This window comes from Xyrauchen texanus, chromosome 16 (genome assembly GCF_025860055.1).
Source record: "Xyrauchen texanus isolate HMW12.3.18 chromosome 16, RBS_HiC_50CHRs, whole genome shotgun sequence".
NCBI lineage: Eukaryota > Metazoa > Chordata > Actinopteri > Cypriniformes > Catostomidae > Xyrauchen > Xyrauchen texanus.
Window position 1 is genome coordinate 31503273 of NC_068291.1, and position 50627 is coordinate 31553899.

The 50627-nt window shown below is 37.7% G+C and overlaps 1 protein-coding gene across 2 annotated transcripts; it reads right to left on the minus strand.

Annotated features, from left to right (window-relative positions):
- Positions 1-8437: 8437 nt before the first annotated feature.
- On the minus strand, positions 8438-39673 carry chst15 (carbohydrate (N-acetylgalactosamine 4-sulfate 6-O) sulfotransferase 15). 2 transcript variants are annotated; one of them, XM_052145680.1, is made up of 8 exons: positions 39538-39673; positions 15314-16158; positions 14677-15016; positions 12591-12734; positions 12022-12178; positions 11097-11253; positions 9584-9731; positions 8438-9124 (listed from the first exon to the last, which is right to left on the minus strand). In XM_052145680.1, the coding sequence occupies exons 2-8, from the start codon at positions 15740-15742 to the stop codon at positions 8940-8942; spliced, it is 1560 nt and encodes a 519-aa protein (XP_052001640.1). In that variant the 5' UTR covers positions 15743-16158; positions 39538-39673; the 3' UTR covers positions 8438-8939. The 2 variants fall into 2 exon arrangements, with proteins under 2 accessions (XP_052001640.1, XP_052001639.1); XM_052145679.1 differs by having other exon boundaries at positions 39533-39673.
- Between the last annotated feature and the right edge of the window lie 10954 nt (positions 39674-50627).

Sequence of the window (50627 nt, forward strand, 5' to 3'; positions counted from 1 at the left end):
AAGGATTGGAGCTGGATAAAGTTAGTAACGAACACCCTATTAATTGTCCATCGTACTAAAAAAAAAGTAATATCGTAATATATTATTACAATTTAAAATAACTGTTTTCTATTTTAATGTATTTTAAAATGTAATTTACTCCTGTCCCAGATAGCAAAAAATATCCGCTTCTTTTTGCCGCCGTCCCTAAGCTGTCGGCTATAGGTGCGTCCCACTGCCGGGGATGAAACGTTTGCCACCGAATTCGTCACTCCCATTTCTTGCGATATGCTGCCCGCGAAAAGCTGGCGGGCCGCCCGCTTTATTTTCTCTGGCGGTTGCCTCGGGCTGATCGACCGTGGGCGGCTGGCGGCAAGCCGCTTTGAAATACAAGGATTTCTACTCTCAAAATCGACCAGCCATTTGGCTATTATTATTTTTTGCTCCAAAGCCATTAGGGTTTATAACAGAGGCTTGACTCTTGATTCCATGATAAGGTAAGGTTTAGGAAATGACATTTAAATTACTTTGAAACTCTGAAGCGATTATACAGTAATATATGTAAAATATATTGAATTATTTTATGCACTTGAAAATTGTTTACATTTCTTTGATTGCTGCACATTTGAGACATGCACCAATAAACCAAAAAGAATTCCTTTTGTAAAACTTACTTGGCAATAAATATCTTTATGATTCTGATTAGGTTTTAAAATAGATATTTAATTCATGGTATGAACAATTTAGCAGAATAAATTGATGAAGATAGACTTTTCACGAATGCCTGACTATCAGTGAACAGTGAAAGACATCTGCAACATGGCCAAAATCTCGGGTATACTTTAATTCTTTTTATTAATTTGCAACCATGGTGATATCTATCATAAACATGAAAATCCCTGTTTTGACGTGAAGGATAAACTCAATGAAAAAGCGAAATTATCCTCTGGTTTCACAGTTGCGCAGAAATTTCGTTTATGTCTACATTTTTTCCAACCTCGATTTTTTTTGTTATTTTACCTTTTACAGGTTTTGCAGTTATGACCTGTACAAATGTTTAAGAAAGTGTTAAAGTCCCTGTAAAGGCAATAAAAAAAATCTAAACGCATTATAAATGTTAAAAATGTATTGCTAAAACACATTACAAAGACTGAACTGTGAAGTTCCGCTGTCGCCATATCTGTTTCCGGTTTACTTGCGCGTCGCCCAAAATGTCTGTTTTTACTCGATGTCTCCAGAATCTTCCGAAAATACGCGTCAGCGATGTTCATCGCATTGTTGATGCCTGGTCCCCTGCTCCGACAAGCAAGAGGGACAAGGGCTTTAAACTCTACATATCGAGTTATCTGCACAACTACAAGGGTAAGTATTTTAATCTAATGTGTGCCGGCAGATAGCGGCTAAGCTAGTTCGCCACGTGTTCATTTTTTATGTAAGGTTAGTATAGAAGCTTGTGTTTTTCTTAGTTTTAAAGCAGACTTTTTGTTAATTTTTGTGATAATTGTAATATTAATTATATTAACTTGCTCTCCTCTCAGTTTCTAATAAAGATCAGGGCACAGGTGAAGTCACTGTCTGGGCATTGTGCTACAGGTCCACGAGGAAAGCAGATAAACCTCACAGTTTGAGTGTATGGTGAAGCTAGAATTGATAAGACCGCAGTTATAGGCTTGTTACTTTAATAGCCCGATGTTCCTGGGGACTCGGCTAAGGTTATTCATGTTTAATGTAACTCAAATCAAATGAAAACAGTTATTGTAGGCAGGTAAGTTACCCTAGCTGGTCCCCTCTGTGTAAAATGCGTTCTTATTCAAGTTTTCAACTCAGTCATTCGTATTAGATGCAATCTTGTGTTATAAGTATTAGGCTATCATGATTATACAGTGAGCAAGCTATATAAATAAGTATTTAATATAATAAAAGTGTAGAGCAACAACCGAGGGTGTAAGGTAAAGGCTGAATATTGTAGATTTATTACAAAATGTTGCATGTTTGAATTAAAATACCTGTGGATATGCAAATTCCCACTCATGAAAGTGTTATTCAAAGGAGCACACACTCTACAAAGGCCTGACTGGAGATTTGCCTGATCTATCCGTCCTTCAGGTGAGTAGGGATATAACAATAGCAAATTTCACTGTACAGTATGATATATCAACCAAAATCTGTATACCAATATGTCATTGTTTTCTTTTTCCTCCCCTTTTACAAACAAATATTCTGCTTCAAAGAAAAAAAATGAAATTGATGTTATCATAAGGGTTCTTCATTATGAACTTGTATGCCATGCATAACATAATGTGGATAGAAATTACAGGGAAAGTTACTGGTATGATAATTGTGGTTATATTATATTACTATTATATTTAGTGTATTGTTAATCAATATATTGTTACTTCCCAGGTGACAGCGGCTCACTTCAAGAGCAGGTGAAGCAAGTTGGGACAATGTTGAAGACATTTGCTCGCACTGGGCAATCAGGTACAACTTGCAAACAACACCTGTGGTTGTTGGTTTAATTCCCACTGGGGCCACCTGTACATGTAGTAGACCTAGATATAAATGTCATAGTTTAGTAGTTGAAGGACCAGGACTGACTACTTTATTCTTTTATTCTGGGAACCCCTGTAGGTGCAGATCAAACCCTACTGCTACGACGTCTTTGAGTTTGCCGATGTTGTGCGTAGCATGGACAACAAAATGCTATGCTGCAACATTTCAGTGCCAATGTGTCTGTTGGAGAGTTATCCTTGCCAGGGTATCTGTTACTCCCCCCTAGACACCCAGGAAGATTTGGCGTTGCTTGACAACAGTTTGAGGCAGGATAAAGAGCTCCAGCAACGATTTGTAAGTGTGCCGATTTCGTTTATAACGCCATAGGGTAATCTAAAAAGTAAAATTAAGATCGCACACTGCATATTCTACAGTCTGAATCCACAGCCTGTCACATTTTAAATTTATGAGAAGCTTCAGAGAAATGTAATTTGTAACATGTTTTTTTTTGTATTTTCAGCTTCGGTTTTTGGCAATCAAATGTGGGAGGGACCTAAAGACAACCGTGTGGCGAATGCTTCAGAGTATCACCTTTCCATCAGTACAACCTGGACTGGTGTAGGGGATAAAGCATGTTTTAGAGACATGTTCCTGAAGACCATTGTTCAAAGTAAGTTGGATATTTTTTTTATATTTAAGTAGATGTGTAGGACCTTATGCCATTCAAATGGAATGACAGATCTTTATTTTCTACAGGAGCCATCCGGAAGAACCCGGCAACCCAGGATGCCACTGATGAGGCGATCCAGGTTAACGTTACGCGTTACCTGAAAGGAGCATCTGAACATGAAGGTGGAAAAAGGCACCGCACAGCTGAGAGGGACCCACAGCCGACCCCTTAAACCTAGGCTGACTACTGACACCCCAGCATCACTGACAACTGGAACCCTTTCTTTATCCTGCAGTCAGAAACATCAAGACCCCTAAAAAAGCCTGCTAAAAGTGTCAGACTACACTCACCCAATCCACACTGTTCACTGTGGAAATTGCTCTTTTTTTTTTTCTTTCCTCTCGTGACCCTGCTTTGAGGGCAGCTCCTTGGATGAATATGGGATGGTTTGTCCTTTTATACAGGCGCACGAGGAATCACTGAAGATATGCCAATTTGCACTGCCTCATTCTGGAGGTCGGGGAAAACCGGTGATTCTTAGCCCACTATGCCACGCAGTCCCCAACCTCTCCAGACATTCTGATTGGCTGTGTTCTCTACAGCCAGATTTTCTGCTGTTAATTATATTTATTCCCACTTGTTGTCATGTGTAAGTTCAATGTCAAAATGTATATTATACCTGTTATCCTGCACATTCCTTGATACCAAAGATCTCAAATATTTCATATACAATTTGCTGCTTATTTAATTGTTACAGTGCTTAACTATTCTATTTTTAAATATAGCTTGTAAGTCCTAGATTATACATCTAATACTTGATATTTGCACATTATCTGGTATCAAATATTCTACTTACCGTGAATTTAGTATTGGCTAATTTCATTCCGTCAGTGCTTAACGATTCTATTATAGTTTGTAAATCCTATTTCATACCTCTGATACTTGATATTGCACATTAACTAGTACCAAAAATTCTACTTTCATTCCGTCACAGTGTTTAACTGTTATTCTATTGTTAAATATAGCTTGTAAATCCTTGTGCCACAGGTCAGCATTGCAGTTATAATGGTATATTCTACTCCAGAGCTTTACTCTAAATTATTACCACTTAACCTATTGTTAGAAATGACTTGTAAATATGATGTCATACCTCAATTTATTTGGTATCCTGCACTTTCTTTGGTACCTAAATATCCTCATTGCTTATGTTTACTGGTAATTCTTTTCATCCCAGAGCTGACCTCTTTATATTATTAACAATTATTGTAAGTGTTACAATAGTGTTTTTAAAAAATTTAAAAATTTTAGTGATCTGACATCTTGTTTCAATGACAGTTACTGTACTTTGAAATGTGGAATTAAAATGCCAAATGGAAATTTGTCTGGTTTGATCAATCATTATTCTTGATAAACTGCATGCTTTAAATATATATATTAAAAAAAAAAAAAAATATATATATATATATATATATATATATATATATATATATATATATATATACACACTCACCTAAAGGATTATTAGGAACACCTGTTCAATTTCTCATTAATGCAATTATCTAATCAACCAATCACATGGCAGTTGCTTCAATGCATTTAGGGGTGTGGTCCTGGTCAAGACAATCTCCTGAACTCCAAACTGAATGTCAGAATGGGAAAGAAAGGTGATTTAAGCAATTTTGAGCATGGCATGGTTGTTGGTGCCAGACGGGCCGGTCTGAGTATTTCACAATCTGCTCAGTTACTGGGATTTTCACGCACAACCATTTCTAAGGTTTACAAAGAATGTTGTGAAAAGGGAAAAACATCCAGTATGCGGCAGTCCTGTGGGCGAAAATGCCTTGTTGATGCTAGAGGTCAGAGGAGAATGGGCCGACTGATTCAAGCTGATAGAAGAGCAACTTTGGCTGAAATAACCACTCGTTACAACCGAGGTATGCAGCAAAGCATTTGTGAAGCCACAACATGCACAACCTTGAGGCGGATGGGCTACAACAGCAGAAGACCCCACCGGGTACCACTCATCTCCACTACAAATAGGAAAAAGAGGCTACAATTTGCAAGAGCTCACCAAAGTTGGACAGTTGAAGACTGGAAAAATGTTGCCTGGTCTGATGAGTCTCGATTTCTGTTGAGACATTCAGATGGTAGAGTCAGAATTTGGCGTAAACAGAATGAGAACATGGATCCATCATGCCTTGTTACCACTGTGCAGGTGGTGTAATGGTGTGGGGGATGTTTTCTTGGCACACTTTAGGCCCCTTAGTGCCAATTGGGCATCGTTTAAATGCCACGGCCTACCTGAGCATTGTTTCTGACCATGTCCATCCCTTTATGGCCACCATGTACCCATCCTCTGATGGCTACTTCCAGCAGGATAATGCACCATGTCACAAAGCTTGAATCTTTTCAAATTGGTTTCTTGAACATGACAATGAGTTCACTGTACTAAAATGGCCCCCACAGTCACCAAATCTCAACCCAATAGAGCATCTTTGGGATGTGGTGGAACAGGAGCTTCGTGCCCTGGATGTGCATCCCACAAATCTCCATCAACTGCAAGATGCTATCCTATCAATATGGGCCAACATTTCTAAGGAATGCTTTCAGCACCTTGTTGAATCAATGCCACGTAGAATTAAGGCCGTTCTGATGGCGAAAGGGGGTCAAACATAGTATTAGTATGGTGTTCCTAATAATCCTTTAGGTGAGTGTATATATACAATAAGCGGCGGCAGATCGCTCGAAAAAAGCGTTTGCCTCCGATGCCCCGCGGAAGGTCCGCCTTCGATATAACGGCGGCGGAACGGCGGATGGCCGTTATATCGATGGCCTTTAAATTAATATATTTAAAGCTGAATATATTGTGTATATGAATAAGTATTGTAAGAATTATACATTAGATATATAATATTTATAATACATATATAATTATATTACTATATATAGAATTGTAAGAATTGTAAACAATAAGCTTCATTTCGCTAAATTTTACATTTACGTAACTGCTGCTAATAGTTAATAGTTCATTGACGCATTGTGCGGTGCGAGCTGGAAATCACCTGTCACCAGCCTGTATCTGAAAAGTCATAAATATGACGTTAGTTACCATGAGATTAGTAAAAACAATGAACATGAGGTAACAAAAAGGCAACAGAAACCCTAGCCTGAAATAAGTTGAGGCAAATAACGGTAAGCGAACACTAATCCTCAAATATTAGCTGATTTGATCTTTAAAAAAACAACATCGCTGTAACAACATACACATGCTACATACATATGTTGGTGTGTTACATAAATATATCAAATAAATGCATTTATTGATTACTAATTACCAGAAATCGCAGTTCTGTCACTCTACTCTAACAGTTTGAAATGCCCGCCAAAGCACTTCCTGGAACTATCTGAAGTCTACGTGAATCACGTGACGATCAAGCATTTAGAACTTCCGTTGTCGCAACTCTCTCTCTATATGGCTCTGCGTTGGACGTTCACATTGGCCGCATCTCTTCTGCGAGAACCAGCAGCGCTGCACAGAAAATAAAATTATCCATGCTACCTTGCTAAACCAAAGTTATGATTTAAAACCTCGCTACTGAGAATTATAGCTTAAATAGTAGCTAGCAGTGGTATCAAAGATAGCCTACTACCCAACAGTTTCATCAGATCTTTACCTCGGAATTTCTGCATCAGGGTAACATGTGAAACGATGGTTACATTTTCTTAAGAAAATGCCTGGGAAGAATAAAAGGTAATGCCAAGTTTTGGCTCCTGCAAGCAGTATTTTTATTTGATAGTCCTTTATAAATAACCAAAAACGTAGCCATAAAAATAAATTCGTCTTTCTCTGACCTAGATATATTTTGTGCATTTTTTTGTTTTTGTGAAGGACTATCATAATCAATAATGTCTTTATTAATGGTCAGACTGGAGTTGCCACTAAAAATAAATAAACCAATTGGAGTGGACAGCCTGGTGAACCACTAAAGCATGACCCCATTGCCCTGGCTTCCTTCACATCTCTCGTTAATACTGATACTCACAACAGTGAAAGCTTATTAAAACTGATCCCATGCTGTGATCAAAGACCGGTTTCTTTTCAGCTTTTTAGTACTAATACGTACATCTACATAGTTAATGGAAAGCACAATTTTCTGGTCAGAATACAATTATTTTAAGTTCGCATTTAGTATAATTGCCAAATATATTGATATATCATAAAATAAGGTGTGTGTAAAGATTGTAACAGTTTTGTCATTCCAGATTATTTTTATTATTATTATTTTAATCTACCTTGTAGTGCCTGTTTGGTTGTAAGCGTGTGACTTCTGTGTTCCTTGGAGTTATTAGCTGGTTTGATTTTAGTTTCTTAATGCCACAAGAATTTGTGGTTTATTTATAATGGGGCTTTGCTGCCCTCTAGTGGTAATAATGTATAATTTCATCAAAGGATCATATCTGTATTCCTTGATTCACCCAAAAAATGAAAATTCTGTCATCATTTACTCCCCTTAATGTTGTTTCAATCCTGTATGACTTTCTTTGTTCTGCCGAACACAAAAGGATATGTTAGGTAGGATGACAGCCTCAGTCACCATTCACCTTCATTGCATCTTTTTTTCCGTTCTGGCTGCCATTCTGTCTGACGTCTCCTTTTGAGTTGCAATTAAGTCTGAATATATTCAAGTTAATGTGAATATGTTCTTTCCTTGATTTCTACACAGTCAGAATTATATTACATCATAAAGTTAAAAAAAACTACACTCAATGAGCACTTTATTAGGAAATATAATAATAAACTCATATAATCACTCAGCATCTCAGAATGCACAACACACTGAACCTCGGGCACTTTATTAAGACCATAGTGTTCCTAATAAAGTGCTCAGTGAGTGTATGTTAAAAGTAATCTTTTTTTTTCATGTTTTCTGGACTTATATTGACATCTAGGGGTGTGGATGAAGTATTGTTGAAGTATAATGCCAAACAACAGGCCATTTACTGTGATAGTAATCAGCTGGTCATGTAATCCTAACATGGCCACATCCATGAGGGGGACCCACTCGATGTAGAATAAAAAGGCTTTGATAAGGTTACTGATATGACAGGAATCTTAATCTCATGAGAGTGCCTATGATTTTATACATATGCTTCAAAAATATTTATTTAGAAGTAGAACTTGTTTCTGAGATTGAAAAACCGAGTGCACCTTTAATGATGCCGTTTGTGCTCCTTTCATCAATCCTTTATGACACCCTTGAAAAAGTTATCAAAGTCAGTCAAGAATAAGCTTTAGAGTTTTTATTAAAAATGGGTCTCAAACATTTTATGATGGATTTTAGTTGTTTTACCATTATTATAGCCTAGATTTTGCTGTGAAAATAGCCATAGAAACTGGCATGGTGTTAAAAAGCAATCTTTTATATTGTCATATTAGAACAGTAGTTCATTTCACATGTCTCTGAGCTAAACTCTGAGAGAGTAACGCTGCAACAGCCAAAACATTGAAAACATTGTCTCATATTGTTAAGCATGTTTTGAATTTTGACCTGCTAATGCTACTTTCTTGATTGGTCATTGTGACCAGAATACTCTCACAGTATCGAAGTGCATTGATGAAAGTGCCCAGCACCAGCTAACCAAAGAAAAAAAGTGGTGTCAATATATGATTGACTTTAAAAAAAATGTCCCTTAATTTTAAAATGTATTCAAAAGGTGATACCAGCCACCCAACCTAGGCCTAACAAGCCAAAGTCTGTCACAATATGTCTGTTCAATCAATCCTAGTTCCTCAGGGCTACATCCACAGAAAGGCAGGGTCTCTGAGCACCTGGGCCAGATGCTGGTTAAAAGGCCTGTAGAAGCTGTGCAGGATCTCCTTGGTTATTGGCAACATTGGGCCGAGATTGCGATTAGCTGGTCTTCTGGTGTTGGAGGCGGGGCTCTTAGTGATGTCAGCTTCCTTCTGCAGAGTAAGAGGTCCTGTAGAGTCAATGAAGCACAAACACACAATAATACATTTGCAGGTACAGTAGGGTTGCCATCTATCTTCCACTCAAATGGGACAAGAAGTGGAATAATTTGCTGTGTGTTATTTGTTCATATGTTTTTAAGTGGATGGAAAATATACAGTACAAATTTTAGAATATGCCCAAAATGATACACATACACATTAGATACTAGGCAGATCTATATAACATTGAAATATATATATATATTTGCATTTAAATGTATTAATTTAGCAGACAGTTTTGTCCAAAGTGACTTGCAAATGTAAGTAAAAAAACTGGACAAAAAAGGGGCATCCCAGCTAATACAGGACAGTTGGTAACACTAATATTCCCATAGGGAGATTTGCATGTAATAATGACAGACTTATAAGGACTGTACAGGTTATGCAAACAGATACACGTTTAATTGAAAACATGAAAACTGACTCACCCAACTGTAGAAAGTCAAAGACTCTCCTCATGGTGTTTTTCCGGTTTGCAGCATGATCCTCCAATCGTAGGATGAGAATCTGCTCCCTATTGAAAACACTCAGCCAGTCCAGCAAGTACATGGCATACAGTCCAACCTGAAGCCTCACCTACAGAAAACAGGTGGAAACAAATTCAAAATCCACACATTCAAAGGTGCCACACTCGATCTGGGACCTTTGTCTTTGAGAACTAATCTGAGACATTTGTCATTTGACTAAAAGTTTTAAACAGATAATTATGCTGGCCTTATGACTTTTGGACTATTCCTTACACAAAGCTACAGTATAAATTTAGAACTTTGGCCTTTTTATTATTATATGACAACTTTTATTCTGAACATTATATTAAACATCTTTTGTGTTTCACAGAACTATTATTGGTGAACTATTCCTTTAAAGGTATAGTGAATTGAATTTCATGTGTTCACCAATAGAGGGACCCAACAGTTCAATAGAACAGTCAGCAGTTAGAAGCTAACAGAGGCAATCCTTCAATTATTTTCCGTTTTATATCATACTTTTTTTGCTTAATCTGATATATTCTGGTCTATATACTATCTCTTTTATATATTACAATACAAAACCCTATATTTGGTTTTGTATTACAGGTACATCTAATTTATCAGAGTGAGCAGTCATGATTCAGCATTAGACAGGGTTTTGCTGGTTCATCAGCCAGCTTACATCCCAGCCATTTATCAAGCATGCATTACTGGAACCTCAGCTAAAAGGTACCAAAACATCTATTTTTACATTTTCACATTTACATTTCTTTAAACCTGCTTTGATTTCAGTTTCCAACAGCCGTCTCCAGATCTGAATCATTCTCTGGCCACACAGCTTTAGTGAACAGCCAGAACAGCCCAGACCCTGGTGGGTTTATCTCATCTATACTAGTAGACCTGGTGGCTGAAGCAATTTCATCATATCAGACTGAACAAGGTCTGACTCACACCAGACGCCATCGGCTTCTTGGCCAAAATGAGAATTACTGAGAGATGCTTTAGTAAACATCCATCTCTCTTTCAAAGGCCCTGGTAAAATCTTAGAAAATTAAAAGGGTCATATCATGAGGAATCAAATATTCCTTGAACCTTTGAGATATCTTGATGTACAATGAAAACATTCTGCAACTTTCAATATCTAAAACTTTCCAGTCCAAAAAGAGCATTTATCAAAACTAAGCTACAAAGATGGCTCATTCTTCTTCTGAAAATTGGTGACATTTTTGCATTTCTTTGCTGAGTAAAGCACCTGCTTTAAAGCATGTATTTCCTTCCGAAGGATCCTGACATTAGAAATAAGTGGCTGAAGTTTATTATGGCATAAAAACTTTACTAATATTATAACTGGGCCTCAGAGGAAATACATTAAATAAGATTTAATTCCCCTTTTAGATTATCTCAAGCCTGCACTCACATAGCATTTCAATAAAATGCAAACGGTCAGATTTCATATTGCAGTGACACTCACAGGCATCAAGTTGTTTAGAGTAGTGTTGTAAATGCAGGAACGGATGGACCACTCAGCCAAGCAAGCCTCAAACAACTGCAGTGACTCCGATACTCGATCATGAAAATCCTCCACAGATTTGTTGGCCATTCCAAAGTACAGATAGTCTGAGTAAAGCCTGCTCTCTCACACACAGAACCATAATGCAAAAACATAATGAGAGTTCAGTCATGACAACTCTTTGAAAGGTTTAGCATGTTAATGTGGGTATGCCACATTGATAGGTCAAGGTGGACTAGATCTGATACGCTCCTGCTGCAAAGCAAGTTCGGAGACTTGCTTCTGCTAGAACATACAGACACACAGAGTTAAGCTTGGGGACATGCTGCTGCTGCTGCTGCTGCACAATTAGAAACATATAAGACATGCTGCATCTAGCATGTATGGCATGCTGCTGCACAATTGGACATAAATGCAACCCCCATGTAGCAGATCTAGACAAGTGGAGCTGGAAATGGGTTTCAGATAAAACTCTCACAGTATGCTGCAGTAAAACTAGATCACTTGCAAACTGAGAACTTTTAAATGTTAGGTAAAGAGAGAGTATGTAAGTTGATTGGATACCCGATTACACTTTAAAGGACCTATCAGCTTACACTATGTGAGACGATTGGCTTGACATCACAATTGAGCATGCTGATTGGCTAAAAGATAACAAGTTCAAAGAACCTATCAGCTTGCTCCATTCAGAATTTCATGCCTGAACACTTAAGAAGACATTCTACAGTGCAATTTCTCATTTACACAGTAATCTGTGGATATGATATTATCACTGGACAAACACTGGACATGATATTATCACTAGATAATAAGATATCTAATGATAACAAGTAATTATACTGTATTTGTCTGATTTAATGCATAAAACATTAAATTGTAGTTGTACCTCTCTACTGGGTCTCTGAGCATGACAATGAATTTGGCATCTGGTTGGACAGCATGAATAAAGTCCTGTACAAGAAAAGGAGGCTCCACTCCAGTACCATTGTTGTAGAAATAAATCCAAGCATTGTTGTCCCACATAGTAGATGCACTTGCCTCACCTGTTCATCAAAAAAAGGTAAATAAGACACTACACACAATGTTAATTTCAGTGTCTGCTTATTAGCAAAAGTTTTGAATTCTGCTTCATTCCAACCAGCTTGCAAGTAGATAATGATATCAGTGATTACATTAGAAAGGGTTGTTTGATGCTGCTTTAATTTCTCAGGCCTCAGTTGACAAAGACGGAAGACAAAGCTTGACCATGGCATCTCTACTGGGAAATAAAACCTGTGTTGCTAGCAGTTATGTATCTAACAGGAGCTTTCACAATCTTTCCTATTCCAAAAATATATACTATATATACAGAAGGGGCCATGAAAACACTTTTATTGACACTGATATTCACTGACATACCTGAAAAACGAAATAATGTTAAGTAATACAATAGAAAGGCAATATCTCCAACTTTACCAATTATGAGTTCAACTTCTTTGTGGCTTTTCGAGGAGTTGCTTATTAAATGATCCTGTATCTGATTGGCTGCCTGGTCAAAAAGGTCCAGGTAGTCTTTCAGTGGGTAAGGGTTATGAAAACCATTACTCAACCTGATGATCCCTACAAAACAAAGTAAGATTAAAATCAGACATAAATGAGCTTTAAACAGAATCAGAGGGCAGCTGTAGCTGTGAAATTTAATTGTGTGATAAATTAAATGAGATAAAACCCAATGATATGTGTAAATTAACTAGATGCACTGCACAGAAAGAAAATAGGAGTGACAGGGAAATTAATGATAATTTTACTAACTTAAAAGGTAATAAATTAATCAGCATAATGTACTCAAAAACAAGATGGTTCTTCAAAGGTTCTTTACTGACCTTAATAGTTCAATTTAGAACCATATCTTCCTGAAGAACCATTTTGTGCTGAAATGTTTCTTTGTGTTAGGCATTAGGGGTTCTTTATTGCCGCCCTTTTGGTGTTTGGACCAAACTGTTAATAAATTATTTAAAGCCATTGTGTTATTGGTTCACTCGCAGTACTGGGGTCCTGGTAGCTCAACCGACCAATTTCACAGACTGTCAACACTCTCCACAGGTAAACGTGATATACATATTTTTTAAATGTTGCTAAACATAGTAGTTTTAGCAGGAAATTGTTCAGTGACAACAAATCCCATTAGCTCAGTTGAAAGCATTTGCTTATTTTTCTTTCGCTTCACTTGCTGTTTTTGAAAGTGAAACTTTGGTGAATTTGAAGTTTACAATTTATCATAAATGTGCTGTTTGAGAGCAAGAGGTTGGCCAAATTTGAAGTCATGATTTATAACACTTTTGTTACCACTATGGCTGCAACTGTTCACGTTGGGGAGATCGCATCTTCTCATCTCATTCACGTCATAAAAATAAAAGACGAATATACTGTAAACTTTATGGCAGAACTTTCCACAAGCTGTTACTATTTTAAGCATTTACATGACACATTGCGCAAAATATTTTTCTAGTTGCAACATTATCCTCAACGCATTCAGAAATTATACATTATTTTACTCAGAGCTCCTTAACCTTTAAATTTAGAAATGTAGCACTAAATAGTCCAAAAAAAAACCTGCCTCCAGTTATTTTATGCAAATATTTTTAATAATCTTGAAGGGAATTCACTAAGATATGACTTAGAGATAATGATATCTGTTTTTCTCTCTCTGCAGGGAATGAGATTGATGGACCAACTTTAGTGCTTATAATAACCTATAAATAATAATCACAGAAGGAATGAAACTACACCTGTTATCTGACAACAGACAATTTTGCCACTGCTTGATAAAGGCAGCACAGCACATGGGTATGTTTTTGCAAACTGTTGAGAAAGTCCATATTAAGTGCTTTAAAGGAGACCTATTATGCCCCTTTTTACAAGATGTACTATACGTCTCAGATGTCCCCGGAATGTGTCTGTGAAGATTCAGCTCACAATACCACACGGATCATGTATATACCATGTTGTAAATGCCTCTTTTTGGGTGGAATCAAAAACATGCTGATTTCGCGTGTGTCTCTTTAAATGCAAATGAGCTGCCATATATGTATGAACATATATGTACTGTGGTCTCTGTGAATACAGTCAGAGACAATGGTAACTGACAGTAAGCATTTCAGGGTTAAAAATTTAAAATAACGACATAGCTCTGGTCACTGTGAATACAATCAGAGACAATGGTAACTTTAGTAGCATTAGCCATGGAATCAGCTAACAAGCACATTCGGAATGGCGATTTCCAAAAATAAATTCCATTCACAAAATAAAAGTGCGATACTTACATCTTCAGGATATAAATCTGGAACACAAACAGTTGGTACTGATCCATGCTTGAGAATCAAATTTTTCTACAGTTCCACTGCAACCACACCTCCTACAGGTAGTCTCAGGTTTGTTACTGCGGTGCGCTCCCTGATCCACATGACAGCTTTCACATTACCAATTTTCAAACTAAACTGCCAGTGTGAAAGCACCCTAAGATTTCTCAATCACAGTGGAATCTGAAATCCGATGAACTCACCAAACCTCTTTCTGGTCCACCAGTGTGGTTCTTTCATAGTAGTGAAATGGACCTCAGGATGTAGCCGTAAACGATCATAGAGATCCGTGGTGCCACACTTTGGCTGGCCAATGATGTAAAAAAAGGGTAAGCAACGCAGGCGGTATCGTCTACCGGCATGCTGGTGAAGGTGAGCTGGAAAAGCTCTGCGCAGGTGGTCATATATTGCTTGGAAACGCTTTGAATAAAGAGCATACAGATTTTTCCCATATGGATCTGCTGAGATATTCTCAAAGAACTCTTCATACCAGCAAGGATTCTTGAGAGAGGGATGAAATTTCAGAGGAATTGCAGATAATATCTAGGGAGGAGAAAAAGCAGAACAAAAGGTTTTTCCTTGGAAAAACTGATACTTGTAAGAGTGTAGCATATTATGAAGGTATACATTTAAATACATTATATACTGTATATAAAAGAATGTGTAATGAATAAAATCACAATTTGCTGTAAGTTCACACTTTTTGAATCTCTAAATAAGTTACCCAGACATTTCATTGCCAAGGGCATTATCATAAATATGAATACAAGCCATTTCATTGTGCCCCACTAAAATTGTTTTTAATGAATTTATTTAACAATATAATTCAAATGCACATACCTGTGGCTCTTTCTCTCTCAGTTCTCCAAGGTCAGGCACTCTTCTACGGCTAAAATCCACTTTGTCCACAATGCTCCTTACAACCTCTCTCACAACAGTATAATCTGTATTGGAGGAAATATCCAGGGCCATATGTGCTGGATGAGACAATACAGTGATTTGATATGGTGATGGAGTTAGAAAGAGCCCTTTTTGGTCCCTCGTCAAGATGTAGGAAGCCATGATGAGAACAGTGACTATTAGCCCAAAAACAAAGCTTACAATTTTGACTTTCCGTCCAGACACAAGTGTCCAGGGGCCCCATGCTTGGTGTTGCACTCGCTTGTTGTCTACGATGGTCAGTACCTTTGTCCACTTGTTGTCAAGGTTGATAAATGCAGGCTCCAGTTTCTCATAAGGAGCACTGAGAAGCCCATACTTCTGGTCCATTTTTCGCTTAATCGTATCTGCTTCGCGAATACAGTGAGTCCCATTGATGCAAGTTATTGTAGGGAGAATTTTGCCCCATCACACTGCTTGCCTGAAGTACTGCATAATCCACAAGATCCTTGTTTTGCTAGTGAAATCTCCATCTTTCATTCAGCAGATGCTGTGTGGCTTCAGGCCATTTTTTGTGATAGGATGCTTGTGGGCAGAGAGACAGACAGTAGAATGAGCAAGCTCTGGGTTTCCAGCACACGTGACAAGGGCCAAGATGTGTGGGAGATGATCAGAGCACTCCTTTAATTTAGCAGCCACAGATTAGACAGAGGCAGCAAGGTTAACACACAAGCACAAACACAATGCAGATGTTGTCAAGGTCACAAACGCCCCTTCAACAGCTCAGATCTCAGGATGGACTATTCCTGTAAGAAAGAATATAGCATTACTGCAAACAAAGCCATTGTACACAAAGAGATATCATTGATTTGAGTCTTGTCTAGGACTCCCAAGTTGAAATGATTTTATCTGACTCCAATTTAAGTTGAACCTCTAATTTAGATTTAAATTCAAATAAATTTCTTAAATTACATTTAATTTAATCTTTTTAAGTTATTGATTTCTCTGAATCATCCTAACTTTCATTATCCTTTCATTCAGGTCCTGATAGTCACTCAGAGTCATATGCCGGACAATTAATTACATAGATCTCACGGACACAAAATCGCCAGTTCCGTTCATAGTCAGCGGCTGCAGGGTTTACTAATATCATCTGGTTTGGCTGCCTACTGCCTGCTCATAAACAGATTATAGTTTTATTTAGTCACGTTTCATACAACTTGCTAAGACGGTGATAAGCAGTGACTGGTAGTCTTACGTGGGTTTCTCCTATTCATAAGCTTCAGTAATGATCATTATACTGCAATAAGTTTGCGGTAACAAAAGGCATCCCTCAAATCTACTGTAAGATACAAAATCAATCAAAGCCAATTTCACACATGATCAGAATAAACAAACATTCCTAAAAATACAAGTCAAAAAACATTCCTGGCAATAGAAAATTACACGCAGAGATAAGCGTGGGATATCTGACTACAGACTCCCCAAGTTCCTAGCCAACTTTCCTTAAATAGCCAGACAGAAATTATGTACCAAATAGTATTATCCTTTGAACACACACACACACACACACACACACACACGTTGTGTTTCCATGTTTTATGGGGACTTTCCATAGACATAATGGTTTTTATACTGTACAAACTTTATATTCTATCCCCTAAACCTAACCCTACCCCTAAACCTAACCCTCACAGAAAACATTCTGCATTTTTACATTTTCAAAAAACATAATTTAGTATGATTTATAAGCTGTTTTCCTCATGGGGACCGACGTAATGTCCCCACAAGGTAAAACATTTCGGGTTTTACTATCCTTATGGGGACATTTGGTACCCACAAAGTGATAAATACACGCTCACACACACACACACACACACACACACACACATGTTGTGTTTCCATGTTTTATGGGGACTTTCCATAGACATAATGGCTTTTATACTGTACAAACTTTATATTCTATCCCCTAAACCTAACCCTACCCCTAAACCTAACCCTCACAGAAAACTTTCTGCATTTTTACATTTTCAAAAAACATAATTTAGTATGATTTATAAGCTGTTTTCCTCATGGGGACCGACAAAATGTCCCCACAAGGTCAAACATTTCGGGTTTTACTATCCTTATGGGGACATTTGGTCCCCATAAAGTGATAAATACACGCTCACACACACACACACACACACACACACACACACACACACACACACACTTTCTCTCACTCTCTTTCCTTGTTTCTGTTTCTTTTCTCAGCCTTTCTTTATAACTGAGTATTTCATTCTTGGCAACAAAACAAACACACAATGAAGACACAAAACAGTACCCTCTGACATCTGTTGGACCATTCAGAGACAACAACATTATCATAAGAAACCTGAACTGTTTAAACTGCAATAAAAATCTCAACTAGTAGAGCATGGCACTAGCAAGAACATGATCATAGCATGTTACTTTCACATGTACCCTGACAAGTTTCTGGCAAGTGCCATCTCCTATCAGAATTTTTTTTTTTTCAATTAAAATGCCTGTAGTGCTACTGATAGAATGTTCAGCAAACAGCCTCAGAGATATGGGTTCTGGTCCCATGGAAACCAATAAGTAATGCCATTCACATATGATTAACGGCATTCGGTGGTTGCATTTTCCATCTAAGATTAAATTTTTACTCCACTGATGGTTAGGTTTATGGTTTGGGTTATGGCATATGGTTATGAAATATGCAGTCCTGTTAACAGTATTACTTAATTTACAACTAAAAACAACTCACTTTTGGTTTAAATTTTGGAAAGCACAGACTGATTTCACCTGAAGAACTTTTGACTTCTTGTCACTGAATTCAAAGTGAGATCACTTTCATGCAAATGCAAGATCTGGTTCGATCCCAGAAAATACAAGTAGCAATAAATTATGAATGCATGGTAAATGATTCATAATCATGCTTTTAAAATAGCTTTATTTTGAACAAATAGACAGACTGAAGTTATTTTAGGTGAATGTCTCAAGATTATAATGAAATAAATGATATAATGCTGTAACTACAGTGTTTGAATAACCTTTTCAGGTGGTTCTTTATAATATCTAGTGGATTTAAAACATTTGGTTTTGGGTTGTCTTTGGGAAGACTGATGGTCTCATTATTAATAAATATATGTGAGTGAATATTTAGGACTCTTAGCATGGTTAAGTTATTTAAACCCTTCACTTTTTCACACAGACAGGTGTGGAAGCAAAACTGTGGCACAATAATTAACAACAAAGCATTCCTCTGCAATGTAGAACTAACATACTGCTGAATATGCATGGTTGGCAAATTGTAGACTAGGATTTATTTGTTTTTTGTAATTAAAAAAAAAAAAACTAAAAATCAATTCGCTCACCTTGTTTTGGTTTCTTGTTTTTACTTTGACAGATGAATGGATCTACAGAGTCGTATGGTAGAGGGTTTGCCTTTTTATCATTTCATCAGACCGTTCAGGGCTGTTATTTACCACCATATTGTGATTAAATTTACCTTGGGGAGATCATTAACAGAAATGTGACTCTAGCAAAACCCACACAGACCTCAGTAATCCATGCTGGACTAATATATAGATGTGGGGCTCTTAAATTATAGATTATTCCTATTTGTGCATGAAAATTAGTGGTTTGAATAAGGCAGAGGGAGAGAAAGATTTAGACAGAGAAATAGAGAGAGATTAATGAAAAACAGTGAAAAAAGAGGGAAGGTAGTCAAAGGAGGACACGTGCGTTCCCATGGAGATGAAGGCAGGTGTCATTGATCTGTGTTACCATGGAAAACAGACTTCTTTTATGTGTATGCCAACCTTAAATGACATCCTAATGACAGATTGTATTTGCGAGTAACGTAGATTGGCGATAATTTTGGTCTCATTATTTGTGTTAACAACATAGAGCTTGAGGTAAACCGTAGCAACATTGACCACCATCCTTGTCCACGTGGCTATCTATTTTAAGAATAAGCGTTACATTTTTTATGACTTTGGCATGGAGTTGGGCTGACGTGAACAGTCACATTAAATGCATTCCAGAAAAACAAACCCAGCTCTAAGTATGGGGAGGTGAGCCATCTGTGAGCATGTCTTCATTATGAATCTAACTGAAGCAGAGGAAGAGACCGGTACAGCATTAGAAAAACACTGCAGTTCACAACTCAATGAATCATTACTAAGAAGCCCCATCATTACACGTCAATCAAAACGACAGGTGAGGAGCACTACAAATTGAATGTCTGTTGATGCTTTTGGTCATGTTTATGCAATGCTGACATAATTAAACCCCCAACCACAAAACACAAATCTCCTTAAATGTAAAATGTTACATTTCTCTGAATCTAGTGTCACCATATGTGTGTTTAGTGTGTTGCTAAGTGGTTGCTAGAGTTTTCTGTATGGTTGCTAGGTTATTGATTACTGTCCCAAGTCAAACAAGTCCACCACACCCACTTCTCTACGCTATTCTCTTCCCTTTCAAAGTCATTCAGAAGACCTAGATTGATATGTGAATCGGGCCACTGCCATAATGTTAATTGGCTTATATCTTCTAAACGATTAAACAAATCAAAATAGTTTTGATAGTTTTTTGTCATGAGGTTCTCAAGATTATACATGCAAAACATTGTGTGAATTGGACCAACGGTACCATCGGACCAAAGTAGATTTTTCTGAAAACTCAAAATAGCTGATGGAATACTTACAAGGTAACTAGAGTACTTTGTATTTAAATTATTTGCCACTGACAGATCGCATGATGTAATACATGATTTGCGGTATCATTAATGTCCGTAGCTCAAACAGTTCAGGGCGAGTTACGAACCAGAATGTATTACTTAGGGTTAGGGGTATACATGTGCAATAGTATTAGTGATTTCCATTAGCAAGCACACTAATATAGATTGTTTTGAAACAGGTTTTTCAAATGCTTCTGTCATCTGCCATTGGCTGGATAAACTTATTGTCCTGCCCCTAATTCATGCCTTGGATAAACTAATGTTGCTATGTCGGATTAGTCAGAATGGTCAAACATGTTTTAAACACAGCCACAGTATTTACCCTTTTAGGGGGAATCAACCAACTAATGTCTTACTTATTGTTGTCAATCAATGTTAAGAAAATCATACAAATCACATCACATTTACAGTGCCTTGAAAAGTAAAAAGCTTAGATGTTTGGGATATTGGTACTATAGCACTATACTTTGCTATCTATTGGACAATGTAAAGGCCAACATATTATTACTAAGTACCGTACTATCATGGTAATACTTGAAGGACTTTTTGGTGTCAGGTAGCATACTCTTATGGTCCTCTTTGTTTTTTATTATGATAGAACTGCAGGACAGTTTTACAGCACAGTAACCAATCCACTACCTTAAATCACTGAACCTGACACACTCCCAAAATAAACATAATTCTCTAGCACATACACCTCTTTGAAACCCCCTTGCCCATCTGAAATACAGTCATATAAAACAAGGTGGCAAAGCAGGCAAGACTGCTGTCTCTGAGCACAGAGGCTGCCCTTTGTGAGCCATGAACTGATGGAATAGAAATGGACAGAAGGGAATGCTATGTATCCGGGGTGAAAGTCATAGTTGAAGTTGTAGCCCATGTAGAAACAATACACCACTAAGAAAAGAACAGTGTGTGTTCTTGGTTTTATGTGTGTTCATGTAACAGTAGCCAGCTGGTAGGTAGCTGTGTAATGTGTAAGCCTCACTCCCCCGGCCTCAAGAGGCACACTGATACTACGGACTGTAGCCTTTAGCCTCCTCATTAGCTCACCCGCACCCATGCCGGAGACCACTGTTCGAATCCTGCTCGGAGCAGGTCGAGCAGGACCGGTTACAGTGGTGCTGTGACCGGGATGGGAGTGAGGTTTAGGGGGTGACTGTTACGGTAGACAGCCGGTAGGTAGCGGTGCATTGTGTAAACCTCACTCCCATTTTTTTACAATATTTTTTAATTGCTCCATGTTTACAATGCTAATGCGCGACATCTCTCTGATTTCCTGTTGTTGGGTCGAAAATGTATGTGCTGATAAAAAATTACTATGACTGAAATGTAAAACAAAACAAATACTTGGTTGATCTCAAAAGATTATTATGAGTGAAGGCTCTGTTTACAAGGATGTGACGTTAGGCAGAGACAACCTAGATATAGCCTCTAGAGTGACAGTCAATTAATACAGCCTCACATTCACTGTTCTATTCATGACACAATATAGGCAACATAAGAAAAGCTCTCCGCAGGCACAGGATGGGAAAAATTACAAAGACGTACATATTAAGTCCCTATGTATGCTAAAGCAATTAACAGAGAATAAATATATCACTAAATAGTTGATCTTTTATAGCTGAGGAGACTTAACGAGTTCTCAGTCTCATCAATAGTGTTAGGTGTTATCCGATTACAAAGTAAAAAATTACGAAGTAAAAAGTAAATTTTTAAAGTTACTGTTAAGTTAATTCATTTTAAGTACATTAATTGGGTATTCATTTCAAAAATAACATTATGTATGTACAATACATTTAAAGAATGATTTTATAAGTACATCTGTACGTCTGTTGCCCCAAATGGACAAAGCGATCGTGGCAAACCTGTGACCGCTGAGCGCTACCACATGGCAGACTTGCCTGGAACTCCCTTCTCGAGCCTGTAGGGTGACATCGTCCCTGACGACAAAAACACTACAGCACTGCTGGGCAGGCCGCTTCCGCCCTTCATGCCATGGCCCTCTCGCAGGTCCATCAGGCCGAAGCTCTGAGTTACACGAGGGTAGTTCTGATCAGTGTGTTACAAGAACTATGCTCGACAACCGATCTCGCCCTCCAAGCAACGAAGGTCACAGCGCAAGCCATCGGGCAGATGATGGCCGCATTCATGGTCCAGGAGCGCCACCTATGGCTGAAATTGGTCGAAATGAGGGAGGCAGATGAGTCACGGTTCCTCAATGCCCCCATCTCTCATGCCGGCCTCTTCGGCGACACCGCCGAGGACTTCGCCCAGCAGTTCTCGCCGGTGAAGCAACAAACCGAAGCCATACAGCACATCTTGCCCTGGTGCGGCTCAAGAGTGCCAAGAGGAACCCAGGAGCTGATGTACAGACCACACCCTCCCCCGGTGGAGGGCCAGGAGGACAATCTTTTGTTCCATTCTTTTCTGTTCACTGCACCCCCCATGGGTTGCGGTACCCACATTGTCAAGAAAAGAGCAGTCTCCTCTCTCCTCAGGTTAGATCGTCTGTGTTCCGGTCGCCGCCCCCGCGGTCACCGAACACCTTGCTATTACAGCCCCGGCATCACGCACATTTTGTCATGCATCCGGCATCAAGATTGGTTCGCGGCTGTAGACCTGAAGGACGCGTACTTTCACATCTTGATTTTACCTCGACACAGACCCTTCCTACGGTTCCCGTTCGACGGTCGGAGTATCAGTACAAGGTCCTCCCCTTCGGCTTGTTCCTCTCCCCCAGCGTCTTCACAAAGGTTGCGGAGGCTGATGATAGTTCATGAGTATTTAACAATGAGTTAATAATGATGTGTTCCACCAAGTAGTCATGATATGATGATGCATTAACAAGTTATCATTTGGTGATAGTTCAGGAGTAGATAACAATGAGTTAATAATGATGTGCCCCACCAAGTAAGGTCATGATATGATGATGCTTTAACAAGTCATAAGTTGATGATGAGTAGTTAGCAACGAGTTAATAATGATGTGCCCCAACAAGTAAAGTCATGACATGATGATGCATTAACAATTCATCAGTTGATGATAGTTCATGAGTAGTTAACAATGAGTTAATAATGATGTGCCCAACCAAATAAAGGCATGTCAAGATGAAGCATGAACAAGTCATGGGTTCATTGTTAGTTAATAATGAGGTGCCCCTCTAAATCATGACATTATGCTGCATTAACAAATCATTTAATACACATGCACCAGTGAAATAAAGACCAAGATTTTTTAAAGATTTGCTTATTTGAAAATACAAATCCACCAGAATATATGAAAAACACAAAATTTTAAGTGAAAAACTCTTCCTTCCACCAAGAAACATTGAATGAAATCTCTTTTAAAACATATACAGACTCAAAAGAAAAACCAATATGTTTAGACATATTAGACACTTTTAAATGATTTATAAGTTGTGTTTTATCTCTCTCTATCTCTCCTGATGTCAAATCGGAAATGCTAAAAATGCTCATGTTATCACTTAATACGTTCAAATGACAAAATTAATTCAAATACTCCACATAACGTTGTCAAAATGGAGATTATGAACACTCTGACTTCAATTCTTAATTCAGTCCAACAAAACAACCAATCATTTTAGATTAAATGTGTTAGCATTACCATAGGATATAATGGAAAGCAATATAGATCAGTGAAAGCAACCAGCCAACACCAAGAGAGCACCGCTTATAAGTGCCCTACCAGAAACAAACTCTCCACATACTGTAGTTCTGGGCAGAAATGTAGCGACTATCTGCACTTCAAATGGATGAAGTTCAAATGATTGAATGTTTGTATACAAAAATGTCCACAGAAAAATGTAAAAAAAAATTACTACTACTAACAAAGATGTTGCAGATGATGAAGATTGCGTTGTTTTTGTTGATGATGATGATGATGATGATCCAATCATTATCATCATTCTTAATTTCTATTTTGAGTTCTGATGAAACTCAAAGAAACCATGAAAAATATTAAGAAATATATATAACAAAAACGTCTCGGGTTACTTGATAAAAGCGGAACGAGATGCTGCGCTAGAAGCGCTTTGGGAACACCTTCATGTGTATGACCAGCTGTGAATATTGAACATTGACCGGAATTTATAGCCTCTGCCGGTGTAATCATTGGATGCACCTGAGGCTGGGCCATAAATAGATGCGTCACCGGAGCATCGTCAGGTATTTTGTCTGAAAAATCCCAGTGCGGCAGGGAAGTGCAGCATCTCGTTTCGCTTTTATCAGGGAACAAGGGTTACATTTAAGTAACCCGAGACGTTCCCTTTACAAAAAGCTACACTTCTGATGCTGCGCTGGAAGCGCTTTGGGAACGAGAATACCCACGCCACCACACTGTGGCTGTCCAGACAACCTACAGTTGTTTAGTGTGCTCACAAGAGCGTGAGAGGCCTCAGACATGATGCAGTTGCCCTGAGACCTAGTAATCGCTGATACCGATGAACAGTGCAACCTTGGCCTAGCCTGACTTTGCTCAGGGTGTTCTAAATGGACTCGATTCGAGCGAGAGACAATTGTGCCTGCATTGTGATCAAATTCCATACGATCCCCAGATAGGTAGTTTTCTGAGTGGGACAGAGGATGCTTTTGCTGGCGTTGAGCCTCAACCCCAGAGAAACCAGATGAGCTAAGACGATATCCCTGTGCTGAACTGCCAGTTCTTGGAACTGCGCTAGGATCAGCCAGTCGTCTATGTAATTCAGAATGCGGATGCCCCGGAGTCACAAAGGTGCCAGTGCTGCATCCATGCATTTCGTGAATGTGCGGGTTAATAGGGCTAGGCCGAATGGAAGAACCCGATACTGGAAGGCTTCGCCCCCGAAAGCGAACCTCAGGAACTTCCTGTGCTCTGGCAGAATTTCTACATGTAGATATGCATCCATGAGATCGATCTTGACCAGCCAAACGTGATGTTGGGCTTGTGACACTATCGTCCTGATAGTTAGCATCTTAGACTTGAACACCCTGACTGAGCAGTTCCAGCCTAGAAGATCTAAGGTCGGACGCAACCCCCCACCCTTCTTGGGAACCAGGAAGTATTTGCTGTAATAACCTGACTCTTTCTCTGGAAGGTGAATACGTTCTATGGCCCCTTAGACTGAGATATTTTGCAGTTATTTCCACAGTAGACATGCCTGCTCCAGTTTACAGTAGTGGGGACAACGCCGTTGAAACACGGAGGGCGGCGAGTGAATTGAATTCCTGCCTGAAGGATTCCTCGTGGCTTTTCGCCTCCTGGAACGTTGAGATGACTGTGCTCATAGCGTCCCCGAATAGGCCAGAAGGCGAAACCGGGGCCTCAAGGAGGAAAACTCTATCCTTGTCCTTGATGCCCTATAGGTTGAGCCAAAGGTGTCTCTCTGTGCTTACCACGGCAGACATAGACAGGCCAATGGCACGGGCTGTTTGCTTGGTCTCATGAAGAGAAAGATCTGTGGTTCGACGAAGCTCAGAAAAAGCCTCTTCAGCAGGTAAGCCTGGTACGCCTGTAACACTGCCATCGTGTACAGAGCAGTACCAGCCTGACCCGCCACTTGATAAGCCCTCCACACTAAAGTGGAGGTAGTTCTGCAAGGCTGCAAGGTGACGATGCCGAACCCGGCGAGAGATAACCCGCAAGCGTCTCTTCGACCGGTGGCATCATTGAATACCCTGTGTCTCAGCACCCACGATATTCGAATATATCGACATCAAGGGCACGAAGACCAAGGAAGTAAAAAGATTCCTTCCTTTGCGAGCTCGAAGCATTTTGCCTAAAAGCAGATTGCAATGCTTGCACCCGCCCCGCTCCAACGCGAGAGCAGTATGCTGTTCCCCCAAACAAACAAAGCAAAACTGATGCGTGTCCCTCTCGGCCATAGAGCGTAAACAAGGGAACATGCATCGTTTGCTCTGACTTTCAGTCATTCTCTCTTTTTTTTTTTTTTTAAGAAAGAAGAGAAAGGAGAACATTCTAACCAATTCTAACTCCTAACAGAGGAAAGAATGTTTGACAGGCTAGTAGAAACACACACACAGAATGATCTCTGAAGACAAAATATCTGACGATGCTCTGGTGACTCATCTATTTATAGCCCAGCCCCAGATGCATCCAATGATTACACCGGCAGAGGCTATAAATTCCGGTCAATGTTCATTGACGTGTTACACACATATTCACAGCTGGTCACACACATGAAGGTGTTCCCAAAGTGCTTCCAGCGCAGCATCAGAAGTGTAGCTTTTTGTAAAGGGAACAAATACTGATCCAGCAACATAAAGCCAACCTTTCCTATTTCTATGGTTCAGAAGTGAATTGTGGTAGGGAGATTATGAAAGTAAAGGGACAGAGAATAATGTAAAATGAGTTGAGATCAAATTATTAGTGATCATTATAATTTGTGTTTTTCTACGTTTTTTTTTTATGTCCATTTAATAAAAGTGGAATTTTAATTGTCATTGAAAATTGAATGAAATGAAATTGAAATGAAAACTGTCATTCAATGACATCTGTGACAAAACTGCAGGGAGCTATATGCATAAAATATAAACATTGTGACAATATTAAATATGTTTAATTCAGGGTTGAATTACTTCACATTCTTTCTTATAAAGCCTGTTTGATTTTGTTTTTTCCCTGATGATAATTAATGGATTAACTCTTAACCTGTTGATACGCACCCCCCTTTTGAGCACAAACCACGAAAATGACATACCTGAACTTAAATGGTTGTATTTACTGTATTTACCCTTTGGAATATGGACACAGTTGTAGTATATTTTGAATGAAGACACTTTGGGCTTTATTTCCCAAGTTTCAGAATTAATATATGTAGTTATTTTTTTTTTTTTTTAAGTTAGAGAAGCTGAAGTTTATAGTAATGGAAATATTTTGTTCTTTTATAATCTAAAAAAATTATAAAATTGCCAAGACAACCCAGAAATACAATGTTTTCAAAGCCACAAGTCTTAAGAAGTTATGTTTCAAATTTGAAGATGATCTTACAAAAAATTAGGTTCCTGTAAGCTTTTTTCTCTGTAAAATCACTGGAAGCATACAGAGTAAAATTAAGGCTCAGTCTTTCAAGACGACACAAAATCTGTCTGCACTGCTTGGCTATTATGAGTAAAACGACACCCTATTTTTAAAAATAGACTTTGGAGACAGGCTCATTTTGTTTACGAGACTCTAAATATAAGATAATATACAGTTTTACAACATGAATGCTGCTCATATTGCAGTTTGTTGAAGAATGATGACGAAGGGTAATTCTTTTAGTTGAGATCTCCAAGTAAACAATGGAGAATATATCAATATTTCTCAGATGTATCACTTTTATGGACAAAAAGTGCTATTGGATGTTTTTCAATGAACGCTTGTCATGGACAATTGACCGAAGTGTGGCGAACTGGATTCATCTTGCGATCGTGTTTTCATAACAAAGGTATGAATTCCTGTTTTGATATTGCATATTTTCATTTGTTCTCCTGGCACAAATAACTAAATTGCTGTTTCTGGAGCATTGCTATCGTGAAACACAGATCGAATATCAATGTTGAACCCTTAGACCTTTGAAAAGATGTATAATTTTTTAACATTCATTACATTTATAGATGGTAAATTATATAATAAACGTGAGCAAAGTGACGTCACCACCGCATGCAGGGAATTGTGTATCAACAAGTTAAACAAGTTCTAACATAGAAGTAAAGTTGCTATTATTAATGCATGAATACAGATGAGTCATGTTGTAGTTAATGTTAGCTCTTCATTAGATCCTGATTAGTACATTCCTTAACTTATCATTAATTCATGCAGAAGTAAGTATTAATTCAGGTATTAATTCATGATTATTCATGTACTGTTATTATAAAGTGTTACCATTGTAGTGTATAGTAGGTTCGGTTGAAATATTAATTAATTGCTTTTGCATCTTTTCAATAATCTCCTGATTATTTTAGTTTTCTACTACACCCAGAGCAGCTGAGTTCAGCGTGAGCTGCGCTGCAAAAATAGGCTCAATGCCGGATGTATCCGCTTACTACCGCATCTGGGACAAAACACCTCACGGCACACGCTTGCAATGTGAAAGCTGTAATCTGTGAATATAAGCACCGAAATGAAAGCACGCCACTCAATCCCCGCTCATGCCCTGCTCACAGAATATGTGTGACACTTTATTTGTATTGTCTTATTAACTAACCCAGTGAATGAGTAATAAAGGAAACACATCTTTCCACATTCCCCCATGAGCTGCTTTATCAATAAATGAATACATACGTGGCATAAATACAGGGAGTTATTATTAGTGACATCTTGAATAATGTGGGACCCATCTGGCAGACAGATGTGCTTTTTGGTGATGTTACGTGAACTCCTGCTGAAGTAGGTCTTTCTCAAAGCCTCTTTATTCCCTTTATTCCAGCATGCATACATATGACGAAAGGCTCCTGCTGTGTTTGCAAGATTTGTTTTGCAGTCTTAAGAAGATGTTTGTGGCTCAGCGATTGAAACATGAGGGGTGTGGTTTGCTGTTGATTTCAGGCTGTCAGAACATTGATGGAAAGCTATACTGTCTTTTGCTGTGCATCGTGTGTGGCAGCAGAGCAAGGAGGCAGTGGTGTTGTGTTTGTGTGATCCTTACTGAAATTAGAAATAACATATAAAAAAAGAGGAAGTAACATGATCATTTGTTCAACTGTTACTATATGTGCTTCCTGACAATGCTCCAAAACGTTTTTGTGTTTTTGATGACCAGCTCTCTACACTTTTTGGAAGAATATTTATGTACCAGATATGCACACAATACATCAATAGATCCAAGTTCCACTTGAAAGTTAATCAATAGCCTCTTCTTTGTTGCCATTCCAATCCACAATTCACAAGGATAATATGTAGCCAATGTCAGCAAACTTGTGCATAAAAATGTGAAGTCACACCAGTTTTATAACAGCTTGAATCTCAAATCATTAATAAACTATGCACTGGATTTATAATTAAATCTGCTGCCTGAGACTTAGGATATAAAATGTTGAGATGTAAAATTGAAAATATTTAGAGGAAATAGAGGCTTGTTGTAATAAAGCATGGAAATGCATGAGCTACAAATACAGTAACTCAAATAATTATTTCTCATTCGCTTTTTTCATGTTCCCACACTCCAGTCTAAACATTACATAAAACAACTTTCATTTTACTTAACCCTATAAAGCAATTTTTACAATATACTAGATATCCACTGGTCCTGATGAAATTTTCTGTGCTCTTCTGGAAGTAGAAGACCTTGTAATACAGACTGATATCACAGTGAATCGGAAACAGTAGGTTGACTTTTATTTAGCTAAAATCGGTCTGTGCTTTCCAAAAATAAAAACACTGCCCCAAGTAAACCCAAAGAAGGGCTTCAACAACTAATCAAAAAAATTGATAATTATCAATAATAAAAATGATCAACAACTAATTTCATTATCGATTAGTTGGATATATGTGGAGAGCACGGAGAAGCTCTGCCAGTGACGTCACTTTACAGCCCAGTGAATATGGGTTGCAAGATGAAACTTTTTTTCAAAATGACAGAGACAAATTGAGGCGGAAAAAACACGACCCAATGTGTCCAGCGCACAAAGTACTTTATAAACACTTCAAAGAAGATCATAATAAGCATACAGTTTAATGTGGAGCGGTTGCTGCATCAGGTGCGATGAAAGAGGGTGTGTGCTGTATAATGCACATAAAGCTGCGTTCACAATGCCAGCTACTTTGTCTCTGGTGGTTAGGTTGCAAGTGGTGTGTATGGAGAGTCTAAACAGCACTGTTTCTTTATAAGTCATATTATTATTAAAATATTAATAAGGTTATTAATATGGTATGTTTAGTCACTATATCAGATCATTAATATGGTTTCCTTTGCTGTCATATATGTAACACATTTTCAAAACAAATTATTGATGATTTAAACCTACTAGGAATCCTCGCAATCTCATATACACCTTTCCGCACATAATTTTTCTTAAATATGTCCCTGTTCATGGGCATATAACACTGGTAAATTGCTAATTGCTAATAAGAGGAAAGGATTAGCCTTTCCTCCATATTTCCGTCGCTGCAGGAGCTGAGAGAGAGAAGGATCATGTGAGCTCTACCACCTTCTCTCGTATTGGCTGTCGCTCCCAAAATTCGCTTGTCATTTGCATATAGTTGAACATCTCAAATTTGTAGTGTCGCTGGACACGCCCACATCCGGTCGCCATTGCTCGTGACACCGGAAGTTGCCAGCTCTCATTGAAAATGAATGAGATGAGGTTGTTTTGTTGCTGCGTGTCGCTGGCAGTGTGAACATGGCTTAAGAGTTGTTTCTCTCCAGCACATAACTTACATTTGACTGCTGTTTTCTATGTTTTATAATGTATACATGTTATGAATTCAAAATTTGATGCGTATTTACAGCTATTTCGCAAAATCGTTTGTTTTTACCACATGCAAGTTTCTGTTGAACTTCACTGAGCAAATGAACATGTGGATCCGTGTCAATCAAACCAATCGCAATAGAGAAAGGGAGCACCATCATTTTGATTAAACTCATGGAACATCATTCCATGCTTTCAGTTTCAATGTAATAAATTGGGCAGCTCATGTTCATGTGTGCTGGTTTTTAAAGTGTTTTAATTGTTTCTCTTCATGTAACCACATGTAATACCATGAGCACCAGGATGAGACTTGTTGTTCACATAAAATATCAGAATGTGGGAAAAATTTGACCTCAGTGATTTTGAACGAGAAATGATTGTAGGTACCAGATGGGCTAGTTTATTTATTTCTGTAACTGCTGGTCTCCTATTATTTTCACATACAGGAGTTTATTCAGAATGGTGCCAAAAGCAAAAAACATACAGTGAGCGGCAGTTCTGTGGACAAAAACGCCTTGTTGATGAGAGAGGTCAACGGATAATTTGATAAGTTTCCCAAAAGCATCACAAACTTAAGTTGATCGTGGAGACCTCTGGTGCCAATAGTTTCAACGATCTACTTAGGTTTACGATGCTTTTGGGAAACACAGTCCAGACTCGTTCCAGCTGGCAGAAATGCTACAGTAACAGCGTTTACCTGGCAATGGCAGGCGTGGACGTTGGCTCGTTAAGAGGATTCTCAGAGGCGCGAACATCTCTAAAATTAAATGAATGTACTCTTCCCACATGTAGTTCCCGGTCTCCAGTAATTCTCTCCATTCATTGGCAATGAGGCCGATCTAGTATAGGGACTTTAAGTGGCCATCAACAAAACCAGTGCATCTGGCTATGGTGCTGAACAGATGAGATTATTCAACGATAGTGAGGTTTGCTTGGCTCAACTGGATAAAGACCGCTGCTAGATCCATCTTTTGGTCAGTTCTTCTGTGATGAGGCAGGCAAGTAACAAGGATCTAAACGCAGATTTATTAAACTGAAAAACAAACAAGTTAACTCTGAGAAAAGGAAACGCATAACACTGGGAACCAAGCTCAGAACATGAAAGTTAAACATATAAGAACTGACACAGGAAACAGGGAAACCAAGGGCTTAAATACACAAGGAAACAATCAGGGTATGAGAAATAATGAGGGAGAACCAATCAAGGAATAAAACTACAAAAGGACTACAAAACTAACAGGAACTAAAGAAGAATTTCAACATAATAGTACAAAAACAAAAGACAACAGGGAATATGACAGTAGTGAGCAGAATAGCATCTCATAATGCACAACATGTCGAACCTTGAGGCAGATGGGCTACAACAGCAGAAGACTGCATCAGGCAATTTATTAGGACCATACTGTTCCTAATAAAGTGCTCAATGAGTGTATATATGTTCAGACTATTACTACATATGTTAGGCTTTATAAGGTTAAGACAGAATTTTGTCTATCATGGTATATTCTTGACTTTTTATGTTCCTCTGTCATTTTCCATCAATCTTCATCTCTCTTTACAGTTCAATCAGAACTTCACTTTTTAAATAAACAAAACAGTAAATCCTTCATAATTTGGTGCAATGAGATTTAAAATATCTTATGTCAAACTAAGTTACAGGTTGTCAAATGTGTAATTTGTTAGATATTAAAATACTTTCTCCTGTTCCAGCTTAATTTGCAAAAACAACTATTAGTAAGTCATTCATAGGTTGATTCTCCCAAACCGTTTTAACACAGTGGTGCTACCAAAACATCGCTCTATTTCTTGAGCATCCCAACCAGCCCAACACAGAAATATCACCTCAACAGAAATTAAATACTTAACCTTTAAGTAAATCTGTATGTAAATCTATATGAACACTGTAAGTCAACTGCTTTCATGTATGGAAGTTAAGTGCTAGACTATAAAATACTTTAAAATGTATTGACATCTAAGTGACGATCAGAGATTACAATTGTGGTAGCAGTTTTAGAAAACAAACTCAGAGCAGACAGCACACTTTGTTTCCCCTTCCTCAGTAGGCCATGCTATTCTAATCCCAAACAATGCAGGCTCTTTCACCATAGAATGCAATCAGCCTCGTCCTATCTTGGGATAGTGGCTGGCTAATGTTCCATGCATCATTAAAGAGAGCAGCAGACCAAAGCTCCTGGCACAGATGACCAGCTGAGAGAGAGAGAGAGAGAGAGAGAGAGAGAGAGAGAGAGAGAGAGAGAGAGAGAGTGAGAGAGACCGAGAGAGACCTAGAGAGATCAGTGAACTCACATGGCCCACCGATTAGAGACTGTCCTCCCTTCATTGGTACTGACCCACATTGTTTAGGTTTCTGCCCCAAATTGACATGAAAGGTGCAGAACTCAGCTCCAGGGGCCTGACAGCAGAAGTAAAATCATATTATGACTAAATCTGCCCTCACTGACATATTCACTAACGAATGCAGGTGGTACCGTATGAAAACACTTTGTTGGGGGAAGAAGATTTCTGCTCAGAATCTCCATTTCCCTCCAAACCCTACAATTACCTCCATATATTCAACCAAAAGCTGCTTTAAAATATCACTCTGTTTGTTTTTAGCATTAAAATTGCACAGTAATGCACTGAACAACTGCAAAAGGAGATAATTCTCTGATAAAGATGGGCGTTTTAACCAATGAGCTAAGACACTAGGCAGGGATATGCATAAATGATATACTACCCTCATTTACTCTTTTACAAAAGCTGTAGAGATGCAGCCAGGAAGTGCATTAGAGTAGCTTTACAAACTTAATTTTTTACATACAGTATAAATAAGGCATGCTGTACATTAGGCTACACTTATGTAAGTTTATATTACAATAAATTAATGAAATGGAATTAATATTACAATAAGCTAATGTAACACAATTCTTTAACATACTGACACAATTTTATTGTGTGCAATCAATAAAAATTCTAGAAGGGAAATTAACTTAATCCATTTGTGGTGGGAATACATAAATAATTTTGTTGGCAAAAACTTGATGTATGAGCAGATTCATTCAAGCATTATTTTTACATCTAACCTTATCTGTTTAGTTTATTCAAATTTCTATACTATTACATTATGATTATTATTATTATTATTATTTTGTATGCCAGAAAAACCTTCATATAGTCAATATTTGGTAAGAAGCTCAAAAAATTTAATTTGATTTTGCAATAAATATAATGTTGTAATAATTATAAAACTATGATAAAGTTGAGTGACCTCATCACAGAAGCACATTAAATTAAAATAAATAATTTAGAATTTATAAAATAAAAAAATTTAATTGAATCCATACAAACAACTAACCCTGCTGATAATTAACCCCCAATAAAAATTGTACGGATTTAATTGCATTACAGCAACATGAACATGTGTTCAACTGTTACTGTATCTGCTTCCTGACAATGCTCTGAAACACTTTTCTTTTTTTGATGGCCAACTCTGTACACTTTTTGGAAGACTATTTATGTCCCAGATACGCACACAATACATCAATAGATCCAAGATCCACTTGAAAGTTAATCAATAGCCACTTCTTTATTACCACTCCAATGCACAATTCACAAGGATAATAAGTAGCCAGTGTCAGCGCACTTGTGCATAAAAATGTGAAGTCACACCAATTTTATAACAGCTTGAATCTCATCGCATTAATAAACTATGCACTGGATTCATAAGTAAATCTGCTGCCTGAGATTTATTATATAAAAAGTTGAGGTGTAAAATGTTAATAATTTAGAAGAAACAGAGGATTGTTGTAATAAATCTCAAATAATTATTTCTCATTCGCTTTTTTCATGTTCCCACACTAAAGATTACAGAAAACAATCTTCATTTTCCTTAACACTATTAAGCAATGTTTACAATTTACTAGATGTCCCCTGGTCCTGATGAAACTTTCCATGCTCTTCTGGAAGTAGAAACCTTGTAATACAGACTGATCTCACAGTGGATTTGGAAACAGGTTGACTTTTATTCAGCTAAAATTGGTCTGTGCTTCCCGAAATTGGAAACACTGCCCACAGTAACCCCAGCTGCAACAACTAATCGATCATTATCGATAATGAAAGTTATCGATAACTAATTTAATTATCGATTAGTTGGATATAGTGGAGTGTTGTTGGCGTAGTGGGCTAAAGCACATAACTGTTAATCAGAAGGTTGCTCGAAAGGTGGTTCGATCCCCACAGCCAACACCATTGTGTCCTTGAGCAAGGCACTTAACTCCAGGTTGCTCCAGGGGATTGTCCCTGTAATAAGTGCACTGTTGCTTTGGATAAAAGTGTCAGCCAGATGCATAAATGTAAATGTGGTGAGCATGGAGAAGCTCCGCCAATGACATCACTTTACACCCAGTGAAAATTTGTTGCAGAAACTCGCTGAAAAATGATGGAGACAAATTGAAGTGGAAAAACATGACCCAAGATGTCCAGTGTTGGTATTTACAAAGAGTAAAATAGTGTAACCCTCAAGGCGCCATGCATGATGAATCACATTGTCGAAATGGCCCATAGTCCTTCATTTCCCACTGTTTCTCCCCCTTAGTCTGTTTCTTTTCTTCTCCCTGGCGAGAATCCATGCAATCAACTTTTGGAGCAGTCCTTAAACTGCTGTTTAGAATCTTTCTTTGATTCAGTTAGTTTGAGCCCCAAATGAACTGATTAGCCTATAAACAGGAAATACAAGTATTGCATTACTTGTATTGAGTAAGTAATGTCCATGATGCTAAAAGATCACTTTATAAGTACTAGAAGTATTTTATGACTGAGCGTAGCAGACCATTAACACAACTTCACTAAAGTTCACTCAAGCAGGCTGAGACATCTCCCTATTTGGCCATTTCAGACAGGCTAATACCATTAAGACAGACTAACACAACACAAGAGTAATACCACTAAGTCTGACACTATTAACCTACAATGGCACTCGTGGTCTGCTGTACTTGTAGGCTACACTGTTATCTGTTGGCTGGAGAAGATATACTGTAAATGTATATTCACACTGACTGCCAAATAAATCACACATTAGGCTGATGTTAACGATTAGTGAAGTTTAAGTAAAGCATGGGGCAACATTTCTTAGTCGTTGCTATAGAGATATCTTGAACTCTTGAATGGTTGTGAGTCTTAAAAAGCAATGAGGGCCTGCACAATGAGAAATGATTCAGAGTTCAAGGTCAAGATTATGTTTTCTTATGCATGTCACATGCATGAAACATTTCTTGATTGCATGGGCAATCCTTGACATTGAGATTAAAAGGGCAATGCACAGAAAAACCATAAAAAATAAATAAATAAATGAAGTTCCAGAGTTGCATTTTTTGAGTTAAAAGACTTTAAAGGTTTTTTTTAAGATCTCCCTTTTACTCTTGTACAAGCCACACAATATAAAAAATTCAAAGCTGTAATATCTGATTTGCCTTTATAGCACATTAATTGTGCCAGTGAAGATGACATTAGCCTCAAAAATCTCTCAATTCTTTCTGATTTGCAATTATGTAAAAATTACGTCATCATTAACTCACCCACATGTTGTTTTAAACAACATTCATTGCATCTTTTTTGTCCATACAATGAAAGTAAAAGGGCACTGAAGCTGTCATTCTACATCAAATCTCCTTTATGTGTTACATGGAAGAAAGAGTAAATTATGACAGCATTTTAATTTTTGAGTGAACTATCCCTTTAAAAAGTAGCATACATTTACTAGGCTAAATTATGTTGATTATGATAATTTTTACTGATGAAATCTCAATTTAGGCCAGGTATAAAGAACCATGTTGCCCTAGGACAGTGACGTAAAATCTGTAATGAGGAAATGACAACTTCAGATGACCTTACATGCCTAAGTACAAATAAAAACAATGCAGAGTAAAATGAATGCAGTGTGCGAAACCAGAGCCAATTTAACCAAAACATTGTCACAGCGAAATGATAAGGATTCGCACGACTTTTCTAAATTTGGCAAATTAGTTTGATATCGTACGGCTTTCACTACAGCCAATGACAACGCTGGACATCGTTTCCATCTAATCTAATACGTAACAATTACTTGCTTCTGTCACACACAACAGCTTCCTATCATGTTTACACACTCTACTGATCGGTTAGGTTTAAATAAGTGTTTTGGTAATGGTATAATATTAATAAGCATGTCCTTGACACCTTGTGCGCGGAACTCATGCTTACTTCCGCAATACACATCCGGGCATTTGCACATGATGAAATTGTCAGAATTCATACAAACTAAATCATATGAAATCATAAGAAATAGACAACTTGTAAAATATGTACGAATTTTCGTGAGATATGGTTGATTTAGCAGAGATGGGCTACTTCTTTGAAAATAAATGAGATAAATTGGAATGCCCAACAGTCAACAAATATTGAAAGAAAGTCTCGCCTTACAGTTAAAAGAGCCAATCACCTTTTAGATACATACATCACCTGTCAATGAACTAGTGAACGTGCATGCACAATAGCTATACAAGCCAGGAATATTTTGTTTTTGTTTTTTAGGTAAATATGCACAATTTATGATTCCAATGTTGTAACTGCTGATTTGAAATATGTTCTTTGATCATAATTTGACAAACCATTTTGAGATTTTGGTCTTTGCCCATTCAAGTACATAGGAGTAAATCTTGTATGCCGTTGTTTACATAGAAAAATAGCTGCCTGAGAGTGTTCCAAAGATGGCTGCAGAGTGGACTGATTTGCTCGAAAGACTTTGACAAATCATACCAGCCGGCAGCAGATACATTGTGGTGTATAATGTGACTAAGTGCCTTTAAAAATGACAACAAAGCTGCAAAAGTTGTTGTAGTCTACTACAAGGCCAAGCAAAAGTCTAAAGCTAAGAAAAGTGTGGTATTCAAATTTTATTGTTTATTTCATGAAAAAGCACAGTGTTTGTGGTCAAATATGATTAATTTTAAGGGAAACAAAAACCTCTTTTATAAAGCAATGCTTTCATATTGTAAATATTTTATAATCTGAAGGTTTGAAACTGAAGGTTGTCTACGTGAACATGTCTACGTTTGTGTGTGTGTGGGCATGATTATGTGGTTTACGAGGACAATTTTTTAGGTTTCAAACTGGTAATTACAAGGGTATTATGCTATAAATGTGGTTTATGAGGATATTTCTAGTGTCCCCATAATTTAAATAGCTTAAAAAACATACTAAACTATGTTTTATTGAAAATATAAAAATTCAGAACGTTTTCTGTGAGGGTTAGGTTTAGGGGTTGTGTTAGGTCTAGGGGATTGAATCTATAGTTTGAACAGTATAAAAATCATTATGTCTATGTAAAGTCCTCGTGTGTGTGTGTGTGTGTGTGTGTGTGTGTGTGTGTGTGTGTGTGTGTGTGTGTGTGTGTGTGTGTGTGGGTGTGTGGGTGTGTGTTTGCAGACAGTGGGTTACAGCGATGAAGGGTTTAGTTGTTGGTACGGATAGCCTGTTGACTCAGCACATGGTTATATATTCTGCAGCTGTTAAGATCTGAGGCTGGTGAATGTCTCTCTAAGGAAGAGACTTCAGCCATCCAATATACACTCGCTGTACCAACAATTACTAATACATCACAGCCCTGTAGACACTCCAGAGTGCAGTGGCAATGCCAAACATATAAACTCCTCTGTAATTTCCTGAGGTAATACAGCAACAATTATTTTTTATATATATTCTTAAAAAAAATCTTGCATACTTAAATCTGAAAACAATTCCAAGTTCCATCCCTCACTTTAAATTACACCGAATGTATTGCTGGTTAGAATTATTGTAACTCTGATCCTCTGTGATGTCTACCAAGTTACCTCTCTCACCAATTTACATAGCTGTAGATATGAGACTGTCATTTTAAGTCACTTTGACCCAGAAACATATTTTTCAGCTTCATGCAATAATGTAAAAAGCAAAGCAATTTAAATGGATTATATCTGCCAACATGGTGTTTATATATCTACAACAGTTTGGAGTAGAAACACATAACAGTTATATTGTTATAAGATGAAACTTTCCTTTGTACTTTAGTACAAACCTGTAAAACTCAAAATGTGTTTTGATGAAAGTGACTGAAAATTATGGAGCAGGTCACATGTCATAGGGAAAGACACACAACGTGATTTACCCAAGAAGGACTTGTTCCTAGATCAACTTCCATTGTTGTTCTTGGAACAACGTGCGTAGTAGCCCATCCTGATTGCCATAAACCTATCACTCACCCTAACCTAAAATCTAAATTTGTTTAAAAAAAATAAAAAAAAAATAAAAAAATCAATGATTGGTTGAAAGGAATGTTATTCCAAGCCCTAAACCTAATTCTAACCCTAACAATAAGCCTAGGCTGCACTGCTAAAATCAAGATTAGAAACAAATGTGTTTGAAAATTGTAACAGAATAAATTTGTCACCGTCACACACACACACACACACACACACACACCACACACAAAGAATTAAACAAAATGACAACTGTTTCGAAAGCGTATTACACCGTTTGAAGGAGATTCCGTATGAATGTATGTAGGCTATTCTGGTTTAAGAGGTATTTTGGCAGAAAATGTTTATACGGGTAAATACTTGATAAAGCAGCCTCTGTCATGCAGCTGAACTTGCCCGAGGTAGCCACTCGCGCAGACAGCGAATCCTCTTTTACAGCTATGTGAGCATCCCCGTCGATCTGAATGAAATATTGTGAGTCTGAATATATTAATGAGAGCGGCTATTTATGAAACAAGAAGCAGTTCTCAATGAACGAGCTTTTAAATAATATTTTTGACGATTTCTGCTCCTCAGTCAGACTGTCAGAAAAAGGGTTTTAGAAATATTTGCGCGGCATTAGAATCCGTCACGCGCTTACCGCTTATTAAAGGTATGGATACATCTCTGAACATTGTACAGTGAACATTTACAGTTAAACGTACATTTAAAAACACCTTCGTGTTAAATATCATTCGCGTATAAAACTTACCGTACCAACTTGTCCGATTTGAATATTCCACTGAACCGGCGATGATGAACGTACCGAATGTTTTCATTTGATAACGATAAAAAAAAAAAAAAGAACCGTGCTACAGAGAACTTTCTGAGCGACTGAGTTGATGAAAGCCTTTCTGTCTGTCCAAGAACAATGCATGTGTTAACCTCTCTCTCTCTCTCTCTCTCTCTCTCTCTCTCTCTCTCTCTCTCTCTCCCTCTCCCTCTCCCTCACTCTGTCTCTCTCTCTCTCTCTCTCTCTCTCTCTCTCTCTCTCTCTCTCTCTCTCTCTCTCTCTCTCTCTCTCTCTCTCTCTCAGCAGGAGTTCTGATGGAAGGGTGGGATGCAGCACATGCTGCCACTGATGTGATCTGCTCCCACGAGTTCCTGCTATTTATGAGCATAACTTTGTACTGTATTCTACTTCAGATATCAATGATAAATCAAAACATGCAAGGGTAAATTGTGGATTGCCTACATTTTTCTGTTAAATCACACATAAGTGGACAAAGAAAGTCAAGTCAGTTTTATTTGTATAGCTCTTTTCACAACAGGTTTCAAAGCAGCTTTACAGGAAATCGTGCATTATCAAAAACTGAAACTGTAATACCTATAAAGTCTTAGAGTGGTCATTGTGTATTTGATTAAATATGATTGTAATTTGTGCATTCAAATTAAATAATTCAATGATAATTGTATTTAGAACCCCTGTGAGCAAGCCGAAGGTGACCTTTGTGAATTTATGAACTTTAAGATTAATGAATAATGTCTTTGAAGCCCATCCTGAAATAACTGCAGATGTTCACATAGATGCATTGTCCTTTGTTAGTTGACTGCTGAAGGCTTTTGTTGGTAGTTAAAGGAGAGTCTATGTGTTCCATTTCAAGAGTGTAGTCCATCAATAGACACAAGTGATTCAGGCAGAAATCAGTGAGGTGCATTGCAGTTCAACCGGCCGGTCATTTCGGTGAGGTTCGGTGGGGTCCATCCTAAATCTTAGGTTCAAGCAGTAGCATATGAAATATCCAATGTCTTACAGTTGGAGTTGGCATCAGTTCATCCTCTGAAGTCCAGCATAACATACTGAAGTGATGTCTGGCTAGCACCAGCTGTAGTTTGTCGTCATCACTCAGCGACAGGTAGCAGTGGAGTCCGACACCAAGCTGGATCTGGCTGGCTCTGGTAACCTTAGGATATTTATAATTTCCATATGAGACATGGAAACGAATTGAATAATATTAGTGTAGATGCCATTAAGTTTTATGCAGAGTTATAGATCATGATAGATGTATTTGGTTCCAGCAGTCCTAACTAAAGCAGCTAATTGTGAGTTGAAGGGTAAATTAGTTGTATTCCTGACTAAATAGATGAGTCTTTAGTCTAGACTTAAACTGATTGAGTGTGTCTGCATCCCAAACTGTGTTAGGGAGACTATTCCATAGTTTAGGAGCCAAAAATTATAGGATCTACCTCCTTTTGTGGATTTTGATATTCTTGGAATTATTAACAAGCCAGAATTTTGTGATCGTAATGAACGTGATGGAATATAGTATGTCGGAAGGTCACTTAAGTACTGCGGAGCTAGACCATTCAAAGCTTTGTATGTGGTTAACAGAATTTTAAAATTAATACGTAATTTAACAGGTAGCCAATGTAACAATGATAAAATTGGATAATATGATCATATTTCTTGGTTCTAGTCAGACTGCTGAATGTTGAACCAATTGAAGTTTATATATTGAACTTGCAGCCAGAACATCCTCCCAGTAATGCATTACAATAATCTAATCTTGAGGTCATGAATGCATTAACTCATTTTTCAGCATCAGCAACAGACAGCGTGTGTCATAACGTAGCAATATTTCTGAGGTGGAAAATGGTGTTCTACAAACATTGGTAATTTTATTTTCAAAAAAGATTGGTATCAAATATAACACCTAGGTTCTTCGCTGTAGAAGATGACATAACAGTACATCCATCGAGAATCAAATTATATTTTAGAGGTTTTTGGTCCAATAATTAGTACCTCTGTTTTTTTTTTTTGTTTGTTTGTTTGTTTTTTTGTCGAATTGAGTAGAAGGAAATTTCAATCTTTGATTTCATTGATACACTCTGCTAATTTGGAGAATTGTGATTTTTCATAGGGTTTAGAAGAAATATAAATAAAGAAAGGAAGAATTAAGGTTACCTTAATGTTCCCTTTGCTAAGAGTTTATAAATGAGTTAATTAATGACTAATAAGTCATTTACAAAAGCATTACAAATATTTATATGTATTTATGGCAACATGCATAAAATATTGTAACTTTCATCCATTACTTATAGTATAGTGAGCATTTTAACTTGTTATAAATGCTTATAAATGCTTTATAAATACACTCATTCATACTTATTTTAATTAAAAACATAAAATGCCCTAATTCAAGATTCATGTTACAATGTAGCAAAAATAGACTATTATATAGTGAGTTTAAATGGAGAGATTATGTAATTTTGCTACAGTCCAGTTTCATTACTTAACGTATTTTTGGAAATAAAGTCACACCTTAATATAAGTTACACCTGGCCAAATTATGTTGTTGAGAGAAACAAATAACAGATAGGTTGCCCTGGTTTCCTTTGCAAATACGTGTAAAAATGGGGGCGCACCATTCTTTCGTGTTTGTTGACATGTTATCAAGAATACATTTTGCAAATTTGTGAATTATTTTCTTTACTGTAATATTACGAATAATTTTGGGCAATACATTTGAAACAGCTCAGATGATCAGAACATTTTATGAAAGATCGAATAGAATAAAAAATAGTATTTAATAGTCGAAAACGTCCAAGGGTAAATTGTGGTTTGCTTTGCATTATAGCTATGCTTTTCTGTTAAAACAAACATGAGTGGAAAAAGTAAGTTAGAAAAAAAGAAAGGTCTCTCAATGTTCCTTTTGCTAAGGGTTTATAAAGAGGTTTGTTAATGACTAATATGTAATTTACAAATGCATTATACATAATTTATGTGCAATCATTGCAATATGCATAAAATAGGGCAACATCCATCCAATTCTTGCCAAATACAGTAGGCATTGTGAAAATTGTACAGCAGTGCATGGCATCCTTGCCTAACTCCTGTCTACACTGGGAAGTTGTGGTAACAGTTTCTTACATTACTTTGCATGTGACATTGCTGTAAAAACTCATGATGTGATGAACAATTTGTTGGGGGATCCCTTAGGCTCAGAATACATGCCATAGGCTGTCTCTGTGTATGCTGATAAAGGCTTTTTCAAAGTCCACATCATGATGTAATATTCATAATGTCATGCTTATTCACAGCATGTATCATAGTATAATAAACCCTGATGACCATTAAACCATACTGAACTTGTATGTACAGGTTTATAATGTTAGCAACTCTTTTATAAATGCTTCACAGCTGTCCACTTTACATTAAGGCAATTTTTTAGTGGTTACTAAAGTTTAATATATGTTATTAAGCATTCATATAAATGACTTACAGTATAATGCATTTGTAAAAAAGAACATTAATGTAACGTGTTACCCAAAATGGTTTAATATCAGAAATATATAATATTTTCTATTGAAGTAATTGACTCAACATTTTACCTCACATATAGGTATTCTTAAAACGCATATTTGGTTAACGTGTTTTATTACAGACCCTTTGAACAATGCTGGTTTTTCATCATTATCCTAATCCCTCCTCATGTTAACACTAATTGAATGTCATGTTTAAATTTCTTCAGTTAATTCATAACAGAATGTAGTTGTTTTTGGCCTCGGAAAACAGATTTCCTCTGCACTCGTCTACTACGTCTAAATGATGGTGTTTATAGCATCCAACAAAAACCCTTACTTATCTCTCCTCACTCATCTTTGAGTTGATGGATTCACAAAGGTCTATAGTGAAGGTCTTTGAGACTGATGGTATCTGTGGTTGAACAAACAGCATAATCAAAACTCTGAATGAGAAACTTGCTGTCCTCATTTTGCAGTCTGGACATCTGGCAGACCAAAGACCCTTTTTCCAATTGGGAAAAATGGTAAAGACTATACAGTATACATTGACTGCAGTTGAGATGCCAGCATACATCAGGGGTGAAAGAGGCATGAGCAGTTTGAACAGAAGTCATTAAATAATTGTTATTGATTGGGTCGAAATGAAATAATCGGAGCACTTAGACTGTGGGCATGGAAGTTTGTCAGGCCGCATACATGAGACAATTTCCAAGAGTAAAGAGTATCTACAGAACATATTTATTAGCTATAAAGGTGTTGCAAATAATCTTTCCTATTTCTCGGATAACTGTAAGTGGGTGATGGGGGCGTGGTCGTGTGGGAGAAAGAGACAAGTAAGTCTCATCACCTGGGTTGTAATTATCTCTAACACCTGTCTCTTGTTATAGTGATGGAGGAGGGAGACTTAAAAACCACACCAGCTTACCAGTTCGAGACTGAAAAAGTGACCTGAGAACACAAGCTCGACGCTACAGAGTGTTTAAATGAGTTATTTTTTACGAGATTTTTGTTACCTAATTTTGTGAATGTTGTGTACCTTGAGTGTTGTGCATTTATGAGAACAGAGTGCATTAAAGAAGACACCTGAAGTCAGAAAATAAGAGACTTTCCTGCACTGCTTTGTTGTCTCCTGACTCATTCATTGCCCAAAGAACTGTCCCTACTACACTTGGTTCACTTGAAATAATTTCAACTCAAATATATGTTTCATGCACATTTATTTATTTCAATGACAAGTAGTCTTGCAATAAACTGGATAATGAGCGGTCAGAAGATCATTATTTACAACACCAACAGAACTCGCAAACTGAAGGTGGAATTCAGCTGTTCAGCAATTGCTTTCTTCTCACATAATTACATAATTTCAATGCTTATCAATAATTTATGTCCATTTCTATATTTGTTTGATTAGTAGATGTGTAATAAGCTGTATGGTTGTTATTGCAAAATAATCCCCTTCAGGGGGATATAAGACATTGACGTGACTGTCTGGGTTTATCAGGCTGATTGTTTCAAACGTGAAAACAAATGTGACAACTGAATGTATAGCAGATCCCAGGGCTAGTTGTCACAATTTTTACTCCGGGGAATGAGTATTTATTGTAAGTAATTTTGAATATATCTAAAGTCTTAGCTATAAAAAAAGAAGCTACTGTAAATTTCACCGATATTGACCAGGGAAAAAACAGTTAATTTATTTTACAGAATACATGCTGTAAAATGAAATGTTTTGTTTGTTTGTTTATTTCTCTCTCTCCCTCATGTCTCACAGGTGGAGCCGGCATGCATGATCAGCGTTTCCAGTTTATTGTTTGCTGTAAAGTGTTAACTGTGCTCTCTTGTCTAGTTGGAGACTGTGTGTCTGTAGGTCTCTAGAGGTGTGGTTACCTTCCTGTTCACTGTCGCCTTCACCTTCACCTGTATTGTTGCCCAGTTCCCTTGGAGGAGGATTCCTCAGTCTCTGACCACGTGTCGAGGGAAAAAATTTCGCCTAAGCTTTGTTTCACACAACACCAGCTCAAACAGACTCTCTTCGGATTGCTCCTTACTTCAACAATGCACAAACTCATCATACTAACACACTCATTCCTTAGCCCACTGATCGGCAATTGCTTTTGATTCTGCTTACCGCATCCGTTGCCAGGTGCACCTGTCCTCATTTATAAGACTGTTGTTACTCATTTACCTATTTCCCTTTGTGTTTAGGACCCTTTGTCTCTCCTCACCCTCTGACAGAATAAATTGGCCACCATGGACCTAGTGGAGGATACTACTCTTCGCTCCTCCCTTTCACAACAAGGAGCTTAACTTGAACGTCACCAAGATTAAATCGCTGCCTCTAACCATGCTCTGGAAATAATGGCTTCGCAGCTTGCGGTCCAGCAGCTCCGCCCTCCTCTCGATCCCAGTCCTGTGCAGGACACACCCCCATATTCTTCAGCAGCTTCCCACTCTCCATGGTGCCCAGCCTTCCTCCAGATCCGTTCTCAGGTGAGGGATCACTCACGATACTCACTGTTCTTCTCCTTGCAGCCCTCCACGTTTTTCTCAGACATGATGAAGATTGCGTGTGTAAATACACTCCTCTCCGGGAGGGCATGAGAATGGGGAATGGCAATGTTGGATAACCAACATCCTTGCTGCTCCACCTGTGAAGCTTTGTAACAGGTAAAGGATGGGCAAGGAGGAGGTGGGAACCGGCAGAACAGTCAACGTACATTTTATGACAGCAATTCAACTTAAAACAACATAAAACAAAGACGCACACACATACAGCAGCCATGTGTGTCTCTCTCTCTGTCTAACTGGCATCTCCAGCTCCCCTTTATGTTGCTATCCTGCTGATCAGCTGACTCAGTGCCCCCTCACGGCCCGGCCACACCCTCCTACTTATCACAAGCTTTCTCCTCAGAACTTCACATATGCCCATACAACTGTGCTATAGATTTTCTTCCTGGCACCTCTCCTCCTCGAGGATGGCTGTATTGAATTCTACCCACTCAACACCAGTTTCATGTACAACAGTAAAGAGAAGACTCAGGGGTGCAGGTCTTTTGGGAAAAAGTTGGCAAAAAAGTTTTATGGATCTTAACCCCATTGAGCTTTTTTAAAATCAGCTAGATTGTAAGATGCGTGAGAAGAGCCTGACAAGACAGCCACATCTATGGCAAGTGCTACGAGGGGTGAAAAGTCACCTGAGTATCTGGACAAACTGAAAGCTAGAATTCCAAGGATATGCAAAGCTGTCATTGCTGCATGTGGAGGATTGTTTTGATAAGAACTCTTTGAAGTAGTTTTTCAAATTGTAATAGTACTTTTTCACATTATTTATGTTCTGACTACAGCACTGGCCGCCAATGTGTGTATATATATATATATATATATATATATAGAGAGAGAGAGAGAGAGAGAGAGAGAGAGAGAGAGAGAGAGCGGCAATGGAGAAGAGAATTCAATGGAGAATGGTCAGACTGGTTTGAGCTGACAGAAGGCTTTAGTAACTCAGATAACCACTCTGCACAATTTTAGTGAGCAGAATAGCATCTCAGAATGCACAACATGTCGAACCTTGAGGCAGATTAGGATACAACAGCAGAAGACCGTGTTGGGCACTTTATTAGAACCATAGTGTTCCTAATAAAGTGCCAATAGAGTCTGTGTGTGTGTGTGGGTGTGTGTGTGTGTGTGTGTGTGTGGGTGTGTGTGAGCGTGTATTTATCACTTTGTGGGGACCAAATGTCCCCATAAGGATAGTAAAACCCGAAATGTTTGACCTTGTGGGGACATTTTGTCGGTCCCCATGAGGAAAACAGCTTATAAATCATACTAAATTATGTTTTTTGAAAATGTAAAAATGCAGAAAGTTTTCTGTGAGGGTTAGGTTTAGGGGTAGGGTTAGGTTTAGGGGATAGAATATAAAGTTTGTACAGTATAAAAACCATTATGTCTATGGAAAGTCCCCATAAAACATGGAAACACAACATGTGTGTGTGTGTGTGTGTGTGTGTGTGTGTGTGTGTGTGTATACAGTTGAAGTCAGAAATTTACATACACTTTCATTAAAACTCATTTTTTTAACAACTCAGCAGATTTAATATTAGCAAACTATAGTTTTGGAAAGTCATTTAGGACATCTACTTTGTGCATGACATGAGTCATTTTCCTAACAATTGTTTACAGACAGATTGTTTCACTTTGAATTGACTGTATCACAATTCCAGTTGGTCAGAACTTTACATACACTAAGTTAACTGTGCCTTTAAGCAGCTTGGAAAATTCCAGAAAATGATGTCAAGCCTTTAGACAGTTAGCCAATTAGCTTCTGATAGGAGGTGTACTGAACTGGAAGTATACCTGTGGTGTATTTTATGGCCTACCTTCAAACTCAGTGTCTCTTTACTTGACATCATGGGAAAATCAAAAGAAATCAGCCAAGACCTGCTGGTGGCAGCATCATTTTGTCAGCATCAGACATCAGTCAGCAAGTTAAAGCTTTGTCGCAAATGGGTCTTCCAAATGGGCAGTTACTCCAAGCATACCTTCAAAGTTGTGCCAAAATGGCTTAAGGACAACAAAGTCAAGGTTTTGGAGTGGCCATCACAAAGCCCTGACCTCAATCCGCTAGACAATTTGTGGGCAGAACTGAAAAAGTATGTGCGAGCAAGGGGGCCTTCAAACCTGACTCAGACTCAGTTAAACCTGTTCTGTCTGTATGGGCCACAATTCCAGCAATTTATTGTGAGAAGCTTTTGGAAGGATACCCAAAAGGTTTGACCCATGTTAAACAATTTAAAGACAATGTTACCAAATATTAACAAAGTGTATGTAAACTTCTGGGAACATGATGAAAGAAATAAAAGCTGAAATAAATAATTCTCTCTACTATTATTCTGACATTTCATAAAATAAATTTGTGATCCTAACTGACCTAAGACAGGGAATGTTTTATATGATTAAATGTCAAGAATTGTGAAAAACTGAGTTTAAATAAATTTGGCTAAGATGTATGTCTTAAAATGTTTTTAGGTATATTTCACAATTAATATTTTGAGCTATAATTCATAGTATATATTTAACTAGCATTTATGCAATAGGACAAACAATGTTTTTAAATGTTCTTGACTCATTGTTTATCCTGTTATATTGAGTACACCCACATAGAATCTAGAGTACTTTTTCCACATTTTCTGTGCTGATTGTGGAGGTAAATCTTCAGAATGGATTTAAATTTGTTAAACTGTGGTAAACAGAGCTGAGAGTACAGCACTCTTATTGGTTGCTGAAAGCATTATCAAATTAGGCAAAATATTTAATACACATGCAAAGGGCAGGGTGTATGTAAAAGTTTATAAATGATGGTAATTTTAATTCTGTGGAAATCTGCAGAGCTTGAGAGCTGTAGGCACAGATCTAATTTAAGAGTCAAGAAATATCAATGACTCAGTGACAAATATGAGTAAACACACTCAAATTTTTTTTTATCTCCAAGTAAATCCTTATTTCTCTGGAAAAGTGGCACATTATCTGGAAATATACTCATTTAGTAATGTTCAAATGATTCCAGAAATTATCTATATAAACTTGTCCAATATTTGCTCATTGTAGAATGACTTTGTTCACGTTGTCTTCAGCACCTCTTTAGCATGACCTATTTTGCAAGAAGTAATCCCTTGTGTCATTTTCAGATATTCTGTGTCTACACACCGCAGGATAATCTTTCTGTTAGTCCCTGATTTTTTGCAATGGAATTTCGCAATAGATTTCTTTTTCTATGTGTTGCAATGTTTTAGGAAAACAAGTTAGAGTTCAAACTCTACTTCAATCCTAAACCCCTCACTGCAGTTTACTATAAAATAACAGTCTGTAATTTCTATGAAATTTCTACTATGTGCTCTATATCTGCAGTTTAACACATGATGAGACTACACTGATACAGTCGGATCAGGATTTTGGTAATTTCCAGCTGTTTAAATATGGAATATTCATTTGTGTATACTGTGAAAGCTACTCTGTCATTAGGTAAGCATACTTTCTCGTATTCCAAAAACATATGTTTGTTCCAGTGGTATGTCTCAAAGCAAAATTCTCTCTCTCTCTCTCTCTCTCTCTCTCTCTCTCTCTCTCTCTCTCTCTCTCTCTCTCTCTCTCTCTCTCTCTCTCTATCTGTCTATCTATCTATCTCTCTGTGTTGCCATAAGTGCAAGCAACCCACCTCTTCAAAGAGAGCTGCCCTCTGGGAAATCAAAATTTAATTCGCCATAACGAATGGGATTTGACTAACACTGTCACATCCTCATGTTTGTTCAATGGTCTGTTCTCAACTCAGAATCAGAGATTAAGCCATGGGTCTTGTGATACGAAGCAGGAAAGATGGATCAGACACCCAGATGTGTGGTCTGATACGTCGATGTTTGGTGGATACAGAGAAATATCAGACCACTAGATCGCACCACTGACCAATCAGAATCAAGTATTTCAGGCAGCCGTGTTATAAGTTTACTTAATCCATTTGAATTCGGACTACATAAATACGTTTTGTAGCATTGATGAAGCGGCAGGGGATTTCCAGTTCCCAGTTCCATGGGACTGGTTAGGTTGAAACTATGTGTTATTTTATGTAATTCTGTGCAAAATAGGAGGAGATTTGTTCATGTTTATTGTTCTGTTATATAATAATACTAAAGCCAACATGGACATTAAACATTGTTGAATAATTATTAAAAGGTTTGAAAATCTAAGGGACTGAGGGGCTTGTACCACTGGGAACACTACAAAAACAAAAACAAAAAAAGCCCTTTTGCCTGTGATAAATCATAGAATCAGTCCCAAAGTGCATGCCTCTAATAAATAAGATTTTATTTCGCACTAAGAGTATGTGATTGAAAATGCTGTTTGAATAAGCCGCATGCTCCTCATTCATATTCATGACAGAGGCATGTCTAATTTCATGGATGGGTGAGTTGTGTTTATACACATCTCATCAGAATGCTGATCAACTCGCCACTCCACTCAGAGACATCCTGCATGTCTTGATGTAGCTGATAATGTTAATCAAGTCGATGAGGTATATCAAATTACTTCTTGATATTTCATTCAGGTCTCCTCTGTAATTTGTTATCAGGCAGCCCACTCAAAGAAAATGTTACCTGGGCGCTTGATGAAATGTCAAAACAGGACACCGATCGAGTTGGAGATGACTGCATAAATTTAACTGAACCAACCTAAATTTTTACCATTGCACAGAAGTCATTTTTGGTTTGTTTTCTACTTGTTTCATTCAAAGCGATTTCCTGCATCATCTGAATTCCTGTAGGATTGATCGTACCATTTTTGTTTCCTTAAAGGGAATATATTTTGATGTTAATATTCTGTAGTTTGCACACGTGATGCGACCAAGTTCCATTTAGGCTTCATCCATTGTTCCTAATGAGTCTGTCTGTTAGCTGTTACAGATCGGTCTAATGACTGGGTCTGGAAAAGCATAAAGCTCTACTGGCATTCACACTAAATTGATTGTGTTTGGAGAACTAAATCATGTTACATTTGATTTATGCTGTCAGTGC

What these genes read in the sequence shown, in the direction of transcription:
- chst15 (XM_052145680.1), bottom strand. Translation starts at nt 15,742, where the DNA reads ATGGACCAGAAGTATGGGCTTCTCAGTGCTCCTTATGAGAAACTGGAG. An exon ending in TGAGAGAGAAAGAGCCACAG is followed by an intron (nt 15,017 to 15,313) that starts GTATGTGCATTT and finishes TCTCCTCCCTAG; the next exon opens with ATATTATCTGCAATTCCTCT. An exon ending in CTCAGAGACCCAGTAGAGAG is followed by an intron (nt 11,254 to 12,021) that starts GTACAACTACAA and finishes GTGAGAGAGCAG; the next exon opens with GCTTTACTCAGACTATCTGT.